This window comes from Elephas maximus, chromosome 7 (assembly GCF_024166365.1).
Source record: "Elephas maximus indicus isolate mEleMax1 chromosome 7, mEleMax1 primary haplotype, whole genome shotgun sequence".
Classification (NCBI taxonomy): Eukaryota; Metazoa; Chordata; class Mammalia; order Proboscidea; family Elephantidae; genus Elephas; species Elephas maximus.
The window spans coordinates 55,240,966-55,313,054 of NC_064825.1; the positions used below are offsets into that span (position 1 = coordinate 55,240,966).

General features: G+C 38.9%; 2 protein-coding genes and 1 pseudogene across 2 annotated transcripts; 1 reads left to right on the forward strand and 2 right to left on the reverse strand.

Annotated features, from left to right (window-relative positions):
* Positions 1-10,869: 10,869 nt before the first annotated feature.
* Positions 10,870-11,808, forward strand: LOC126079936 (olfactory receptor 51A7). Its single transcript, XM_049891291.1, has one exon. The coding sequence runs from the start codon at positions 10,870-10,872 to the stop codon at positions 11,806-11,808; it is 939 nt and encodes a 312-aa protein (XP_049747248.1).
* A 5,608-nt stretch (positions 11,809-17,416) lies between these two features.
* On the reverse strand, positions 17,417-21,449 carry LOC126079160 (olfactory receptor 51G2). The gene is made up of 2 exons (XM_049890079.1): positions 20,610-21,449; positions 17,417-17,431 (listed from the first exon to the last, which is right to left on the reverse strand). Exons 1-2 carry the CDS (start codon positions 21,447-21,449, stop codon positions 17,417-17,419), a joined length of 855 nt encoding a protein of 284 aa, XP_049746036.1.
* Positions 21,450-42,270: 20,821 nt separating this feature from the next.
* LOC126079110 (olfactory receptor 51G1-like) lies at positions 42,271-43,228 on the reverse strand (annotated as a pseudogene).
* Between the last annotated feature and the right edge of the window lie 28,861 nt (positions 43,229-72,089).

Sequence of the window (72,089 nt, forward strand, 5' to 3'; positions counted from 1 at the left end):
TTGTAAAAGAACAGATAACCAGTGGTTTCTCACGTTTCTAGAGTTATTTGCTCCAAACTTTTCAAGGCCAGAGCTTGAGCTTCTAAAGCTGCTCTTACACACCAGCTTTCCAAAGGAAGAAGCCCAAAGAAAGGACAGAAAATATGCCATGTGTGCTTGACTTGTAACTCACTCTTATAGTACAGTGAGAGTTCCATCTTCTTAGCAAATAAAACGTTCTTAAACATGATTAATACCGATAGCAGTGCCCTCCATCTTTTAACATGGGAGAAGGGGGCCTGGACTTTCTTTCAGACCAACATAGACTCTCACAGATATTAAGTGGCTTAGTCAACTAGATTACAGGGCAGCTATTGTGGGTAGCAAGGTTAGACGTAGCGGGAGTACTGCCTACATCCATTTTTTCCCTGAAATCATAATATAAATGAAAATTTTAAAGAATTATAAATTTTATGAAAAATATAAGAGAAATAATAGGAGAGTTGAGAGGTTAGATGCGTAATAAAAACTTTACCCTTTATTTCACTTACTTTGATAGTAATAATTAAACTTAAATATGAGTTTATCCAAGTGATATTATGTAGACCATGTTTACAAACAGGATGAGGAAAGGGGGCATTCAAAATGATTTTGTAAATTGATTTCTTTGAGAGAAAATTCTAAATTTTACTGTGCCTCTGGGTGGATTCCAACTGCTAATCTCTGGGTGAGTACCTGAGTACTTAACTCTTTGTGCCATCCAGGGACTCCTAAATGTTACTAATAAGAATTAAAATTTTTGAATACTTTAATTTAGTCAGCCATTCTTTTAAACTCTTTATATGTATCACCTTATTGAATCCTCAGAGCAACCTTATGAGGCAGGTACTATTATTAACACAGTTTATAAATTAGGAAATAAAGAAACGACTTGTAAAGGAAAGATCTGAAATTCAAATCTAAGTCTGTGTTATTCCCTTACTGAGTGTCAACAACTACCTTATACTTCTCTTTATGTTCCTTCCTTTCCAATCACATATCAGTCATTTGGAGTGGATGGGTTGTTCTTAGATTCCTGTTCCAAAGTTCTTTTTCCAATAATTTGAGGCCATAATATTATCTCACCTACTCTTTCTTCCAAGACTAAAGCCCTCTCTTCAGATTCCAGTCCAGTGGTTAGAATGCTGCTATCCGTGGACTAACTTCTGGACGTGGGATGTCTGTCTATTCTTTACTTAGGCAGACAGTTTATTCCCTTTCATCAGACTATCTGAACTTATTCCCAGTACTTTTTCCTCACAGACTTCTGACTCCAGCTAGCATTTTATCTAAATGTGCAAGAACAATTGGATAATGTCTAAAATAAACTATAGATAAGTGAACAGTGCCAATGTCAAAAAAAAAAAAATGGCTAAAGGGGAATTTAGGGAGAGTTAGCACCTTCTTAATTTTCAAAGCTTCTTCTTCAAATTAAGTAAAGCTCTTCTCTTGCAATGCAAATATAACTCCAAGACAAGTGTCCCCACTCCCCATTGCAACAGCTTTTTTTTTTCTCTTTTAATCTCTAAGTTTCTCCTATGCCAAAAATTCTGGAGCTTCTACTACATTCGCCCTTATTCTCAGCCCTCTCTAAAACCCAGTTTTTGGAGCACTCATGTTTCAGATACACTTCAGGAGACAAAGCCATGTTAAAAAAAAAAGTTACGGTTTTATTGCACTTACCTTTTTACCTCATAGGGAAAGAGAAATAAGTTTAGACTAGACACTTCTCAGCCTTGGTGCCCCATATCTGCTGGCCCAGACTTTTATTTATAGACCATAAACACTTTATCTATTTTCTGAGTTTTGCTCTCATGGGACACTGTTCTTCCAGCTCCGCCACCTTCTGTAAACACCTGATTTCACTGAGAAATTTCCTAGGAATTTTCAATAGAAGACCAAAATTTTGACTTATTGGTTCCCAGAAGGCCAAAACAGGGTCAAACTGAAATGGACCAAAAATTTCATAAACCTAGATATTTTAAAGAGAGCCTGCCCCAGAGATTGGGGAAAGCAACTGAGGCTACCAAGAAATTATTTAATCTGAAATTAATTGATACATTATTTTAGGTTCAGTTTTCTTTTTTCTCTCATAGTCAAGGAAAGTGTCTTTCCTTTCTTTATTATTGAAATACAGTTTATACCTACTGTCTTAGTCATCTAGTGCTGCTCTAACAGAAATACCACAAGTGGATGGCTTTAACAAAGAGAAGTTTATTCTCTCACAGTCTAGTAGGCTACAAGTCCAATTTCTTGGTGGTATGAGGTTCTCATGTCTCTCTGCTCGCTTCTCCATTTTCTATCTCAAAGAGATTGGCTTAAGACACTAGCTAATTTTGTAGACTTCAGCAATATAACTGCCGCTAATCCATCTTATTACATCATAGTGATGGGATTTACAACACATAGAGAAATCACATCAGATGATAAAATGATAGACAATTACACAATCATACAAGGGAATCATGACCTAGCCAAGTTGACAGGTATTTTGGGGGGACACAATTCAATCCATGACACTAGTAAGATATAGAAATCTGAAGTGTACAGCTCAATAGATTTTTACCTATATATGCAGTCAAGTAGCCATCAACTACCTAAAAACCAAAAAAAAAAAAAAAAAAAAAAAAATTGCTGTGTAGTCAATTCCTACACATGGCAACCCTATAGGACAGAGTAGAACTGCTCCCATAGAGTTTCCAAGGAGTGCCTGGTGGATTTGAACTGGTGACATTTTGGTTAGCAGCTGCAGCTCTTAACCACTATGTCCCCAGGGTTTCCAAAGGAGTACTAAAATCTCCAAATCTGGTTGTGGATTTGTCCTTTTCTTTTTGTTAATTGTTTATTTGTACATTTGAAGCTGTTCTATTTTATATATATATACAATTTAGGAATGCTCTGACTTTGTGGTGGATTGATTGGTTTACCAGTACAAAATGTGTTTTTTCTTGGTGATAATTCAGTCCTTAAAATCCATGTGCTCTAGAATGTTCTCCAGAATAGACCACATCTTAGGCCACAGAGCAACCCTCAACAAAATTCAAAACACTGAGATAATACAAAGTATCTTCTCTGACACGATGCCATCAAAGTAGAAATTAACAACAGGAAGAGCAAGGAAAAAAATCAATTACATGGAAACTGAATAACACCCTGCTTAAAAACCACTGGGTAATAGAAGAAACCAGAGATGGAATAAAAAAAAATTCCTAGAATCAAATGAAAATTAGAACACTTTATATCAAAACCTTTGGGACAAAGAAAGGCAGTGTTCAGAGGTCAATTTATAGCAATAGATGTACACATCAAAAAAGAAGAAAAAGACAAAATCAAAACATTAACTACACAACTTGAACAAATAGAAAGAGAACAGCAAAAGGAGCCCACAGCCACCAGAAAAAAGGAAATAATAAAGATCAGAGCAGAAATAAATGAAATAGAGAATAGAAAAACAATAGAAAGAATCAACAAAACCAAAAGTTGGTTCTTTGACAGGATCAACAAAATTGACAAATTATTGGCCAAACTGACAAAAGAAAAACAGAAGAGGATGCAAACAACCCAAATAAGAAATGAAATGGGGGACATTACGACAGACCCAACTGAAATAAAAAGGATCAAAGCTGAGTATTATGAAAACCTATACTCCAAAAAATTTGAAAACCTAGAGGAAATGAACAAATTTCTAGAAACACACTACCTACCCAACTAACACAAAATGATGCTGAAAATCTGAACAGACCCATAACAAGAGAAGAGATTGAAAAGGTAATGAAAAACAAACAAAAAAACCCTCCCAACAACAACAAAAAAGCCCTGGCCCAGATGGCACTGGAGAATTCTACCAAACATTCAGAGAAGAGCTTACACAGGTACTACTCAAATGATTTCAGAGGATAGAAGAGGAAGGGATACTTCCAAACTCATTCTATGAAGCCGACATAACCTTGATACCAAAACCAGGCAAAGACACCACAAATAAATAAATAAATAAATAAACCAATAACTCTCATGAATTAAAAAAAAAAAAAATTTTTTTTTTTTTTTTAGACACAAAAATTCTCAACAAAATTCTAGCCTACAGAATTTCAGCATCATATCAAAAAGATAATACACCACAATCAAGTAGGATTCATACCAGGCATGCAAGGATGGTTCAACAATAGAAAATCAATCAACATAATTCACCACATAAATAAAAGAACCACATGATCATTTAAATTTACACAGAAAAGGCATTTGACAAAGTCCAACACCCATTCCTGATAAAAACTTTCAAAATAAGTATAGGAGGGAAATTCCTCAACATTGCAAAATGATACAACCATTTTGGATAAAGATATGGTTCTTCCTTTGAAAGCTAGAAATAGAAATACCATATGATCCGGCAATCCCACTCCTAGGAATATATCCTAGAGAAATAGGAGCTGTCACAAAAATAGACATCTGCACACCCATGGTCACTGCAACATTATTCACAACAGCAAAAAGATGGAAATGACCTAGATGCCCATCAACAGATGAATGGATAAACAAGCTGTGATACATACACACAATGGAGTACTATGCAAAGATAAAGAACAATAATAAATCTGTGAAACATCTTACAACATGGATGAATCTGGAGGACATCATACTAAGTAAAATAAGTCAATCACGAAAGGACAAATATTGTATGAGACCACTACTATAAAAATTCATGAAAAGTTTTAGACACAAAAAGAAACAATCTTTGATGGTTGTGAGGGAGGGAGGTGTGGGGATTGGAAAACACTACATAGACAATAGACAAGTGGTAAATTTGGTGAAGGGTAAAGACAGTACACGTTGTTGGGGAAGCTGACAAGGCTTGTTCAAGGGAAGGTCATGGAAACTCCATAGTCATATGCAAACTCCCTGAGGGACTGAATTGCTGGGCTGACGGCCGTGGGAGTCATGGTCTTGGGGAACATCTAGCTCAACTGGCATAACATAGTTTATAAAGAAAATGTTCTACATTCTACTTTGGTGAGTAGCATCTGCGGCCTTAAAAGCCTGTGAGTGGTTATCTAAGGTACTCCACTGGTCTCACCCCTTTGGGAGCAAGTGAGAATGAAGAAAACAAAAGATATTAGGAAAGATTAGTCCAAGAACTAATGGCCTCCACCAGACTGAGTCCAGTACAACTAGATGGTGCCTGGCTACCACCACTGACTACCTTGACAGGGATCACAATAGAGGGTCCTGGGCAGAGCTGGAAAAAAAAGTAGAACAAAATTCTAACTCACAAAAAAAGACCAGACTTACTGACCTGACAGAGACTTGAGAAATCCTGAGAGTATGGCCTCTGACACACTTTTAGCTCAGCAATGAAGTTACTCCTGAGGTTCACCCTTCAGTCAAAGATTAGACGGACCCATAAAACAAAACAAGACTAAAGGGGCACACCAGCTCAAAGTCAAGGATTAGAAGGAAGGGACAGGAAAGCGGGTAATAGAGAACCCAAATTCGAGAAGGGAGTGTTGACATCTCATGGGGTTGTTACTGAATGTCATAAAACAACATGTGTATTAGCTATTTAATGAGGAGGTAGCGTGTTCTGTAAACCTTCATCCAAAATACAATTAAAAAAAATCCATGTGCTCTGATAATAATATGGCCTCACATGTTATGCATGATGCATCTTTTTTTCCATTCTTTTACTCTAAACTATCTGTGTGTTTACATTTCCAGTGCACCTTTTGTAATCAGCACATGTTTTCTAGGCCAAGGTGACAAATGATGTTTTATAATTAGAGTTTTTAGCCCATTTACATTTCATATAATTGATAATACATTAGTTTAAATCTATCTTGTTTTCTCTTTGTCTCATATGCCTTACGTTCTTTTTTACTGCTTTTCTGACTTTCGAATATCTTGAATCAAATCAAGTATGTTTTAGTATTCTATTTTTTCTCCTCAATTAGCTTTTTAGGTAAATTACCTACCTACCTATGTACGTACATATACAAAGAAAAATACAAAACACTACTGCAAGAAACCAAAAGACATCTATATAAATGGAAATATATACCATGCTCATGGATAGGTTAGACTCAACACTATGAGTACGTATCAGTCTATCTACCAATCTATCTATCTATCATCTATTGGCAGTGGGTATTATGGTATGCATCTATAACTTATAACAGTCCATCACCAAGTTAACATTGTACTCCTCCAAATGTAATGTAGCAACCTTTTAAGAGTATACTTCGTTTAACTCGTTTTTGTCTTTTATGTAATTATTGTCAAGTTTCTATTTTTATCTGTGTTATAAACCTTGCAGTACACTGTAGTTATTTTGATTTATGTAGTAAACTTACCATATTCCAACAATTAAGAAAAGAGAAATTTTTACTTAAATTTACTCACTTATTCACTATTCCTAGCATTTTTTCATTCATTACTTTATGCCTGTCTTTCTAACTTGTACTATTTAACTTTGGGAGGTGGGGAAGTTGGATTACAGGGCTAGGTGGAAGGCAGTGAGTGGGTGCGGGGCAGGTCTGAGGGCCAGTGGGAAGGGACGGGAGGTGATGTACGGGTCTAGGCTGGAGGGAGGAAGAAAAGAAAAAAGAGAAAGCAAAATAAGCAAAAAAAAAAAAACAAAAATGGCAGCATGGCAGGGGGAGACTACCTCATAGAGTTACCATGTTGAGAAAATGAGATAATTTAAGGCACAGTCCATCACAGTCCCTACATGTAAAAATCAAAAACAAAACAAAAACCAAACTCATTGCTGTTTAGTTGATTCTGACTCATAGTGACCCTACAGCACAGAGTAGAACTACTGCATAGGGTTCCCAAGACTGTAAATCTTTATGGAGACAGACTGGCACATCTCTTTCCCCTGGAGTGGCCAGTGGGTTTGAACTGCCAACCTTTTGGTTAGCAGCCGAGCACTTTACCAAAGAACTAATGTCTGAGTCCCAGGCCCAACCATTTATGTATAAGTTTACTGGACGATCCAAGAAAGACTGCTTTTCTATTGCTCCCAGGTGTCTACATCCCTGAGGGAAACTGAAGTAGATAAAATGGAGATCAAAGTGGAGACATCTTGTGATTATCTCTCAGGGACATATTGAGAACCTAGTTTCTGGTAAGTGCAAGGAAATAACATTCCTTTTGGAAACCTATACTAAAAAAAAAAAAAGAAAAGCTTTGTTAAATAGCTGATGTCTAAATAAATGATAATGGGGAGGAAGAGGATGTAGCTTTGAGGAGTGCGTGTGTATGTGTGTATGCGTATGTATGTGTGTGTTAATGAACGGAGGTTTGGATTGCACAGTCTGAAGGTTTAAATAAGATTTTTTTCAACTTAGATATTGGTAGGGTCCCATTTACTGGATTATATGACAAATAGAGTAAGCTTTATTGTCAATTAAAAAAAAAAATGTTTCGGCCAGTCTGGGATTTGATGTCTGGAGGAAATGACTGAGAAATTTTTGTTGAAATAATTATTAGTAGCTGGTACTTACTGATTTTCTTCATTATGTTGGGGACTATATCAAACCGTCTAAAATAACTTTGAAGCAGAAACTGTCTACACTTGATGAAAGAGAAAGCATCTCTTGGGGGTCCAAGCAGTTTACTCAGATACAAAAAAATGGTATGTTGTAGAAAAAAAAAAAATGTTGTAGAGCTGAGATTTATGCATAGATGTTGTGGATCAACCTTGGGGGCTGATTTCTTACCTGAAGGAACTGAAATTCTAACATATCTGGGCAACACTTGACTTGAGGACAAAACTCTCTGCATCTGACTCTCCTAGTTTTTCTCCCAACTTTCTAGGTATTTCTTTGCAAGATCCTGTCAACAGTATTGCTGGTCCTCAAGATTCTACCTGAGATTTAAATTTTGGCTTTTGCACATTTTTCCTGGATAATTTCATCTGCTCCCATGATAGAAGCATTGCCTGAATGACCTAAGTCAGTACCCCTCAGTAAAAGAGGAAAAGAAAAGGAAAATAAGCGCTAAGGCTCTTGGAAATGAGGACATTTCTACTACTCCTGAGGGGGAGGGATCAGAATCATGTTGTTTAGTCGACACAATCTGACTGATCATATGCAGGATGATTTTCATGAGATTTGAAAATCTATCATCATCTCCAAAATATTCTTCCCCTGAGCTTGGGAGTAGGCTCACTGCCATAGTGGGAGATGAATAAGACATGGTTTCACTGTTCAGGGCTTCCATTCTAGAGGATTTGGCTCTATTTACAGGTTAACCAAACATATCTGGGTAGGTAAGACACAGAAAAAATTAAATATATTAGTTCAGGGATGCTTGGCACTTATTGTGTTTGCCTGTGTTATTCTCAAAAAGAATTATGAAATACAACAGTAACTCACAATCAAGCTTCAATTAAAAAACAAAACAAAACAAAAAAAACCCAGTGCTATTGAGTCAATTCTGACTCATAGCGACCCTATAGGACAGAGTAGAACTGCCCCATAGAGTTTCCAAGGAGCGCCTGGCAGATTCAAACTGCCAACCCTTTGGTTAGCAGCCATAGCACTTAACCACTACGCCACCAGGGTTTCCAGCTTCAGTTCAGGGGAGTAATTTCCAGTGTACGCTGTTTTTCATTGAAGACTGATGATTTTTTTTCTATTGCAGATTAAAAGTTTAATAATTCTGAAGTGAGGCTAACATCTCCAGTGATCTCCAGCCTTATACATTGGCTCTTTCCTCATCTTTTGAATCTTTGCCACTTTTTGCTATTTAAATTACCTGTTTCATAATTTTCATATCTTTTTGCATTTATTCACAGGTTTACAACATGTAGGTAAGCTTTATGGTGGTCAGCTTAGATATTTGTATTTCACTGGTAATTTATACCAATTGTTCAGTATTATGATATCCTGAAGCCCTAACATAGTAAGTTACAATATTGTATATTTTTACCTTTGAAATATCATTTGTTATATTTTTAAAACAGACTTTAAAAATAAAATCAGGGTTCAGTTTTTTTTTTATGTATATGGATTTTTAAATTTTATGGTACAATGATAAGTTAGGTATTGTGAATTTTTTTCATTTAAAATTTCTTTGGCTAATTGGATCATCTGAGAGAGAGATAAGATGAACATCCACATGCTACTACTGCACAGCTTCAGCACTTTCCTTTCAAACGATGACCTGAACATTGCCCATAAGTGATTACATTTCATGTGGGACTACATATTTGAAGACAATTAGGATACCTAATTCCAAGGGTATATGCACTATTCAAGTTCTCCTAGATATTCTATTGGAAACTCTTTGTGTTAATCATCCACTGTTGCTATAACAGAAATACCACAGGTGGATGGCTTTAGCAAAGAGAAATTAATTTTCTTACAGTCTACTAGGCTAGAAGTCCAAACTCAGGGTGTCAGCTGCAGAGAAAGGTTTCCTCTCTCTGTTGGCTCTGGAGGAAGGTCCTTGTCCTCCATCTTCCCTTAGTCTGGGAGCATCTTGGTGCAGGAACCTCAGGTCCAAAGGACGCGCTCTGCTCCCAGCACTGCTTTCTTGGTAGTATGAGGTCTCCAACTCTTGGCTTGCTTCCCTTTCCTTTTATATATTGTAAGAAAAAAAGTGGTGCACGCCACACCCCAGGGAAACTGCCTTTACATTGGATCAGGAATGTAACCTGGTAAGGGTGTTACAATCCCACCCTAATCCTCTTTAACATAAAATTACAATCACAAAATGGAGGACAACCACAGAATACTGGGAATCATGGCCTAACCAAGTTGATACACATATTTTGGGGGGGACATATTTAAATCCATGACACCATTATATACAGTAATTAATATTTAAAGATACTCGTTAGCGATTTCGTGAACCTAGATCTGTTTAGTGCTTCACAAATCTCTAAACCTCAAAAATCTTTCAAGATTTTATTCAGTTTACAGATCTAAAAGGTAAAGCTCAGGTAGGTTAAATAATTTACTTAAAATTAAACAATGAAATGACAAATATGTTTGAAAACAATCTTTGCATGTATCTTCACATAATTCTTAATGGAATACATATGCTTACTTATGCATAAAATTGTGGATAATAAGTACCTACCTTGTAAGTTTTAGGAGTCTCTGGACAGTACAAATGGTTAACACAATTGGTTGCTAACCAAAAGGTTAGTGGTTCAAGTCCACCCAGATGGTCTCAGAAGAAAGGCCTGGCTATTTACTTCTGAAAAGTCAGCCAGTGAAAACCCTATGGAGCACAGTTCTGTTCAGACACACATGGGATCACCATTAGTCAGACTCGAATTGAAAGCAACTGGTACTTCACAAGTTTAAGAAATAAACTAATCTATACATTTCTTTTCTTTTTTTTTTATACATTTATTTTCTAGCTTTTAATACTTACCAAAGTGTAGCTATGTTCAGTAATCTCTGATTATTTCCTTAGAATATTATTTTCAAATTTTCTTCCATGAAGTCTGAGGGTCTTGTGAAGCCAACACATGGGTTGCTGAAGATCATATTGAAAAATGAGTGGGCAAGATTCTAGGTGTTCAACCATTGACTCAATCAAACCAACTACTTTGATGTATTCTATATATACATTTAAATGTTGGAAAATTACCAGCTCAGGTTAAATTGTTAAAGGGACATTGCTATGTTGGAGGGCACAAGAATGTTAAAGGCTTTGATAAAGTTTGAAAATTAATATTATGCCAAATACACTTTCCAGTACAGTATATAAAAGACCCACTTATCCTCCTAAAACTGGATTTTATCCAAAAGTGTAACTGCTTTCTGTTTATGTGGTTTCAGATCTGGGTAAAGGGCTCATGTTTCTCCTCTGGGTAAAGAGCTCATGTTCCTACTCACTATGACTGTTCTCAATAATTCCGAGGTCCAGCTTTTTCTTCTGATTGGAATCCCAGAGCTGGAATACACCCACATCTGGATCTCCACCCCAATCTGCCTCATGTACTTGGTTGCCATCATAGGCAACTGCACAATTCTTGTTATCATAAAGGCAGAGCCCTCACTCCATGAGCCTATGTATTATTTCCTTGCCATGTTGGCTGTCTCTGACCTGGGCCTGTCCCTCTCCTCGTTTCCTACCATGCTGAGGGTTTTCTTGTTCAATGCCATGGGAATTTCACCCAATGCTTGCTTTGCTCAAGAGTTCTTCATTCATGGATTCACTGTCATGGAATCCTCAGTTCTTCTAATTATGTCCTTGGATCGCTTTCTTGCCATTCATAATCCCCTGAGATATAATTCTATCCTCACTAGCAACAGGGTTGCTAAAATGGGACTGATCTTGGCTTTCAGGAGCATTCTTTTAGTGCTCCCATTCCCCTTCACTTTAAGGGGACTAAAATACTGTCAGAAGAATCTCCTTTCTCACTCATACTGTCTTCATCAGGATACCATGAAGCTGGCCTGCTCTGACAACAAGATCGATGTCGTCTATGGCTTCTTTGTTGCTCTCTGTACTATGCTGGACTTGGCACTGATTTTTCTGTCATATGTACTGATCTTGAGGACTATACTCAGCATTGGATCTTTGGAAGAGCGGCTCAAAGCTCTCAACACCTGTGTCTCCCACATCTGTGCTGTGCTCATCTTCTATGTGCCCATCATCACCCTGTCTGCCATGCATCGCTTTGCCAAACACAAAAGCCCCCTTATTATGATCCTTATTGCAGATGTGTTCTTGTTAGTGCCACCCCTGATGAACCCCATTGTGTACTGTGTGAAGACCCAGCAGATCCGGGAGAAGGTCTTAGCGAAGTGGCTTAACATATGTGGGAGTTAAGAACTTGAATGTTGAGGTGATAAATTATCAATCAGTAAGTATTTACTAGCATTCATTATGTGTCTAATGTCACGGAGGTCACTATGTAATGAAGGACTGGGGTCGGGGGGCGGGGAGAGTGAAAAGCCGTGTAGCATCAAATTTATAACAAAGTTGGGGGTAAAATACTCAACAGAAAAGAAGAAATAATCAGGAGATATATGATATGTTTCATGAACATTTAATAAACATTTTAAGGTGAGTTGAAATAAAACAGCATGTAAAGCAGCAGTTGAGTTTTTAATCTTTAGTAGGTAAAATTGGACAATTGAGATTATGATTCAATTAGAATTTATTAAAAATTATATATACAATATATAATTACTATACTATCAAGGAAAAGTAAACTAGCAGATAGGATGAGCCAGGAGTACATGAGTGCATAGTAGCTACTGGGGATGTTATTGTGGTGGGAATGGAGAGTGTAATTTGGCAAATATTGAGTGATCATTTTGGGTAGCATGAGGAGTAGATTTTGGAGTACCTTGAAAAACTTTCAGAAGTCTAAATTTAGTGGGTACTGGGAAGCCAATTTATTCTCTGCAACAAGTACCTAATAAATCTGATTTTAAGAACAGCATGCCAAAATGCATGAGGAAGATGGATTGAATGTGAAAGGGATGAAGAAAGGAGGCCAAATAAAGACTGTTGCAATAATTGTGCTGTAATATAATGACTCTGGGAGTAGGCAAAGAGAAAGATCTAAAGCATTTGTATTTTTTTTGGGGGGGGGAGGTGTTGTTATAAAACAAATATGTAATTTCTAGAAAATTCACAAATCCCACTAAGCAACTAAGAAATAATTTTAAACTACATAAGGTTTTACAGTTTATTTAGTCTTTTCTCTGTGCCTTTTATTAAATTTTTTTATTTTTTTCTATTATTTTATTAAAAATCGAATTTCTACAGTGTATGAAATTTTGTACCTTGATACTTTGCACTAAAATTTATATTCTAAGGTTTTTCTATTGTATAGAAAAACTATTTTAAGGTAAAGTCAAAAGATTAATACACAATCGTAAATTCAATATGGAGGAGGGCAAGGGGTTTAGATTTACGTGAACATCTCTCTAGGGTACTGAGGTATTGTTATAAACAAACAAACAAAAAAAAACTGGCTTAAATGATGAGTTCTAATTTCATCTTGAAGATTTGGCACATTCAAAGACAGATAACTGGCAGAGAGTTTGACACAGGGGATTGGCATGCTGCCCATCTGTCAAGACTAGAAAGTAGCATTGACCTCATCAACAAGGCAATAATACTTGGCAGTATATATGGAGGTAAATACATATTTGGTGCTCAAGCACTGAAGGTCCTCCCTTATTAAGGTATCTCTATTATGCTTTTTCATTCATTCATTCTCAATGCTGTGTCCTGGTTTGATTTAAAACTTCCCTTTCTATTCTATCATCCTGTCATCTGATCATCCTATCATCTGATTAGCTGTTGGAAATTTATTTATGAAATGTAAATTTAACCCCACTATTACCCAGTTAAAGCCCTTCAATGGTTGTCCAATAATTTGTAAAGCTCTATACATGCAAACAAGGCTTTCCAGCAATCATTTCTTGATTTTCTCTACTACTTTATCAGTCATCCCCCTCTGCCTTGCACTTCAACAGAGTAATACAAATCAGGTATATCGTGTTGTTATCTACACCTGCAATTTTAATTATGGTGTGTTTTCTGCCAGGAGTGTTGTATTAGTTTCATATTGCTGCTCTACAAATTATCATAAACTTAGTGGTTAAAACAACACAAATTTATTACCTTATAGCCAGGTAGGCTAGAAGTCTGACACGTGTCAGATGGGGCCACAGTCTAGGTGCTGGTAGGGCTGTGTTGCTTTCTGGAGGCAGTAGGGGTAAGTGTTCTCTTGCCTTTTCCAGCTTCTAGAGACCACCCACATTTCTTGGCTAGAGTGCCTTCCTCCATCTTTGGAGTCAGCAAGGTTACATCTCTTCATGTCTTTATTCATAGTCATATCTCCCTCTGAACACAGCCAAGAAAGGTTCTCTGCTTTTAAGAGTCTATGTGATTAGGTTTGACCCACCTGGATAATATGGAATAATCTCTCCATCTTAAAACACTTAACTTTAATCGCACCTGCAAAGTTTCATTTGCCAAGTAAAATAACAAGTCACAAATTCTGTGGATTAGGAAGAGGACATCTTTGGGGGGGGACTCTTATTCTGCCTACCACAAATGCATTTCTTCAATTTCTCTTCCTGACGCTTAGCTCTTTAGTGGTACCCAACTTCAATATTCTTGTATTAATACTTTGAAAGAAAGCACTGGCAATCTATTCTCCAAAAATTAGCCAGCGAAGAGCCTATGAGTCACAATGGTCTAACGTGCATGGGGATCATTCCATTGTACGTGGGGTTACTAAGGGTCAGGGACTGACTCTATGGCAGCTAACAACGACTATTAACATTTTGTTGCCTTTTCAGCCTGTGCTGACTTCTACAACATAATCTATAATAATTATTAGCCTTTTTATTTATTTTTTTAATATTGTTTGCCTTAGACAAAGTGTAAACTCCATGAGATAGGGATATCTATATACCTTACATAATTTTGATCCCCAGTGCTTAGCACATCCTTGAGCTTCTTTAGGTACCATCAAATAGGTCCTGACTTATAGCAACCCTATGTACAACAGAACAAAACGCTGCCTGGTCCTGTACCATCCTCACAATATTTGTTATGCATGATCCCGTAGTTGCAGCCATTGTGTCAATCCATCTCAGTGAGGGTTTTCCTCTATTTTGCTGACCCTCTACTAAGTATGATGTCCTTCTCCGGGGTCTGGTCCCTCCTGATAACATGTCCAAAGAATGTGAGACAAAACTTCATCATCCTTGCTTTTAAGAAGCATTCTGGCTGTACTTCTTCCAAGACAGATTTGTTCGTTCTTCTGGCAGTCCACGATACACTCAATATTCTACACCAAAACCATTTTCCATTTTCCCTATTTATTGTCCAGCTTTTGAATGCATATAAGGCAATTGAAAATGCCATAATGTCTTAGGCTGGGTTCTTTAGAGAAACAAAACCAGTAAAGCATATAAATGTATATGTATAGAGGTTTACATCAAGGAAAGTGCTCACGTGATTGTAGAGACTGGAACCCCCAAGTCTTTGATTAGGATAGAGGTTTCTCCTGATTCATGTAGCTCCCGATTCATGTAGCTGAAGGGGCTGGAGAACCCAAGATCGGCAGTTCAGAGAGCAGGGCTCTTGCTTACAGGCTGTGAAGTTCGATGAATCCCAAGATTGGCAGGCAAGACTGCAAGGCTTCTCCTGATTCTCATAGTTGCAGTGGCTGGTGAACCCAAGATTGGCAGGCTGGAGAGCAGAGCTCTTGCTTACAGGCTGTGAAGTTTGACGAATCCCAAGATTGGCAGGCAAGACTGCAGGGCTTCTCCTGATGCTTATAGTTGCAGTGGCTGGTGAACCCAAGATCAGCAGGCTGGAGAACAGGAATCTTGCTCATAGGCTGTGAAAATTGATGAATCCCAAGATCAGCAGGTAAGTTGCTAGCTCAAGTCCCAAGAACTGGAGGGCAGGAGAACAAGAAGCAGCTGCAGAATCCAGAACAAGCCAAAAGCCTTGACAAGGTGAGCAGGAAGAAAGTAGGCAGCAGAGGGCAAAGAGATGAAGGCTGAGGGGGTGGTGAACTGCCACAGGCCCCACCCCCTCAGTAGCACTCAGCAGATTCCTGGCGGGGGGTGGTGATCACATATCAGATTTCAACTGGGAAGTGATGACAACATTATACAACTGCCAAAACACTGAGAATCATGGCCTAGCCAAGTTGACACACAATGTTAACCACCACACATGGCTTGGGTCAGGCACACCTTAGTCCTCAAAATGACATTTTTGCTTTTGAACACTTTAAAGAGGTCTTTTACAGCAGACTTGCCCAGTGCAACACGTCATTTAATTTCTTAACTGTTACTCCCATGGACATAAGTAAAATGAAAATCTTGACAACTTTGATCTTTTCTCCATTTATCATGACGTTGCTTATTGGTCCACTCGTGAGGAATTTTGTTTTCTTCATGTTGAGGTGCAATCCATACTGAAAGCAGTAGTATTTGATTTTCATGAGTAAGTGCTTCAAGTCTCTTTCATTTTCAGCAAGTGATGTTGTGTTATCTGCATACGGTAGGTTGTTAATGAGTTTTTCTTCAATCCTGATGTTGTGTTCTTCTTCATACAGTCCAGCTTCTTGGATTATTTGCTCAGCATACAGATTGAGTAAATATGATGAAAGGATACAACCCTGATGAATACCTATTTGTGACTTTAAGCCACATAGTATCCCCTTGTCACGTTCGAAGGACTGCCTCTTGGCCTATGCACAGTTTCCTCATGAGCACAATTTAGTGTTCTGCAATTCACATTCTCCACAATGTTATCCATAATTTGTCATTCCACACAGTCAAATGCCTTTGCATAGTTAATAAAACATGTAACTGTCATTCTCTGCTTTCAGCTAAGATCCCTCTGACATCAGCAATGATATCACTTGTTCCACATCCTCTTCTGAATCCAGCTTGAACTTCTGGCAGTTCCCTGTCATGTACTGCTGTACTGCTTTTAAAAGATCTTCAGCAAAATTTTACTTGTGTGTAATATTAATGATATTGTTTGGTAATTTCCACATTCTTTTGGATCAACTTTCTTTGAAATGGGGACAAATACGGATCTCTTCCAGCCAGTTGGCCAGGAAGCTTTCTTCCAAATTTTTTGACATAGACAAGTACCACCTCCAGTGCTACATCCATGTGTTGAAGCAATGTCCATTCAGTTCTTGGAGCCTTGCTTTTCACCATTCACTTCAGTGCAGGTTGGGCTACCTTCTTCAGTACCACGGGTTCTTGATTATGTTACCTCCTGAAATGGTTGAATGTCAACCAATTTTTTTTTTTTTTTGGTACAGTGACTGTGTGTATTCCTTCCATCTTTTTTTGATGCTTCCTGCATCAGTCAATATTTTCCCTGTAGAATCCCTCAATATTGCAACTCAAGGCTTGAATTTTGTCTTCAGTTCTTTCAACTTGTGAAATGCTGAGCGTGTTCTTCCCTTTTGGTTTTCTAACTCCAGGTCTTTGCACATTTCATTATAATGTTTTACTTTGCCTTCTCAAGCCACCCTTTGAAATCTTCTGTTCATCTTCTGTATGTCCCCTAATATAGAAGGGCTCAATAAAATATTTGTTGGTCACTTTGTGAATGCGTGAATGACCATCATTGTATAAATGAACTGCTTTGTTCCTAAGCTCAAAACCTTGAGCATCCTTGTGGAAGCATAGCAATCTCCTCAGATCAGGACACATCATTCCTCCCTCAGTAGCACCTTTCCTAGCGCTTGAGCCTCGCGAAGTCTAAAATAAAGACTGTAGAGTCTTTCAGAACTTTACTGTCTGTTTCACCAAAGGCCAGAGTACCTGTCTTCCTTATTATTTTTCCCTGCCGAAATCTATTCTTGCACCAATATCCACTATCTCACTGTGTTTCCCATATCCAATCTGACACAAGGTCCTATAGAAATTTACCTTCCAAGAATCTATCAAAATTTTCCTATTTTCTCCATCTCTCCTGTCATAATCCTTGTCCAAATTATGATCCTCTTATGCTAGAATTTTTTTAGGACCAAATCTAGTTGCCTTTGAGTTGACTCATGGTGATCTTCCCTGTATCAGAGTAGAAGCATACTACACAGGGTTTTTACTGGCTGGTTTTTCAGAAGTAGCTCACCAGGCCTTTCTTTTTAGGTGCCTCAGGGTGAACTCAAATCTCCAGTCTTTCAGTTAGCAGGTAAGCACATTAACCATTTGTACCATCCAGGGACTCCAGAGTTTTCTTGTAACCTTCCATTTGTCCCCCTGTTTCAGTCTTACTCTCCAATCAGTTTCTCCACTTTGAAGTCCAGTGAATTTTAGTAAAAGAAAAACAAGTCATATTACCCACTCACCTAAAACACTTTCTTTCCCTCCTATTACCTTTGAGGTAAAGAATAAAGCTCATAGGTCTGAAGATTTCTTATATTTTGGCTGTTGTATCTTGCTTTGACTCATCTCAGGCCAGGGGTCTAAAGAAGCTTATTTTACTACAGATATGATAATAACACAGGCTAGAATAGAAATACAAGAAACAGAGAACAAAATTCTGTTACAAGAGAGAAGGGGACATAAAATTCATTGACTGTAAGTCCCCGATTTGGTAGAAAAAGGGGCCAGAACCCAGAAAAGTCAGTGACTTCCCCAAGGTCACACAACTAATGAAAGCTGACTGAAATGGTTAAAAAAATGGGATTGCAAATTTTTCATGTATTTATTTATTTTGGCCCTTAAAACAATCAACTAAAGTAGACATTATAAGCCCAAGAAAATCCTGGAACAGAAATCCAATGGGTAAAATGAAGGGGGAAATTTGAAGAATAACTTTCCTTGGTCAGAGAAAATGCCAGGCCTATGCCTATTTTCTAAAACTTTCCTAGGTGAGGGCATCATGGGTTTGGGGGTCTCTATGGTAGCTGGAAGAATTGAAGCCGTGGACGTTAATGCAAGGGGTACATTGGAACTTCGCCCTCTTTAATTTTGGATCAGTGTTTTGTGGTTGTTGTTGTTAGGTGCCATTGAGTTGTCTCTGACTTGTAGCAACCCTGTGTACAACAGAAGGAAACACTACCCCGTCCTGGACCATCCTCACAATGGTTGCTATGTTTGAGCCCGTTGTTGCAGCCACTGTGTCAATTCATCTCGTCAAGCAACTTCCTCTTTTTCCCTGACCCTCTACTTTACCAAGCGTGATGTCCTTTTCCAGGGACTGGTGCATCCTGATAACATGTTCTGTTTGGTGGTAAAACGGGCTTAAAAAAATAAAAATAAAAAGTAGCTGTTTAGTCAGTTCCAACTCATGGTAACCCCATATGTGTCAGAGAAGAACTGGGTGGTCTCGAGCCACCAACCTTTCAATCAGCAGTGAGGCATGTTAAGTTTTTTCACCAACCTGGAACTCTGGTAAGACTGGTAGATTCAGCTTAGATGGATAAACTTTGTGTTCTGGAGAGATGAGGTCATTCATCTGAAGGGCAAACATATTGCCTACATTTAATTAATAATGTGTCATTTACCCCAAAACCACTGTCGTTGAGTCATTTTCAACTTATAGTGATCATATAGGACAGGGTAGAATTGCCCCGTAGGGTTTCCAAGGCTGTAAATCTTTAAGGAACCAGCCTGCTACATCTTTCTCCCGTGGAGTGGCTGGTATGTTTGAACCACTGACCTTTCTGTTAGCAGTCAAGTGCGTAACCTCTGTGCCACCAGTGTTCCTTATTATGTGCCCCATACTTTACCAAATACATTGCATGCAGTGTCTCATATAATCCTTATAATAATTATCTGAAGTAAATATTAGTCTCTTCTAGAATTTACACATTAGAGAAATTAACTGCTAAAATTACAGGTGATAGAACCAGGACTAGACTCAGGTCTATCTGGGGCTAGTGCCTTTGTTCTAAAGCCCTCTACTACATTGTTGCTAAGGAGATATTAGAACAAGAAATAAAGGGGGGGGGATCTTGCCTCTTTGGGTGATATTGGATAGGCCAGAAACGCAAACTGGTGGTCTACAGAACAACTCTTGCTGAATACTGTTTTATTTGATTAACATATTTGTGAATTATGAAAAAAATTGAATTACTTCCCAACATTTAAAAATTATGAGATCTCAAATAAGATTCTGGGTGTTTATTTTCTCTTTGAGGATCAGAACATTTGGTAATATCGGCCTAGTGTTCTGGAGCTGAGTAGTCATGTCCCTTAAAATAGGATTTGCCACATCCTTTTGCCCCTCTTGTTATTCATCTTTCACAAATTTTACTTCACTCATTTACTTCACTGCACTGCCTCTGTAAGGATTTGAATTTGTGACCTCAGCTCTAGACTTTGAAGAGAGATAAAGTGAGTAGTCTTGCTTAGCAATCATATTCTTAGATTCTGAGTTCTTGATCCCAGATTCCCTCAGGGCATGTGTGCGTACTTCTCAAGGTCACTGCTGGTAAGTTATGTTTCCACTTGCTAAATAAGGAACCTTTCCTCTCTGACAGTGACCTTGGGATATTGGTTATGTAGCACTCCTCCCTTCTAACCCTCTTTAATATCACATGATCATTTGCTGATTATCCATCTCACAGTAACTTCTACACCATTTGATTCATTAAGACAGTTACAAAGTCCTACCCAGTTACGAGTAGAAAAGAAGTAGACTTTATAATAAGGGAGTGACAAGACTCTGGGAGAGCACGTGGATTAGAAATGTTTCTATCACCATTTTTGGAAAGTACAATCTGCTACATCATACTACATTGTACTTTCCCCCCACAAGACTGAGAGTTCCGTGAGGGCTGTGACTGTATCTTATTCATCCCAGTATATATTATTAAGTAAATAAATAAAGATTTTCACCATTTCATGAAGGTTAAAAAAAAAAAAAAATTACCATCGAGTCCTACTCATAGTGACCCTTAGGACAGGGTAGAACTGTTCTATAAAGTTTCCAAGAAGCAGCTAGTGGCTTCAAACTGCCAACCTTTTGGTTAGCAGACAAGCTCTTAACCACTATGCCGCCAGGGCTCCTCACGCAGGTTAGACATTATAAAGAAGGGAGGAGCAAGGGCACATTTAAGGAAATATTGACTCCAAGGCCAGACCCAGCTAATAACAAAAGGCTCGGGTCACCTGATCTCGGATCTGTTTGGTCTTCACACTGTAAACAATGGGATTCATCAGGGGAGGAACTAGAAGATACATGAAGCCCATGACCACCTGGACCAGATGGGGTGCCTGCTTGCCGAAGCGGTGGATGACAGATAAGCCAATCATTGGAGTATAAAAGAGCAACACAGCACAGATGTGAGAGACACAAGTGTTCAGAGCTTTGAGTCTCTCAGCCCTGGAGGCGATGGACAGCACAGTGTGCAGGATTAGGGCATAGGAGAAGAAAATGAGCAGTGAGTCCACACCCACTGTAGAAATAATGACAAACATGCCATAGATGCTGTTGGCTTTGATATCTGCACAGCCCAAATTCATCACTTCCTGGTGGAGACAATAGGAATGTGAGAGAACTGAAGAGTGACAGTAGGGGAATCTCTTAAGCATAAAAGGCAACGGTAAGATGAGTGTTACACTTCGGCCCAAGGAAGCCAGGCCAATCCTGCCAATGGCTGTGTTGGTAAGGATGGACGCGTAGTGCAAGGGGTGACAAATGGCCACAAAGCGGTCGAAGGCCATTGACAGTAGCACAGAGGACTCCAGGAAGGATAAGCAGTGAATGAAAAAGAGCTGGGCAAAACAAGCATTGTGGCCAATCTCTCGTGTCCCCATCCAAAAGATGCCCAGCACTGTTGGGAGGGTACAAAGGGAGAGGCCTAGATCAGTCAAAGCCAGCATGGATAGGAAGAGGTACATAGGCTCATGGAGTGAGGGCTCAGTTTTAATAATAAAGAGAATCATGCAGTTTCCCAGGATGGAAACCAGGTACATGAAGCACAGGGGGATGGAGATCCATATGTGCATGTGCTCTAGCCCAGGAATACCACTCAGCAGGAAGGTAGAGGGAGTGCTGCTGCTGTTTCCCAGGTATTCCAATATCTTGTGTCTGGAGGGAAGGGGAGGTGGATTCTCTCCGAAATCCCTGAAATGAATAGAGGAAATGACAGTGATTGCAAATGGGCAGGAAAAAAAAAAAAATAGAATTAAGCAGACTTAGAACTTTACAACTACTGCAGACGTTGTTGCACACCCGGGTTCCCTCAACACTTTTTTGATAGAAATGCTTTTAGTTTCATATTTTGATAAGGAAACTGAGACATGGAATTGCTGTTAAGGTCATGCAACTTCTAAGGGTTATGCTGAGTGAGTTGGGTATTCTCCATTCTTTGAACTCTGCTCTTTCTGGATCGCATCAGTCTCCTTTGCCTTCTGGCTTTTTGTTAGAATCAACCAATGGGAAGCACCTACAAGAAGTAGAAGCATGGGAGGAGGGAGAATCCAGGCCCCCTCCATGTGGCACTGTGGTTTAGCAGTGGCTGTGTTCTACCACCAAAAACCACAGTTCTACTTGGGGACTTTTCTCCCTCAGCAACAGGTCTCCATGGATTTCGGTAGCTACTCTCACTTTTTGTCCCTTCAGCCTAAGAGATGACAGGAATATTGGTGTCCCCATTGGTCAGACTTAACTTTTCTCATCCTTGTAAATCAATCTTTTCTTCTAAGATTATCGCAAATGTCCCAGTCTTTCTTTAATCTCTTCCTTTCCCTTTTCTTTCTTTGAGAATTTCGCTATTTTCATTTGTTTAAACTCACTGGCCAGGTATGACCTCTAACCTTAGACACAGGCCAACCCTTCACTCACCTCCTCCTCAGCTCTCCCTGTCTTAGAAGCCTGGCCTGGTCCAGATAGCTAGCTCATCAATGCTGCTCGACTCACCAGAGTCTAGAGAAAACTTGAGGGTGTGTGAATGGCTATCTGTAAAATTATTCCTGATGCAAGAATTATAAATCAAAGCTTATCTTCCAGCCAGTCAGTAGTTCTCATTCCCCAGAAGTCTAGGCTTCAACTGCCGTGGGTCCAGGTGGCACAGGAGGCTGAGGTATTTCCTAATCATGACCACATCCCCATTTGTAAGGCAGAGTCCATGAGATGCCATAGAACAAAAGGGCAATGATACAGGTAGAGCTCAGTCTTCTGCAGATGAGAAAATGAGGCCTCAGGAGAGAACACTCAGTGAGCAGAGGTTGCACACTGAGTTAGATCTCCAGACTTCCGGGAACAGTGATCTTCATACTCTTAACTAATAATACCATTAGAATATAAGCTCAAAGAGAGCAGGGGCTTTACTCTGTTTTCCTCTATAAAGCCAGTACCTATCATATGCCCTGGTGTACAGTTGGTGCTAAGATTTTTTTTTCTTTATGAATAAGAGTTAAATTTTACTTAGTACTAATTTATTTTATCTCCTTAAGAAAACTCTGTGAATAAATATTAATAAAACCCAGTGCCGTCAAGTGGATTCCTACTCATAGCGACCCTATAGGACAGAGTAGAACTCCCCATAGAGTTTCCAAGGAGTGTCTGGTGGATTCAAATTGCCGACCCTTTGGTTAGCAGCTGTACCACTTAACTGCTACGCCATCAGGGTTTCCTAAATACTAATAGCATTATACTATAGATGAAGACACAGAGGCTTAGAGAGATTAATTAATTTTTCTAAGATCAGAGAGAAAGTACAGGGTCAAAAAGGGAGTTGAGCTAAGGTCTGAAATTTCTGTAGATTCCAGGCTTTAAACACTATTATGCTGCTTTTCCATAGAGGTGATAATTCACTGTCAAATATCCATAGTTAACATAAAATCAGACTGCAGAAGTTGTGGAATGACATCAAGGACACTGCACAAGAAGAAAGCAAGAGGTCACTGAAAAGACAAAATAGAAAAGACCAAAATGAATGTCATAAGAGACTCTGAAACTTGCTCTTGAATGTCGAGTAGCTAAAGTGAACAGAAGAAATGATGAAGTAAAAGAGCTGAACAGAAGATTTCAAAGGGCAGCTCCAGAAGACAAAGTAAAGTATTATAATGACATGTGCAAAGGCCAGAAGTTAGAAAATCAAAAGAGAAGAACAGGCTCAGCATTTCTCAAGTTGAAAGAACAGAAGAAAAAATCCAAGCCTTGAGTTGCTATACTGAAGGATTCTATGGGCAAAATACTGAATGACACTGGAAGCATCAAAACAAGATGGAAGACTACACAGAGTTACTGTACCAAAAAAAATTGGTCGACATTCAGTTATTTCAGGAGGTAGCATATAATCAAGAACCAATGGTACTGAAGGAAGAAGTCCAAGCTGCACTGAAGACACTGGCAAAAAACAAGGCTCCAGGAATTGATGGGATACCAATTGGGATGTTTCAACAAACGGATGCAGTGCTGAAAGTGCTAACTCATCTATGGCAATAAATTTGGAAGAGAGCTACCTGGCCAACTGACTAGAAGAGGTCGATATTTATGCCTATTCCAATGGCATGTGATTCACTTGAATGGGGAAATGTTGAACAATATCATTAACATCACACACAAGTCAAATTTTGCTGAAGATCATTATAAAGCAGTTGCCGAGGTACGTCGACAGAGAACTGCCAGAAATACAAGCTGGATTTAAAAGAGGACATGGAATGGGGGATATCGTTGCTGATGTCAGATGGATCTTGGCTGAAACCAGAGAATATCAGAAAGATGTTTACCTGTGTTTCATTTACTATGCAAAGGCATTCCACTGTGTGGGTCATAACAAATTATGGATAACACTGTGAACAATGGGAATTCTAGAACACATAATTGTGCTCCTGTGGAAACTGTACATAGATCAAGAGGCAGTTATTCAAACAGAACAATGGAATATTGCACGGTTTAAAGTCAGGAAATTTGTGTGTCAAGGTTATATCCTTTCACCATACTTAGTCTGTATATTGAGCAAATAATCTGAGAAGCTGGACTATATGAAGAAGAACTGGACATCAGGACTGGAGGAAGACTCATTAACAACATGCAGATGGCACAACCTTGCTTGCTGAAAGTGAAGAGGATTTGAAGCACTTACTGTTGAAGTTCAAAGACTACAACCTTCAGTATGAATTACGCCTCAACATAAAAACAAACAAACAAACAAAAAACCCTCTCAACTGGACCACTAGGCAACATCATGATAAACAGAGAAAAGACTGAAGTTGTCAAGAATTTCATTTTGCTTGGATCCACAATCAACACCCATGGAAGCAGTAAACAAGAAATCAAAAGATGCATTGCATTGGCAAAAGCTGCTGTAAAAGACCTATTTAAAGTATTAAAATTCAAAGATGTCATTTTAATGATGAAGGCGCCCCTGACCCAAGCCATGGTGTTTTCAATAACCTCATATGCATGCGAAAGCTGGGCAATGGATAAGGAAGACAAAACAAAAAGAATTGATGCCTTTGAACTATGGTGTTGGCGAAGAATATTGAATATACCACGGACTGCCAAAAGAGTGAACAAATGTGTCTTGCAAGAAGTACAGCTAGAATGCTCCTTAGAAGTGAGGATGGCAAGACTTCTCACATGCTTTGGACATATTATCCGGAGGGATCAATCCTAGAGAAGGACATCATGCTTGGTAAAGTAGATGGTTGGTGAAAAAGAGCAAGACCCTCAAGAGATGAATTGACACAGTGGCTGCAACAATGGGCTCAAGCATAACAAAGATCTTGAGGATGTCTCAGGCCATCCTTTGTACATGTGGTCGCTATGAGTCTGAACCGACTCAACGATGACAAGAATGGCAAAAAATCATGTGCTTAATAGCCCTCAATAAGTACTGACTGTTTAGTTGAATTAATAAATGCTTTAATCTGAAGAAATACTCATAAACACATACATAAACATTTTCTCACTATGAACACAAGTGTTATTAATATTCAGTGCCATTAACTCAGTGTCCCCTTGAAAGTCAGATTGATCCTTGTGCTTTGATCCTCAGCTTCTGCTGTGTTTATGTTCAATGGTGAATTACAAAGAACTGTGATTGGCAGGGAGAGAAGCTTAGAGGCAAACTGCATGGTGGTTAAACAATCTAACTCAAAACCTAAGTAGAAAATACTTTTGACATTAAAATGAAATAGGGTGGGGAAGAAGGAAGACGTATAATACTTGATGAATACCTGTTCTTTGCCAGGCACTGCACCAGGAACATTGTAAGAGTACTAGACCTTAGAAAAACCTTGCAAAATTAGTATAATTACTTCAATTTGAGAATGAAGTCTGAAAAATTTGATAATGTGCCTAAGTCATACAGCTAATCCCTGACAGGTTGTCAGACTTAGATTTCTGGAGCTCCAAAGCTCACTCTGAAAATTTAGAAAAATTTATGTCAACAAATCCAAGCAGCTACTTAAAATAAGACAGCCTGAAATGGGTAGAGGTTTAAATGATAGACAGAAACAACAAAAGTCTCCAGTGGTTCTCACCTTCTTGTTGCTGTCAGCTCAAGACGGATTCTTTAAAATCAGAGCTTGTGCTTCACATTGGAAGGGGTAGGGCAGAAACGGAATGAGAGAGATATAAGGGTGAAAATAGTTTGGAGTAGAGGTCCTGGAAATAAAAGAAAAAATACAATAGTGAAGTCAGGAGATGTCAGCTTGGGAAGGATCACCTTCAGCTTCCAGGAGGGAGAGATCTTAGTAAATTAACAGTTCAGAATGCTTCTCATTTAAAGATTCTCAGTATAGATTCTTAAGTTTTGTAAGAATGTCATTGCTCCTGACCAGCACTAAAACATTGTCTCTGGTAGTGTGGGAGTGAATTTGGTGTATGGTTGAAACTTCACATATGGTCTTTCTGCCACCAGTTGCTCTGCTTGGAAAATATGTCCTGGAGGAACTTTAGCAGGTTTAATGACTACTTCAAATTACATTACTCACACTTTGTGGTCACTCGGGAAAATATCTCTTCAAGTCACAGACAAGTTTTTCTCACAGATGGTCAGATTGGTTCCTCCTCCTCTACCTCTTTGGTTCCTGAGAATAACTCTAGATTATGCTAACCCTGTGCCTTAACATAAGTGGTGGATGCAGAACCTATAGTTATGAACACATCTCCTTGTTGCATCTTGATTTTGCTCATCCTATCCTGCCTTTCTCCATGGACGTCATCAGTATTCCTACTGGAAACATACAGGGACCAACTCTCTGGGCAGGACACCAAGGAAGTAGACAGATGTGAGAAAATTGTTGACTCTTTCTGAGCTAGTGCTGAGACCAGACCAGGGATCCCATGAAATCAGTAAGAGCTGAATGTAGCTGGCACCATCTGCAGCAGATAACTTTCTTGTGCCTAGAAGTCGCTTCTCCCATCCTTTTCTCCAGAGCTCAGGCTCAGCCCTCTGGGACCTCTCCTTAGCTCCATAACCCACCACCAAACACCTGCCCACTGAATTGACTCCTCACCTATCCAGTCTGGGTCCAGACCTTACAAGAGGGAAGAAGGAAGGCAGAAATGAGAGATTTTGGGGAATGGAGAGAGATTGGAGAGTGAATATTTAAATCTTTGCTTTTTATGCCACTGCTTGAGGTCCCCACTGAGACCCTTTCAAGAGCTTTTGATCAATCTCCTAGCAGGATTGACTCCCCGGACCTCATTAATCTCACACCCTGGGGACGGGGGGAGAGAAGGAAGTAGTCTTGTGAGATACGTGGATGTCATGCACTTGTAGTGTCTGCTAAAGGATATGGTGAAAGTTTTGGACAACCTTTATAACTTCAAGAAAGCAAAGCATATGTTGTTGATATTGTTTTATGTATGATGTATTGTATTGATACAGCTTATGCACATTGAGTGAGTGACAGTGTGTACGCTTGGTGTGTATAACCATAAGTGATACCAAAGAAAGAGCCTTTTAATTGAATGCTCTTCCCATCACCAAGGGGGAAGAAAGATATCAAGTCAAGTCCAGTTCTTGGAAATATTGTGAAGGCGTTAATGCTTTTTCCTGGTGCCCCATGTAGCCCTACATGCACCTGATCCCAACCTAGATTCAGGGACTCTACCTCTTCTTCTCGTCTCTGATCCACTCAGAAATCAGCCTTTTGTTCCTAGACATAAACGAGCTAATTGGAGGTAAATGTAGAAGATATTTTAAAGAGGGGTGGGGCAAGGTCATTTCAGTGTTTCTATTCCCAGCTAATTAGCATACAGCTTGTTGGAGCTGTTTCAAGAATATAAAGTCATACATATTAAGGAATGCCTTAACCAACCAGTAATAAAAAACTTATTCCAATTCATTGGCCTGGCTGGTCTCTGAAATACAGTGGGCATTGTGTGGCCACATCCCATTAATCTTTGGTGGAGAATATTGTGTACTCATTTATTAGATACATGATATTGGGTATAGCAGTTCACCTCATTGAACCTCTTGTCTAACAGGGCTATCTTAGAATTGCTGAGGAAATTGACACTTTTATGAAAATAAGGTCATACCAAACAAAATTTTTTTGCAAAAGTTAAAATTTTAACAAAATGACTATATTCAATTCTGTACTACACAAACATTATGGTCACTTTCATAGGAGTGTTATAAAGACACCTTTCAACTAACATTCCAAAGTTTCTATAATGCATACGTTTTCTCTCCTACTTGAGTGTCAGGAGACCCCTTCTCCACAAATAACTACAGGCAATACTTGGACAAGATGCTAGGTTATAGTTTTCTATTAATGAAAGAGCATAATTTTGATGTAAGTCATCAGTATGTGGCAGTCATCTAACATCCAGCTGGAGAACACCTTCCTGTCAGAAAGTTTTATAGCTGACAAAAACTTACTTTAAAATTTTGATGCTGTAGTCTTAATTTCCCAGAAACAGTCAAATTGAATAGTGCATGTAGAGCCCTTTGACACAGTTTGTAGTACATGCTCAGGTGTTATTATTACTCTTATTACCTGACTATTTATTTCCCAAATAATCATTGAGAAATCTGCAGGTGGGGAAGGGGTAGATACAGCATGTTGGATTTCTTTTGGAAGTTAAAATGTAGAAATGTTAAAGAATGTCCCAAATCCCCCAAAGAGTCTTGTGTCTTTTTTTTTTTTTTTTTTGACAGAATGTCAAGGACACATCCAGGCATTGATGCAAGATGTTAATTTTTACAGACTTTTGACTGAAAGTAAGTTTCCCTCAGCCTGCCTTCTGAGGTGGATTTTTGTAGGAATTATTCAAGAAATGCTTGTCTAAGGACGGTGAAAAGACTCAGGTTCTGAAAGAACATCTTAAATTTGCTGAGGTGTAGGGGAGGTTTTTTTTTTTTTTTTGTAGGGGAGGATTCTTCTGTGGCCAAGAGAGTAGTGAGTTCACAAGGTAAATAGCATTCATTTGACAAGTCACACTTTCTAGGTGCTTAAGGTACTATATCAAAATGTGTGATGGAGCTGATAAAACAAAGAACTTGCTTTAGGTTATGAGTTAATTAGGTTCTAACCAGAAGATAGAAATCACACCATTATTTTAACAACAAGAACATAAAGTTTTATTGTACTTTAGATGAAGGTTTACAGAACAAACTAGTTTCTCTTCAAACAGTTAGTACACATATTGTTCTATGACATTGGTTAACAACCCCACGACATGTCAACACTTTTCGTTCTCAACCCTGGGTTCCCTATTACCAGGTTTCCTATTCCCTCTTGCCTTCCAGTCCCTGCCCCAGGGCTAGTGCACCCCTTTAGTCTTGTTTTGTTGCATGGGTCGATTCAAACTTTGGCTGAAGGGTGAACCTCAGGAGTGGCCTCATTACTGACCTGAAAGAGTGTCTGGGGTCAATACTCTCAGGGTTTCTCCAGACTGTCAGGCCAGCAAGTCTAGTCTTTCCTTTTGAGTTAGGATTTTGTTCTACGTTTTTCCCCGTCTCTGTCTGGGACCCTCTATTGTGATCCCTATCAGAGCAGTCAGTAGTGGTAGCCAGGCACCATCTGGTTGTACTGGACTCAGTCTGATGGAGGCTCTGGTAGATGTGGTTCATTGGTCCTTTGAACTAATCTTTCTCTTGTATTTTTAGTTGTATTTATTCTTCCTTGCTCCTGAAGGGGTGAGACCAGTGAAGTATCCTAGATGACCGCTCACAGGCTTTTAAGACCCCAGACGCTACTCACCAAAGTAGAGTGTAGAACATTTTCTTTATAAACTGTTATGCTAATTGAGCTAGTTGTTCCCCAAGACCATGATCCCCACAGCCCTCAGCCCAGCAATTTGGTCCCTTGGGAAGTTTGTATATGTCTATGGAACTATCATGACCTTGCCTTGTACAAGTTCTGCTGGCTTCCCTAGTATTGTGTACTGTCTGACCCTTCACCAAAGTTTCCACTTACCTATTGTCTATTAAGTGTTTTTCCGTCCCCACCCCTTCCCTCCCTCATAACCATCAAAGATTGTTTCTTTTCGTATATAAACCTTTTCATGAGTTTTTACAGTAGTAGTCTCATACAATATTTGTCCTTTTGTGATTGACTTATTTTACTCAGAATAATGCCCTCCAGATTCATCCGTGTTACAAGATGTTTCACAGATTGATCTTTGTTCTTTATCGTTGCATAATACTCCATTGTGTATGTACCAGAGTTTGTTTATCCATTCATCTGTTGATGGGCATCTAGGTTGTTTCCATCTTTTTTCTATTGTGAACAATGCTGCAATGAACATGGGTGTGCATATGTCTGTTCATGTGATGACTCTTCTTTCTCTAGGATATATTCTTAGGAGTGGGGTTGCTGGATCGTATGGTATTTCTATTTCTAGCTTTCTAAGGATGTGCCATATTGTTTTCCAAAATGGATGTATCATTTTGCATTCCCACCAGCAGTGCATAGGGTTCTGATCTCCCTGCAGCCTCTGCGACATTTGTTATTTCTTGTTTTATTGAATCATGCCAGTAATGCTGGAGTGAGATGGTATCGCATCATGGCTTTGATATAACAAAAAAATTTAATGTAGCATCTTATTAAAATGATACTGAAGTCAGCAACCATATATTCAGTAGGAATCTAGTAGCCTATATATATATATATATATATATATATAAAACCCACCACTGCTGTCGAGTCGATATATATATCTTCAGCAACTTAACAACAGAAAGACAAATAATCCAATCACAAATTGTGAAAAGGACTTGAATAGACATTTTACTAAAGATAACATTCAAATGGCCACCAAACACATAAAAAGATGCTCAGTGTCATTAGCCATCACGGAGATAGAAATCAAAACCACAAGATATCATTTCATTCGGCACTCCTTGGAAACTCTGTGGAGGCAGTTCTACTCTGTCCTATAGGGTTACTATTAGTTGGAATCTACTTGATTGGTTTGATTGATGAGTATTTTTTTTTTTTTTTTTAGGATGGCTAAGATAAAAAAAGAAAATAACAAATGTTGGTGAGGGTATGGGGAATTGGAACACTTATCCATTTCTGGTGGGAATGTGAAATGGTACAAACATTGTGGAAAACAGTGTGATGATTTCTCAAAAAAACTAAAAATAGAACTACCACATGACCTAGCAATTCTATGCCTAGGTATATACCCAAAAGACTTGACATCAGAGACTCAAACAGAGACTTGTACACCAATGTTCATTGCAGCACTATTCACAATAGCCAAAAGGTAGACACAACCTAAATGACTATCAACAGATGAATGAATAACAAAATGTGGTACATACATACAGTGGAATACTGCTCAGCTAGTAGGAGAGATGAAGTCTTGATACATGCTACAATATGGATGGAGCTTTAAGACATTGTATAGAGTGAAATAAGCCAGTCACAAAAGGGCAAATATTGTATGACCTCACTTACATAAAAAGAGAAGAAAAGGCAAATATATAGAGAACAAAGTTTGTTAGAGCTTACCAGAGATGGGAGGGAGGGGGAAAAGGGGTTATCGATGATAGAAAAATCACTTTGGTCAAGGGTAGGGTTGCAAAGCTGATTATTGTAATTACTGTCAATAAGTTGTACACTTGTAAAAAGGTGACTTGGCAAAAGTTGTGTGATACATATATTTACAACAATGACAAAAAAAAAAGAGGAGATGCTGAGGCATTTTATGTACAATCAACCACCTCATGGATCTCGGCTCCATGGTTTGAAGTTTTAGAGTCATGGTTTCATGGGACATCCAAGTTAATTTGCCTGATAATGTTTTTTTTTTTTTAATAACTTTTATTAAACTTCAAGAGAACGCTTACAAATCCAATCAGTCTGTCACATATAAGTTTACATACATCTCACTCCCTACTCCCACTTACTCTCCCCCTCTTGAGTCAGCCCTTTCAGTCTCTCCTTTCTTGACAATTTTGCCTGCTTCCCTCTCTCTCTATCCTCCCATCCCCCCTCCAGACAAGAGTTGCCAACACAATCTCAAGTGTCCACCTGATATAATTAGCTCACTCTTCATCAGCATCTCTCTCCCACCCACTGACCAGTCCCTTTCATGTCTGATGAGTTGTCTTCGGGGATGGTTCCTGTCCTGTGTCAACAGAAGGTTTGGGGAGCATGGCTGCCGGGATTCCTCTAGTCTCAGTCAGACCATTAAGTTTGGTCTTTTTATGAGAATTTGGGATCTGTATCCCACTGATCTCCTGCTCCCTCAGGGGTCCTCTGCTGTGCTCCCTGTCAGGGCAGTCATCGATTGTGGCCGGGCACCAACTAGTTCTTCTGGTCTCAGGATGATGTAGGTCTCTGGTTCATGTGGCCCTTTCTGTCTCTTGGGCTCTTAGTTGTCGTGTGACCTTGGTGTTCTTCATTTTCCTTTGCTCCAGGTGGGTTGAGATCAATTGCTGCATCTTAGATGGCCGCTTGTTAGCATTTAAGACCCCAGACACCACATTTCAAAGTGGGATGCTGAATGATTTCATAATAGAATTATTTTGCCAATTGACTTAGAAGTCCCCGCAAACCATGTTCCCCAGACCCCCGCGCTTGCTCCGCTGACCTTTGAAGCATTCATTTTATCCCGGAAACTTCTTTGCTTTTGGTCCAGTCCAATTGAGCTGACCTTCCATGTATTGAGTGTTGTCTTTCCCTTCACCTAAAGCAGTTCTTATCTACTGATTAATCAATAAAAAACCCTCTCCCACCCTCCCTCCCTCCCCCCCTCGTAACCACAAAAGTATGTGTTCTTCTCAGGTTTACTATTTCTCAAGATCTTATAATAGTGGTCTTATACAATATTTGTCCTTTTGCCTCTGACTCATTTCGCTCAGCATAATGCCTTCCAGGTTCCTCCATGTTATGAAATGTTTCACAGATTCGTCACTGTTCTTTATCGATGCGTAGTATTCCATTGTGTGAATATACCACAATTTATTTACTCATTCATCCGTTGATGGACACCTTGGTTGCTTCCAACTTTTTGCTATTGTAAACAGAGCTGCAATAAACATGGGTGTGCATATATCTGTTTGTATGAAGGCTCTTGTATCTCTAGGGTATATTCCTAGGAGTGGGATTTCTGGGTTGTATGGTACTTCTATTTCTAACTGTTTAAGATAACGCCAGATAGATTTCCAAAGTGGTTGTACCATTTTACATTCCCACCAGCAGTGTATGAGAGTTCCAATCTCTCCGCAGCCTCTCCAACGTTTATTCTTTTGTGTTTTTTGGATTAATGCCAGCCTTGCTGGTGTGAGATGGAATCTCATCGTAGTTTTAATTTGCATTTCTCTAATGGCTAATGATCGAGAGCATTTTCTCATGTATCTGTTGGCTGCCTGAATATCTTCTTTAGTGAACTGTGTGTTCATATCCTTTGCCCACTTCTTGATTGGGTTGTTTGTCTTTTTGTGGTTGAGTTTTGACAGAATCATGTAGATTTTAGAGATCAGGCGCTGGTCGGAGATGTCATAGCTGAAAATTCTTTCCCAATCTGTAGGTGGTCTTTTTACTCTTTTGGTGAAGTCTTTAGATGAGCATAGGTGTTTGATTTTTAGGAGCTCCCAGTTATCGGGTTTCTCTTCATCATTTTTGGTAATGTTTTGTATTCTGTTTACACCTTGTATTAGGGCTCCTAGGGTTGTCCCAATTTTTTCTTCCATGATCTTTATCGTTTTAGTCTTTATGTTTAGGTCTTTGATCCACTTGGAGTTAGTTTTTGTGCATGGTGTGAGGTATGGGTCCTGTTTCATTCTTTTGCAAATGGATATCCAGTTATGCCAGCACCATTTGTTAAAAAGGCTATCTTTTCCCAAGTTAATTGACACTGGTCCTTTGTCAAATATCAGCTGCTTATATGTGGATGGATCTATGTCTGGGTTCTCAATTCTGTTCCATTGGTCTATGTGTCTGTTGTTGTACCAATACCAGGCTGTTTTGACTACTGTGGCTGTATAATAGGTTCTAAAGTCAGGTAAGGTGAGGCCTCCCACTTTCTTCTTCTTTTTCAGTAGTGCTTTGCTTATCCGGGGCTTCTTTCCCTTCCATATGAAATTGGTGATTTGTTTCTCTATTCCCTTGAAATATGACATTGGAATTTGGATCAGAAGTGCGTTAAATGTATAGATGGCTTTTGGTAGAATAGACATTTTTACTATGTTAAGTCTTCCTATCCATGAGCAAGGTATGTTTTTCCACTTAAGTATGTCCTTTTGAATTTCTTGTAGTAGAGCTTTGTAGTTTTCTTTGTATAGGTCTTTTACATCCTTGGTAAGATTTATTCCTAAGTATCTTATCTTCTTGGGGGCTACTGTGAATGGTATTGATTTGGTTATTTCCTCTTCGGTGTTCTTTTTGTTGATGTAGAGGAATCCAAGTGATTTTTGTATGTTTATTTTATAACCTGAGACTCTGCCAAACTCTTCTTTTAGTTTCAGTAGTTCTCTGGAGGATTCCTTAGGGTTTTCTGTGTATATAATCATGTCATCTGCAAATAGTGATAACTTTACTTCTTCCTTGCCAATCTGGATACCTTTTATTTCTTTGTCTAGCCTAATTGCCCTGGCTAAGACTTCCAACACGATGTTGAATAAGAGCGGAGATAAAGGGCATCCTTGTCTGGTTCCCGTTCTCAAGGGAAATGCTTTCAGGTTCTCTCCATTTAGAGTGATATTGGCTGTTGGCTTTGCATAGATGCCCTTTATTATGTTGAGGAATTTTCCTTCAATTCCTATTTTGGTAAGAGTTTTTATCATGAATGGGTGTTGGACTTTGTCAAATGCCTTTTCTGCATCAATTGATAAGATCATGTGGTTTTTGTCTTTTGTTTTATTTATGTGATGGATTACATTAATGGTTTTCCTGATATTAAACCAGCCTTGCATACCTGGTATAAATCCCACTTGATCAGGGTGAATTATTTTTTTGATGTGTTGTTGGATTCTATTGGCTAGAATTTTGTTGAGGATTTTTGCATCAATGTTCATGAGGGATATAGGTCTATAATTTTCTTTTTTTGTAATGTCTTTACCTGGTTTTGGTATCAGGGAGATGGTGGCTTCATAGAATGAGTTGGGTAGTATTCCGTCATTTTCTATGCTTTGGAATACCTTTAGTAGTAGTGGTGTTAACTCTTCTCTGAAAGTTTGGTAGAACTCTGCAGTGAAGCCGTCCAGGCCAGGGCTTTTATTTGTTGGGAGTTTTTTGATTACCGTTTCAATCTCTTTTTTTGTTATGGGTCTATTTAGTTGTTCTACTTCTGAATGTGTTAGTTTAGGTAGGTAGTGTTTTTCCAGGAATTCATCCATTTCTTCTAGGTTTTCAAATTTGTTAGAGTACAATTTTTCATAATAATCTGAAATGATTCTTTTAATTTCATTTGGTTCTGTTGTGATGTGGTCCTTCTCATTTCTTATTTGGGTTATTTGTTTCCTTTCCTGTATTTCTTTAGTCAGTCTAGCCAATGGCTTATCAATTTTGTTAATTTTTTCAAAGAACCAGCTTTTGGCTTTGTTAATTCTTTCTATTGTTTTTCTGTTCTCTAATTCATTTAGTTCAGCTCTAATTTTTATTATTTGTTTTCTTCTGGTGCCTGATGGATTCTTTTGTTGCTCACTTTCTATTTGTTCAAGTTGTAGGGACAGTTCTCTGATTTTGGCTCTTTCTTCTTTTTGTATGTGTGCATTTATTGATATAAATTGGCCTCTGAGCACTGCTTTTGCTGTGTCCCAGAGGTTTTGATAGGAAGTATTTTCATTCTCGTTGCTTTCTATGAATTTCCTTATTCCCTCCTTGATGTCTTCTATAACCCAGTCTTTTTTCAGGAGGGTATTGTTCATTTTCCAAGTATTTGATTTCTTTTCCCTAGTTTTTCTGTTATTGATTTCTAGTTTTATTGCCTTGTGGTCTGAGAAGATGCTTTGTAATATTCCGATGTTTTGGACTCTGCAAAGGTTTGTTTTATGACCTAATATGTGGTCTATTCTAGAGAATGTTCCATGTGCGCTAGAAAAAAAAGTATATTTTGCAGCAGTTGGGTGGAGAGTTCTGTATAAGTCAATGAGGTCAAGTTGGTTGATTGTTGTAATTAGATCTTCCGTGTCTCTGTTGAGCTTCTTACTGGATGTCCTGTCCTTCTCTGAAAGTGGTGTGTTGAAGTCTCCTACTATAATTGTGGAGGTATCTATCTCGCTTTTCAATTTGGTTAAAATTTGATTTATGTATCTTGCAGCCTTGTCATTGGGTGCGTAAATATTTAATATGGTTATGTCTTCCTGATCAATTGTCCCTTTTATCATTAGGTAGTGTCCTTCTTTATCCTTTGTGGTGGATTTAAGTCTAAAGTCTATTTTGTCAGAAATTAATATTGCTACTCCTCTTCTTTTTTGCTTATTGTTTGCTCGATATACTTTTTTCCATCCTTTGAGTTTTAGTTTGTTTGTGTCTCTAAGTCTAAGGTGTGTCTCTTGTAGGCAGCATATAGATGGATCGTGTTTCTTTATCCAGTCTGTGACTCTCTGTCTCTTTATTGGTGCATTTAGTCCATTTACATTCAGGGTAATTATAGATAAATAAGTTTTTAGTGCTGTCATTTTGATGTCTTTTTATGTGTGTTGTTGAGAATTTCATTTTTCCACATACTTTTTTGTGCTGAGGCGTTTTTCTTAGTAAATTGTGAGATCCTCATTTTCATAGTGCTTGACTTTATGTTAGTTGAGTCATTACATTTTTCTTGGTTTTTATCTTGAGTTATAGAGTTGTTATACCTTTTTGTGGTTACCTTATTATTTACCCCTATTTTTCTAAGTAAAAACCTAACTTGTATTGTTCTATATCGCCTTGTATCACTCTCCATATGGCAGTTCAATGCCTCCTGTATTTAGTCCCTCTTTTTGATTATTGTGATCTTTTACCTATTGACTTCCATGATTCCCTGTTATGTGTATTTTTATTTATTTATTTTTAATTAATCTTAATTTGTTTGTTTTTGTGATTTCCCTATTTGAGTTGATATCAGGACGTTCTGTTTTGTGACCTTGTGTTGTGCTGATATCTGATATTATTGGTTCTCTGACCAAAGAATATCCTTTAGTATTTCTTGTAGCTTTGGTTTGGTTTTTGCAAATTCTCTAAACTTGTGTTTGTCTGTAAATATCTTAATTTCGCCTTCATATTTCAGAGAGAGTTTTGCTGGTACATGATCCTTGGCTGGCAGTTTTTCTCCTTCAGTGCTCTGTATATGTCGTCCCATTCCCTTCTTGCCTGCATGGTTTCTGCTGAGTAGTCAGAACATATTCTTATTGATTCCCCCTTGAAGGAAACCTTTCTTTTCTCCCTGGCTGCTTTTAAAATTTTCTGTTTATCTTTGGTTTTGGTGAGTTTGATGATAATATGTCTTGGTGTTTTTCTTTTTGGATCAATCTTAAATGGGGTTCGATGAGCATCTTGGATAGCTATCCTTTCGTCTTTCATGATGTCAGGGAAGTTTTCTGTCAGGAGTTCTTCAACTATTTTCTCTGTGTTTTCTGTCCCCCCTCCCTGTTCTGGGACTCCAATCACCTGCAGGTTATCCTTCTTGATAGAGTCCCACATGATTCTTAGGGTTTCTTCATTTTTTTTAATTCTTTTATCTGATTTTTTTCAGCTATGTTGGTGTTGATTCCCTGGTCCTCCAGATGTCCCAGTCTGCATTCTAATTGCTCGAGTCTGCTCCTCTTACTTCCTAGTGCGTTGTCTAATTCTGTTATTTTATTGTTAATCTTTTGGATTTCTACATGTTGTCTCTCTATGGATTCTTGCAACTTATTAATTTTTCCACTATGTTCTTGAATAATCTTTTTGAGTTCTTCAACAGTTTTACCAGTGTGTTCCTTGGCTTTTTCTGCAGTTATCCTAATTTCATTTGTGATATCATTAAGCATTCTGTAAATTAGTTTTGTATATTCTGTATCTGATAATTCCAAGATTGTATCTTCATTTGGGAAAGGTTTTGATTCTTTTGTTTGGGGGGTTGGAGAAGCTGTCATGGTCTGCTTCTTTAAGTGGTTTGATATGGATTGTTGTCTCCGAGCCATCACTGGGAAACTAGTTTTTCCAGAAAATCCGCTAAAAAAAAAATGCAGTCAGATCCCTATCAGAGTTCTCCCTCTGGCTCAGGCTATTCAGATGTTAATGAAGCCGCCTGGGGAGGGTGGGGGAGGAAACAGAGAGATAGGAGAGTAGCACCTCAGAATATAGCCAGAGTTGCTTGTCTTGCTTGGAATGACTATTATATCTGAGATTCCTGCGGGCGCGTCGCCTATGTGTGCTGGCTGTGTGGAGATTGCCCCCAGGGGGTCTGGCCCGCTGGAGTCACGGTCAGATCCTCCGCTTCCAGCCCCATGCCCAGCGTCAAGGCTCCCCTACTGGGACGGTGCACTCTCGACTCCAAAATCAGTCGTTGCCTCCCGGGGACTTCTCGTCCCTCCAGCCGCGTGGCCATGCCGCCCCGAGAACCAGTTGAGCCTCCTCCCGGGGTTAGTTCAGATGGGTGGAGCAGGTTCCCGTGCTTGTGCCGTGACCGAGTGTCCCGACTGGGACGCTGTTCTCCCCGCTCCAATACCAGTCGCTGCCTCCCGGGGACTTCTCCTACCGGCTGCGTCCCACACTGCCCACGCGACCCGGCTGGTCCCCTTCCCGGGGTTAGTTCAGGGGGGTGGAGCAACTCTCCGTGTTTATGCCGTACCTGGGTCCAGTCCAAATCCCTGCAGGACGGTTCCCCAGCTCGGACGCTGTTCTTTCTGCTCCAAGACCAGTCACTGCCTCCTGGGGACTTCTCCTACCGCCTGCGTCCCACGCCACCCGTGGAACCGGCTGGTCCCCCTCCCGGGGTTAGTTCAGGAGGGTGGAGCAGGTCTCTGTGCTTGTGCCGTACCTGACTGGTACGCTGGCTCCAGGCTCTGGAAACAATCGCTGCTTCCCCGTATTAATTCGTTCTCCATCTCTAAATCTGTGTTTGTTGTTCAGGGTTCGTAGATTGTTATGTATGTGATCGATTCACTTGTTTTTCCGTGTCTTTGTTGTAAGAGGGATCCGAGGTAACATCTGCCTAGTCCGCCATCTTGGCTCCGCCCCCTGATAATGTTTTTAGTGCTTCTATTCTACCTCCTAGTTCCTTGTGTAGTATCTGGGGTCTTAAAAGCTTCCAAGTGATTATCCAAGGCACAATTGCTTTCTATTCACCTGGGGCAATAGAGGAAGAAGGAAAGTCAGTAAACAGGAGGAGGAAATGGGATGCGTGGCTAATTGCCTTCATGAACAACTGCCTCCTTTGCCATAAGACCACAAGAACTGAATGGTGCCTGGTTACCTTTACTGAACATTTTGATCAAAGATTCTACAGAAGAATCCTGATCAAAAGGGGGAGATGCAGAACAGAATTTCAAATCCTCATGGATTCCAGACTTTTTGAAGCCATGGAGGCTGGGTGAATCCCTGAAACTATTGTCCTGAGATAATCTTTAAACCTCAAACCAAAAATATCCTCTGAAATCTTCTTAAAACCAAACAGTGGTTTAGCTTAACTAGGAAAAATGTCTGCTTTGAGCATTATGTTCTATTAAGAGCTATCTATGTGGAATCAAATTGACAACAGGAACTCGAAAGGTTAGACAGGAACCTGCAGGAACAGTGAGTTTATATTATTGGGGGAGGAACAACTCAGAAAAGGAGGGTAAGAACAGTTGCATAACTAGAAAAATGTAATCAGTGTCAGTGAATTGTACATGTAGAAACTGCTGAATTGGTGTATGTTTTGCTGAGAATATTTTCTACAACAACAACAAAAATGATATTGGAGTAACAAGGAATGAACAAAAAAAGGTAAAAAACAAACGAACAAAAAAACCAACAAAACAAATTAAAAAAACTAAAGGATACTCCAGGGCTCTAGGGCTTAGGGAGATTATTTAAGGAAGGAACAAAAATTCAGGGGACAAATCCTCCCCAAGGCTGGGATTCAAACTCATTGGAGAGCATATGGTTGAAGTCCACTGGGTGACAGAGAATTTCACGAAGTTGATCTGCAATTATCAGGCTGATGCTGGGGGTGGGGGGAGAGCCACCTGCTCGGATGACAATGAAATTTGCCAGCATGTTGCCCATATTGATTGCTCTTGACTTTCTGGAAATTCAGCAGGGGCACCAGCTGGACTTACTAGAAAGGTGCTGGGCAGCTGCTTGAGGAAGGAGGGCTGCTGTTGACTCACTGAGAAGTCATCACTGAGGAACTTCATGGAAGCAAGCTGAGAACCCCTGGAAGTTATTACCTGCCCCTGGGAGTGCTGCTGAACTTGAAGTCCAAACCATTCACAGGAGCTGCGACCTGCTGCTGGCCACCCAAAAAAAAAAAAAAAAAAACCAGTGCTGTCGCCAGCCACTACTAAAACGAGCCACACACACTGCAGGAACACAGCTACACAGGCATCCTGGAACCAGGAAGAAACCCCAGCCTCCTTCACTGTACATCCAGTGCCCTCTGCTGAAGGTTTAACATCCTGCAGGCTGACAGAAGAGAAGTACTTAACAAGGCTCATTTCCATTATCAGAGATCAGCAAAAAATGAATTTGGAACTGAAAAGCAATAAACTAATAACTGACATAGGCAGTGTGAATCAAACATTTAAACTTGTTTCCATTAAGTGTGAGAGATGTCCACACATTTTCTTTTATCATAAAATAAGAAAAAAGTATGTTAACAGTGATCTTAATTAATTAGCCTAGTAAGAGAAATTAAAAATACAGTAATAGTCAAAGACATACAGCACGTAATACGAAGAAATGTCTTCCTTCCTAAAACCAGTTGTATCTAATCACAGCATAATTGAGCCTCCATTTTCACAGACTATTTTACAACATAAGCCTGAATTTTATTTAGTATTTAAGGCAAAATGGATGGTAGTAGGTTTGAGTTGAAGTATGCTTTCAGGCCATATTTTAATGAATTTTTATAGCAAGATCTAGAGCAAAGAGAAAAATGTGACAGGGTGTACCATTGTTTTGCAGATCGCAAAATGTCACTGTCTAATTATCATATCACTAAGACTGTCCTTGCTCTGAACCTGGAAAAGGAGTTCTGTTAACCATACACCCCTCTCCCTCTAGGTCTCCTGTCTAACGGTACGGACCTGGTTGCATATCTAGTTTTCTTTCCAAATTACTTATTTGTATGCTGAGGCTATACTCGATTTGCAATGACCTCCTTTGGGTATCTGGAGTCAAGCCAAGGGAACTAGAAAGAGAAGGGACTAGTTGAGCTAAAACTTTCTCTCCTTCCCATGACACCAGATAAAGTCCTAAGGTAGGACATATCTACCTATGTGAATACATAAACTGGCAGAGGTCTCTCCATATGTATCTAGACACATGTGGAGTCTATGGAGATGCACATACACGAACAAGCTAACTGGGACATATCCACCAACACAAGTAAGCAAATCACAGTCAAACACACACACACACACACACATACACACAAAAGCATCAAAACACACTCCCAAAGAACAGTAGTATATGCATGTGTGTTGTTTACATGTGGCTGAACACAAAAATGAGACAAATATCTAGCAAGCAAACATAAAATAACACATGCTTTCCCTCCATCTTTCCACTCCAGCAATGCAGAGAACAAATAAATGAACAAATCATATCCCTTGACTAGTCACTCAGCTGGTGAGTGACCACTCTCAGCTTCTATGTCTTCATTTGAGGATTATCCATGAATATATTTTTTCCTTCCAATTTGATAACTTTCCTCCAACTTCCAGGAAACCTGGTCTTTCACTTTACTTTGTGGATGTGTGTTTAGTGAGCACCTTCATAAAAAAGTCATTCTAATATAGCCCCAAACCAGCATTTCTAGGGGCGTGAGTACGTGTGTGTGGTAATCTGTTGCAAATGAATTTAAAAATGCCATAATTTTAATAAAGTAATACCAAAGGGATTAAAGTAAAAATTTTAAAAAGATAAATCATAGATAAAATTTCACTGCCCAGAGGAATGAAAAATAATATTTATATACAATTTTGGATTTTCTCAAATAACAGTTAATATTTATTCAGAATTTTATATGTCTCAGGCACTGTTAAGAGATTTACATAAATTATCTCACTGAATCTTCACAAAATCCATAAGAGGAAAGCATCATAATTATTCTCATGCACATTCTGCAATTTAGGAAGCAAAAAAACAGGGAGGTAGGTAACATTCCCAAAGTCACACAGCCAGTATATCGCACAAGTAATTACTTTTTTGATAATAATGAGGAGTTAGTTGTTTTTGCTATAGCATAGCTGAAACTAAAATTATAAAGGCTTTAAGACCAAACATGGCACTCTATCTTATGCTAATTTTGCTGAAAACATCGCAGTGTCTTTACAAACTGAAACTTCTTAACAATTTGTAGTCGGATCTGCTTCGTCTTGATGCTGTAGACGATCGGGTTCATGAGAGGTGGTACCAGAAGATACACATAAGACATGAGAAGGTGTACAATGTGGGGCAGATGCTCACCAAAGCAGTGCACAAGAGACAAGCCAGTCATGGGGATATAGAAGAGTAGCACAGCACAGATATGGGAGACACAGTTGTTGAGGGCCTGTAGTCGCTCCTGGTGGGAGGCAGTGCTCAGTACAATGCGTAGGATAGGAGAGGAAGATGAGGATCAAGTCCACACCCACAGTGCAGGTTACAACAAAGAGCCCATAGATATGGTTGATGATGATGCTTGAGCAGGCCAGCTTCATGATCTCCAGGTGTAGACAGTAGGCATGGGTCAGCACATGGGAGTGGCAGTACCGAAAGTGTTTAAGGAGGAATGGCAGGGGGAGGATGAGGAGGGTACTTCTAAACACTGAGCTCAGTCCCATCTTGACAATGCGTGCAGATGTCAGGGTGGTAGAGTAATGCAGAGGGTTGCAGATGGCCACATAGCACTCAATGGACATGGACAAGGGAACTGAAGATTCCAGTAGAGACAAGGTATGAATAAAGAAGAGCTGAGTGAAGCAGGCAGGGATGCCAATCTCTCTTGCATCAAACCAGAAGATGCCCAGGACAGTGGGTAGTGTGGAAAGGCAAAGGCCCAAGTCTGTGAGGGCCAGCATAGCCAAGAAATAGTACATGGGCTCATGGAGGGTAGCATCAGTGTGGATGATGTGGAGGATAGTCAGGTTCCCTATAATAACTGTCAAGTAGGTGGAGCAGAAGGGGATAGAGATCCAGCCATGGAGATCTTCCAGACCTTGGAAGCCCGTCAGGAAGAAAGTAGCTTTTTGGAGGCTGCTATTATAATGTATTGTCATGGCTTATAATCTTGGATTCAACAATTTGCAAAATAGAATGAGATTCCTGGAGAAGGATAGAGCTGAATTCCCACTCACCTAAAAGTCCCAGGACCAATGAACCAGGAAGGTTCTGCAGATGAATTGGCAGATAATTGGGAGATCTAACCTACTAGCCTTTCTCTAGAGGGTCTGGGAAGGGGTTCATTATAAGAGATTGCTGTAGCCTATGGGTATCATGCGGTTTAGCCTTATGGAGGCATGATCATCAGTGGTAACCTCTCAGAGATTTAATGAGGTTGCTTACAATGGTACTTCTTTCATATGTTACTTCCTGATGAATCTTCAATTCAATCACCAAACCATTGAGAATCCGTATTGCAAAAAATTGGTACCATATACTTTTTGCATAATCTTGTACTAAAATCAGATGTATGTGATGCGCCTTCAAATGTGTTCGTAATTTACCTGCGGAGCCCACCACGAAGGGCAGAGCAAGTGTTCAGTAAGCTTTTGCTGAAATCCTTGACCTTGAAGCTTTTGACCAGAGAGATGTTTCTCCTGTCTCTACACAAAAGATTTTGGTGGATGAAGAGGTAAATGGTAGTGTGCAATTCTGAAGCCCGAGGAACATCTGAGAAGAAGTAGGCCTTCAGCAAAGAAGTAATTCTAGAAACGGGGTCTTTGGGTCTTAATTCTGAGAGAGACCAGGAGACATCAGGGCAGCTAAACTGGGGCCAGATGTAGAGGATAGGGATGCAGATAAGGTATGCATCAGGTTTAAAGCCAAAGGAACAAAGAGGAAAAACCTGAAGTGGCCAGGGAAAGTCTTTAATTTGTAGGTTGGAATGAAGAAGCCAAATTTGAAGGCTCTCAGAGTGAACTCTGCCTCTGGGGCTTCTATCGAGATGATACACGGGCATAGGTCTATTCCTATACTACCTCAGATGGAGGTCTTCTTTTTTCTGCCTTTACAACTTTTATTCAATTTCACTTATTGCCAGGCACTCTACCTTGAGTTCTATGCATATTAAGATAGCCTGAGTGGTATGTTATCACATGCATAAAACATTTAAAAATATATTATGTGCCTGTCACCTTTCTAAATGCCTGATGTTTATTACCTTATTCAACTCTCACAGCAATCCTATGACGTATGTTCTGTTCTTATGCTCATATTACAGGTAAAAAAAAAATAACAACTGTGGCATAGATTGGTGACATGATCAGGGTAAGATTACAAAACAAGCAGTGGCTGAGGATGGGATTCAAACCCTGAAAGTGCACTCCAGGATCTCCACAATCAGTCTTTATACTATATCCCCTGCTACTACTTCATAGTGCTTTAGCCTTTACAAGGGTCAGAAAAATAAAAAATAAATAATAAAAACTTGTGAGTTTCCTACCTTGGACAAGTCTGTGATGGCTATTTCCATCATATGTATAACATTAGAGGAGCCAAGATGGGTGACAATAGAGAAGAAACATGTTGTGGGGCTGAGTTCTGCTTAGGATGTGCTGAATATGAGCTGAAAAAGGAATTTCTGGGAGAATGTGTTGAAAATATTACATGTAGCAATCATTTGTTTGAGTGTGGATTGAGTTACAGAATGTCTTACCTGAACATGGATAAAGCTACTAGTATATACAATGGGGAAAGGGAAGAGCAACGATTATTCTCTAACACTGGCACTAGTTCAAATTAAATTGGGAATAGAAAAGACAGAGAATGAGAAAAACAGGATGAAAATATGAGCATGGAATAGCAATAAAGTCAAGTTATCAGTGTTGATTGTTAAAAAGATGAAGTAGTAGGAGAATTAAAAAAAATTGTGATGATGTGGGGTGATTCTTGTTTTTTTTTTTAGAGAATATTTTCAGTAAAGTGAAGAAGGAGTATACGGGCTTAAGTTCACAGCGGGGAGGAAGGAATAGGAAAAAGTCCATTATTTTGTGTAATTTTCCTCTAAGAGAAGATCTACAGGACTAGTGAAGATACAAGGATATGATAAGGAAGAGGAATGGGAAGATGAGGGTACTTGTTCAAAAGTCTTCCTTCTCAGTAAAGTAGAAGAACATTGAAGGGCTGAGGATGACAAAAGAAAGGTCCATACCTAACTTTTTCCACTCACATTTCAAATAAAGACAAATAATAATAATACAATAATTTAATAATTACTATAATAATAATAAAAAAAAATTTTATAATAATAAAAAGCCCACTTGTTTTGTGATTCCAAAGGAGAAACAAGAAAACGATATAAAGAAGGGCAGTTAAGAGAGAGGAAGAACAGAGGAGAGAAATGGACTGGAGAGAAGATGGACTGGAGAGAAAATATGGATGTCATAGGATTTGGAAAGCAGGCTGTGGGAGGCACAAACAACAAGGTGACCTTGTTCTGAAATTAACAGTCATTGAGAGAAAAAATGATAAGATCATTTTAAAAAGGAATGAAAATAAAGAAAGATAAAATTTCTATCAATAAAGCAGACATGCAACAATACATGCCTGGTGTGTTAGCTAGTGGACTCACAGTGAAGCTGGTTTCCATACTTCTTTCTTATTCTGAGACAACTCAGAGAGTTTGAGAAATAGAAGAAACATCTGAAATCATTTATTTCACCTATCTCCAGACAGGCGAGGGTTGTTCTGCCTGTTTAGTGAAAAGGGGTATTCATAGTATGCAATCTCAGCTATGATTTCCCTAACCCCTTCCAAATATAACCAAATAAACCAAACTTTTTGCCATTGAGTCAATTCTGACCCATAATGACCCTAGCTGACAGAGAACAACTGCCCCATAGGGTTTCCAAGGCTGTAATCTTTATGGAAGCAGGCTGCCACGACTTTCTTCCACAGAGCGCCTTGTAGGTTCCAACTGACCACCTTTCGGTTAGCAGCAGAGTGCTTTTAACCACTGTGTCACTAGAGCTCCTCTTCCAAATATACTCCTTGCATAGTATATTTTGGCAGGTAAAGGGTATGATGAGGCAAAAAATAAAAAAAGTGGTAAATGCAACTCATGGCCAGCACCAGAGAGAAGGAATTTACATCAATAGAATTGCAACCCTGGAACAGACTTGGAACCTAATAAAATTTGCTGAATGTTGAATGAATGCACGAGTATATGAATGAATGGGTGAAGAAAAAAAAAAAAGAGATGTAGCAGGGATTAAACAGGATAGTTTTTTGGGCAATTATTCTACTTTATCTTCTCAAAGACATTCACCTCCATATTAACGGATCAGAGAAGAGCTAGCTGATTTCTCCACTAGACTTTTGTGCTTTTGAGCCTCTCTTCAGGTCTAAATTAGATTGTCTAATTTATTGGGAAAAAGAGATATTCTCCTAGGGCTTCTGGCAAAGAGAGCAGGGATGGACTGAGCAGTGATCCCACTAACACCCTGATTCTCACGGGCTCCTATTCCTCATATAATTGGACACAAAGGTGTTTCTGATTATCAGCATTGGTGTTGGTGACAGTCTACAAAATTCCTCATTTTATTAGTATAGAATTTAACTGTTACAGAACACTGATAAATTCACTTCGATGTTTAATTATCATGTTACAATCTTAAGGTAGGAAAAGTAGAGTTTACAATTCCCATTTAAAAAAAAAAAAAAGGGATTAACGTTCCAAATAGATGAAGTTGGTTTTTAGAAGGTCACAAACATTGACAAAGCCAAGGCTGTAACTGTAGGTCTCCTCTCCCCAGTCCAATTGCCTCTCAAAACTGTCTTGAATAACCTGAAGGAGAGATTTAACAGGTATCTCAGACTGAGAGTCCAGTGTTATCCCTGGTCCTCTGGGTCCCAGTTATCTCTGTGCTCCTTGCTGCTCTCTGTGTGATACAGCACATACCTGATCACCAGCAGCTGGGAGAAAAGGGATGGGAGTACATACTTCCAGTCAGAGTTCAGGATTGGTAGTAGCTCAGCTACATGAATATTCTGTTTAAAAAACAGGGCCTTTTTAAGAGCTCAGCAGCTTCTCTTTGGGAGCCTCTGCTGAGGTTGGGCATTCGCTGGGGAATTCTCAAGGCTCTCAGCTAAGGATGGAGGCTTCGAGAGGCTGAGAAGCCCCAATACCTGAGCATAGGAGGAAAAAACTAAGCAAGTGCAAATGGAGCAAATGCTATCCTGTCTGTGCTTAAGGGACGTCTCGGGTCAAGATGTTGAGATGTTTTTAAGCATGGATTTCACTTTCTGAAACTAGATAAGAAAGCCCTAACTAGACCTGAAAAAGTATTTTACACCAAAGAGAGGGAGAGAAAGAGAGAAAGAGGATTCAGATAAAGCCGATCTTTATCTGAAAAGACCTTATCTCTGCTGCCTTCTAACCACGTGATCTAGGACAAATTACTTTATCTCGCTGAGATTATTTCCGTATGTCTTAAAAAAAGGAATTTTTCCCTTCTTATTCACAGAGGTATAGGTATTATCAAACATTTTCATCTGCTTTAGAGTAGATTCTGATATGATTTGGTTTGAATTTAGGGTGAAGGAGGGTTCTCCTTGGCCTTCAGTCATAAGCTATAAGTTTCTGAATTTGCCATTCCTGTGCTTTCTCCCCCAGTAAACATGTGACTTGGGCCTTGATTCAGGAATTTATACTCCAATGTCAGTTCAATACCTTCAAATACTTCAACAACTTATTTTAACTACTAAGTCTACATCAAGAGTTCTTCCAGAATAAAATTAAACAATTGGAATAAACAGTTGGATAGAATAGCTGATGCTGAATGGGTTCTCAGTAAATACCATTATTAAATAATTAACAAGGTAGCCACAATCTTAGTTTGACACTAATTTTTGAAGTTCATTGTTATGCAAGTAGAATGTCAGAACGTGGTCCTTAGTCAAGAAATGTACGATTGTTATATCGTCGGTTTGAATAAAAATTTGTATACACCTTGCTATATACTCCTAGTTGCTCTCCTTCTAATGAGACAGCACACTCCTTTTCTCCACTCTCTATTTTTATGTCCATTCAGCCAGCTTCTGACCCCCTCTGCCCTCTCATCTCCCCTCCGGACAGGAGCTGCCCGCATACTTGATCCAAGAAGCTCACTCTTCTCCAGTATTTCTTCTATCCCATAGTCCAGTCCAATCCCTGTCTGAAGAGTTGGCTTTGGGAACAGTTCCTGTCTTGGGCTAACAGAAGGTCTGGGGACCATGACCTCTGGGGTCCTTCTAGTCTCAGTCAGACCATTAAGTCTGGTCTTTTTACAAAGAATTTGAGGTTTGCATCCCACTGCTCTCCTGCTCCCTGAGGGGTTCTCTGTTGTGTTCCCTGTCAGGGCAGTCATCAGTTGTAGCCAGGCACCATCTAGTTCTTCTGCTCTCAGGCTGATGGAGTCTTTGGTTTATGTTGCCCTTTCTGTCTCTTGGGCTCATAATTACCTTGTGTCTTTGGTGTTGTTCATTTTCCTTTGCTCCAGGTGGGTTGAGACCAATTGGTGCATCTTAGATGGCCACTTGCTAGCTTTAAAGACCCCAGACACCACTCTTCAAAGTGGTATGGAAAATGTTTTCTCAATAGACTTTACTATGCCAATTGACCTAGATGTCCTCTGAAACCATGGTCCCCAACCCCCACCCCTGCTATGGTGGCCTTCGAAGTGTTGTTTATTCAGGAAACTTTGTTGCTTTTGGTTTAGTCCAGTTGTGCTTACCTCTGCTGTATTGTGTGTTGTCTTTCCCTTCTCCTAAAATAGTTCCTGTCTACTATCTAGTTAGTGAATACCCTTCTCCCTCCCTCCCTCCCAACTCTCGCAACCATCAAAGAATATTTTCTTCTCTGTTTAAATTATTTTTTGAGGTCCTATAATAGTGTTCTCATACAATATTTGTACTTTTGCAACTGACTAATTTCACTCAGCATAATGCCTTCCAGATTCCTCCATGTTATGAAATGTTTCCCAGATTCATCATTGTTCTTCATCCATTGTGTGAATATACCATATTTTATTTATCCATTCATCCATTGATGGGCACTTTGGTTGCTTCCATTGTTGCTGGGTTTTTAAGAGCAATACTAAAGAGAAAAAATAAGGTTTGGGAGAAGTTAAAAATCTGTCTAGGCTGTAGATGGTCAGGTAAAGCTTCAGATAGAAAGTGTGATCATATCTAGGTAAAAGATTGAGGAAAATAGTAAGATTTCTTTTGAATCATAAAAGAGATGCTCATCAGTTAACTGGTTAAAGTTCACTGATTGCTGAGAAGCAGATATGTATGGGGAAAATGTCAGAAAAAGCAGTTACTGGAGTTGAGGATGTACAAATGAGAGACATATCCTCAGAGATATGATCATTGTGGGTTCTTTTTTTAACAGTGTCTTAGTTATCTAGTTATCTAGTGCTGCTATAACAGAAATACCACAAATGAATGGCTTGAACAAAGAGAAGTTTATTCTCTTAAAGTTTGGGAGGCTGGAAGTCCAAATACAGGGGGCCAGCTCTTGGGGAAAGCTTTCTCTCTCTGTCAGTTCTGGTGGAAGTTCCCCATCATCAATCTTCCTGTGGTCTAGGAGCTTCTCAGCACAGGAACCTCAGGCCCAAAGGAAGGGCTCTGCTGCCTGTGCTCCTTTCTTGGTGGTATGAGGTTCTTTCATCTCTCTGCTCATTTCTCTCTTCTATATCTCAAAAGAAATGGACTCAAGATACAACCTAATGTTATAAATTGAGTTCTTCCTCATTAATATAACTGCCTCTAATCCTGCCTCATTAATATTATAGAGTCAGTATTTACAACACGTAGGAAAATCACAACCACACTGGCCTAGCCAAGTTGACACACATTTTTGGGGGACACAGCTCAGTCCACAACCGATAGCTTTGGTGATAATGTCATTGACATATATGACTCCAGAATAATAACATCTATAGTTTGAATCTTTATGCCAAAATATGCTGTAGATAGACATATTTTAAAGTTCGTGAGGGAGTATATGGAGCTTTGGAGTCCTGGAATTAGACACACCAGTGTATTATCATAAAAATTAAGAAAAAAAAAAAAAAAAAACCAGAAGAATTGTTTTACATATTCTCTTAATAGGCTTTTATTTGCTTGGAAAGTGAATAAAGGTATATGTCTTAGTTATCTAGCACTGCTATAACAGAAATACCACAAGTGGATGGCTTTAACAAACAGGAATTTATTCTCTCATAGCTTAGGAGGCTAGACGTTTAAATTCAGGGTGTCAGCTCCAGGGGAAGGCTCCCTCTCTCTGTTGCCTCTGGGAGAAAGTCTTTGTTGTCAATCTCCTCCTGGGTCTAGGAATTTCTCAGCACAGGGATCCTGGGTCCAAAGCACATGCTTCGCTTCCAGCTTTTGTTTCTTGGAGGTATGAAGACCTCCTTTTTCCTGGATTCTCTATTTTACATCTTAAAAGAAATGGACTGAAGATACAACCTGATTCTGTAGATTGAGCCCTGCCTCATGAACATAATTGCCTCTATTCTTGCCTCATTAACATCATACAGATTAGGATTTACAACACATAGGATAAATACATCAGATCACCAAATGAAGGATAATCACACAATACTGGGAATCATGGCCTAGCCAAGTTGACACACATTTTGGGGGGACACAATTCAATCCATAACAGTAAGGAAACTATGTCTTTAAAGAGACATTGATACTGGTACTTTTCTTTTCTTTTTCTCTTTATTTTACTGGCATGTGTTCCAAAGAGCAGTAAGCAGAGGCTGCCAGTCTTCATTTAAGGCACAATCCCACCCTAATCTTCTCAACATAAAATTACGATCACAAAATGAAGGACAAGGACACAATCCTGGGAATTATGGCCTAACCAAGTTGATACACATATTTTTTGGGGGGGGGATATAATTCAATTCATGACAGTGTTGAGTCTTACACTGGTAAGAAAAGTCTTATAGATGGTAAGAAAAGTTATTTCCTGGGAGGCAGGAATCTTGGGAGCTTTAGGGGATCTCAAGGAAAAAAATATTTTCCTAAAACTGCAGGTAAAATCTGATGGGAATAGTTTCTTGGGCATGGCTTCTGAGCCTCTGCACAAATAACAGAAACTTCTAAAAGCCCAGTCTGAGAATTCTTATGAAAAATTTCAGCTTTATAAACTTAAGAAGGCCCCTATGGAAAATTAACATTCTTTTTTTTTTTTTTTTCATTGTACTTTAGACGAAAGTTTACAGGACAAACTAGCTTCTCATTAAACAGTTAGTACACTTATTGTTTTATGACATTGGTTAACAACCCCATGACATGTCAACACTCTCCCTTCTAGACCATGGGTTCCCTATTACCAGCTTTCCTGTCCCCTCCTTCCTTGTAGTCCTTGCCCTCTTTAGTCTCATCTTATGAGCCTGTCTAATCTTTGGATGCAGGGTGAACTTGAGGAGTGACTTCATTACTGAGATAAAAGGGTGCCTGGGGGCTATACTCTCTGGGTTTCTTCAGTCTCTGTCAGGCCAGTAAGCCTGGTCTTTTTTTGTGAGTTAGAGTTTTGTTCTACATTTTTGTCCAGTTCTGTCCATGACCCCATATTCTGATCCCTGTTAGAACAGTCAGTGGTGGTAACCAGGTACCATCTAGTTGTACTGGACTCAGTCTGGTGGAGGCCATGGTGGATGTGGTCCATTAGTCCTGTGGACTAATCTTTCCCTTGTGTCTTTAGTTTTATTCATTCTCCCTTGCTCCTGCAGGGGTGAGACCAGTAAAGTATCTTAGATGTATGTTCACAGATTTTAAGGCCCCAGATGCTACTCACCAAAGTAGAATGTAGAACATTTTCTTTATAAACTATTTTATGCCAATTGAGCTGTATGTTCCCAGAGACCATTGTCCCCACATCCCTCAGCCTAGTAATTTGGTCCTTCAGGGAGTTTGGATGTGTGTATGGACTGTCCCTGACCTTTTCTTGTACTTCCCCAGTATTGTATACTGTCTTACCCTTCACCAAAGTTACCACTTATCAATTGTCTATTTAGTGTTTTTCCAGCCTCACCCCTCCCCTCCTTTGTAACCATCAAAGATTGTTTGTAAACCTTTTCATGAATTTTTACAGTAGTAGTCTCATACAATATTTGTCCTTTGGTGATTGACTTATTTCACTCAGCATGATGCCCTCCAGATTCATCCATGTTGTGAGATGCTTCGCAGATTCATCATTGTTCTTCATGGTTGCAAAGTACTCCATTGTGTGCATATACCATAGTTTGTTTATCCATTCATCTGTTGATGGGCATCTAGGTTGTTTCCACCTTTTTGCTATTGTGAACAGTGCTGCAATGAACACGAGTGTGCATATGTCTTTATGTGTGACTGCTCTTATTTCTCTAGAATATATTCCTAGGAGTGGAATTGCTGGATAGTATGGTATTTCTATTTTTAGCTTTCTAAGTAAGTGCCATATTGTTTTCCAAAATGGCTGTACCATTTTGCATTCCCACCATCAGCTCATAGAGTTCCAATCTCTCCACAGCCTCTCCAACGTTTGTTATTTTCTGTTTTTTGGATTCATGCTAGTAATCCTGGGGTAAGACGGTATCTCATTGTGGTTTTCATTTACATTTCTGCTAGTAGGAAACCCTGGTGGAGTAGTGGTTAAGTGCTACGGCTGCTAACCGAAGGGTTGGCAGTTCGAATCTGTGAGGCGCTCCTTGGAAACTCTGTGGGGCAGTTCTACTCTGTCCTATAGGGTCGCTGAGTCAGAATCGACTCAACGGCACTGGGTCTGGGTTATTAGCTAGTGATCACGAGCATTGCCTCAGGATCCACTGGAATGTCTTCTTTGGTGAAATGTCTGTTCATGTTTTCCACATTTTTTAATTTGATTTTATTAGTCTTTTTGTCGTAGAGGTGTTGAATTTCCTTTAGATTTTAAAGATTAGAACTTTGCTGGATTTGACATAGCCAATTTTTTTTTTTTTTTTTCCCAGCCTGTAGCTTCCCTTTTTACTCTTTTGGTGAAATCTTCTGATGAGCATAAGTGTTTAATTTTTAGAAGATCCCATTTATCTAGCTTATCGTCTGGAGTTCATGTTGTGAGTTACAGTTTGTATCCTGTTAATGCCATGTATTATGGCATGGGGATGGATCCTGTTTTTTCTTCTACAATCTTTATAGTTTTTGGTTTTATTTTTAGGTCTTTGACCCATTTTTAATTAGTTTTTGTGTATGGTATGAGGTATGAGTACTGTTCCATTTTTTTTGCAGATGGACACCCAGTTTGCCAGCACCATTTATTAAAAAGACTGTCTTTTCCACATTTGATGGACTTTGGGCCCTTGTTGAAGATTACGTAACCATAGGTTGGTGGATTTAAATTTGGGTTCTCAACTCTGTTCCATTGGTCAATATACCAGTACAAGGTTGTTTTGACTGCCATAACTGTGTAGCAGGTTCTGAGGCCAGGTAGTGCAATTCCTCCTACTTTATCCTTTTTCTTCAATAATGCTTTACTTATCTGGGGCCTCCTCCTTTTCCATGTAAGGTTAACGATTAGTTTTTCCATGTCTTTAGAGAATGTTCTTGGTATTTGGATCAGGATTGCATTGTGTTTGTAAATTGCTTTGGGTAGAATCGTAAGTTTTACAACATTGAGTCTACCTGTCTGTGAGCATGATATGTTTTTCCATTTATGTAGATATCTTTTGGTTTCTTGCAGTAGTGTTTTGTAGTTTTCTTTACATAGGTCTTTTACATCTCTGGTTAGATTTATTCCAAAGTATTTTATTTTTTTTAGGGGTATTATAAATGGTATAGTTTTCCTAATTTCCTTTTTGTCTTTCTCTTTATTGGTGTATAGAAATTCAAAAAATTTCTGCATGTTGATCTTGTATCCTGCTATTCTGCTGAATCTTTCTATTAGTTCCAGTAGTTTTCTCATAGAGTCTTTTGGGTTTTCTACATTTTGCATCATATCATCTACTAATAGGGATAGTTTTACTTCTTAAATACCAATTTGAATGCCTTTATTTCTTTTTCTTGCCTTGTTGCTCTGACTAGAACTTCCAGCACAAAGTTAAATAGGAGTGGTGATAAAGGGCATCCTTGTCTTGTTCCTGTTCTCCGGGGAAATGTTTTCAGCCTCTCTCTGTTAAGAATGATGCTGGCTGTTGGTTTTGTATAGATGTCCTTTATTATATTGAGAAATTTCCCTTCGATACCTATTTTATTGAGAGTTTTATCAGGAATGGGTGTTGGGCTTTGTTGAATGAATGCTTTCTGTGCATTGATTGAGTCGATCGTGTGATTTTTTTCTTTTCTTTTTATGGTGGATTATGTTGATTGATTTTCTAATGTTGAGTCATCTTTGCATACCTGGTATGAATGCTACTTGGTCTTGGTGTATTATTATTTTATTATGATGCTGAATTCTATTGGCTAGAATTTTGTTGAGAATTTTTGCATCTATGTTCATGAGAAATATTGTTCTATAATTTTCTTTTTCTGTGGTGCCTTTGCCTGGTTTTGGAATCGAAGTTATGCTGGCTTCATAGAATGAATTTGGAAATGTTCCTTCCTTTTCTATGTTCTGAAATAATTTGAGTACTACTTGTGTAAGCTCTTCTCTGAATGCTTCATTGAATTCTCCAGTGAAGCCATCTGAGCCAGGGCTTTTTGTTGTTGTTGGGAGCTTCTTTTTTTTTAATTACCTTTTCAATCTCTTATTATCAGTCTGTTCAGATTTTCAACATAATTTTGTGTTAGTTTGGGTAGGTAGTGTGTTTCTAGAAATTTGTCCATTTCCGCTAGGTTTTCAAATTTGTTGGAGTATAGCTTTTTATAGTTTTTCATAATACTCTGTTATGATCCTTTTTATTTCAGTCGGCTCTGTTGTAATGTCCCCCATTTCATTTCTTATTTGGGTTATTTACGTCCTCCCCTGCTTTTTTTTTTTGTTGTTGTTAATTTGGCCAATGGATTGTCAATTTTGTTGATCCTTTCAAAAACTCAACTATTGGTTTTGTTGATTCAACTACTGTTTTTCTGTTCTCTATTTCATTTATTTCTGCTCTGATTTTTAATATTTTCTTTCATCTGGTGGCTGTGGGCTTCTTTTGCTGTTCTCTTTCTATTTGTTCAAGTTGTGTGGCTATTGTTTTGATTTTGTCACTTTCTTCTTTTTTTGATGTGTGCATCTATTGTTATAAATTGGCCTCTGAAGACTGCCTTTGCTGCTTCCCAAAGGTTTTGGTATGATGTGTATTTATTCTTATTTGGTTCTAGGAGTTTTTTAATTCCATCTCTGATTTCTTCTATTACCCAGTAGCTTTTAAGGAGTGTGTTATTCAGTTTCCATGTACTTGATTTTTTTTTCCTTACTCTTCCTGTTGTTAATTTCTACTTTGATGGTGTTGTGGTCAGAGAAGATACTTTGTATTATCTCAATATTTTGGATTTTGTTGAGGGTTGCTTTGTGGCCTAAGACGTGGTCTATTCTGGAGAATGTTCCATGTGTGTTGGAAAAGAATGTGTACTTTGCAGCTGTTGGGTGGAGTGTCCTATATCTATCTCTGTCTCTGTCTCTATCTCTATCTCTGTCTCAGTCTCTATCTCTGTCTCTATCTCTACCTCTATCATCTCTATCTCTATCTATCTCTATCTCTATCTCTATCTCTATCTCTATCTCTATCTCTATCTCTATCTCTATCTCTATCTCTATCTCTATCTCTATCTCTATCTCTATCTCTATCTCTATCTCTATCTCTATCTCTATCTCTATCTCTCTCTCTCTCTCTCTCTCTCTCTATCTCTATCTCTATCTCTATCTCTATCTCTATCTCTATCTCTATCTCTATCTCTATCTCTATCTCTATCTCTATCTCTATCTCTATCTCTATCTCTATCTCTATCTCTATATGAGGTAAAGTTGGCTGATTGTGTCCTTTAGATCTTCTGTATCTTTGCTGAATTTCTTTCTAGATGTTCTGCTCTTTACTGAGAGTGGTGTGTCAAAGTCTCCTACTGTTATTGTGAAACTGTCAGTTTCTCTTTTCAGTGCTGTTAGAGCTTTTTTTTTTTTTTTTGTATTTTGGAGCCCTGTCATGGGGTGCATAGGTATTTATTATGGTTATGTCTTCATGATGGATCATCCCTTTAATCATTATATAGTGCCTTTCTTTGCCTTTTGTGGTTGATTTTATTTTAAAGTCTATTTTATCTGAGATTAATATTGCCAGTCCTGCTCTTTTTTGGTAGCTCTTTCCTTGATATATATATTTTCCAATCCTTTGATTTTTAATAAATTTACATCTTTGTTTCTAAGTTGTGTCTCTTGTAGACAGCTTATTGATGGATCTTGTTTTTTATTTTTTATCCATTCTGTCACTTTCTATCTCTTTACGGGTACATTTAGGCCATTTACTTTCAGTGTAATTATTGATGGGTGAGAGTTTATTGCTGTCATTTTGTAGTGCATTTTTGTGATGCTGACGGTTTCTTTTTTCCTCTTATTCTCCTGTGCTGAATTCCTTTTGTTTGTGTGTTCCCCCCCCCATTTCTTCTGTTTTTGTAGATGTTGTTTTTACTGAGACTTTATGTCTTATTTATTTTAGTGAGTAGATTTGCTGACTTTTCTATTAGAAAAATCCATACCTACACCATTTATGCCCTTTTTTATTGTTCTGATGCGTTGTTATTTACAGATTAATCTCTCTGGTTCCCTATTGTAAATATTTTTGTTTTGAACAGTCCTTGAGAGTTCATTTCCTTGGTTGGTATCTGACTGGTACAATCTTGAGTCTTAGATTCGGGCTGTTATCTGATTTATTTGTTCTCAAGTTGAAGAGCTCCCTTTAACAATTCTTGTAAGTTTGTTTTGGTTTTTACATATTCCTTTAATTTCTGTTTATCTGGAAATGTCTTAATTTCACCATCATATTTGAATGAGAGTTTTGCACGATGTATTATTCTTGGTTGGCAATTTTTTTTTCTTTCCATGTTTTTTATATGTCATCCCATTGCCTTCTTGCCTGAATGGTTTTTGCTGAGTAATTGAAGCTTAGTTTTATTGTTTCCCTTCTGTATGTGACATTTCATTTTTCTTAAGTTGCTCTCAGGATTCTTTCTTTGTCTTTGGTTTTAGCGAGTGTGATTATGATATGCCTTGGTGATTTACTTTTGGGGTCTATCCTACATGGGGTTTGTAGAGCTTTTTGGATGGCCAGCATTTCATCTTTTATGATATTAGAGACGTTTTCTACCAGCAATTCTTCAATGATGAGCTCTGTGTTTTCCGTTTTCTCCCCTTGATGTGGAACTCCAATCACTCAAAAATTTTTGCTTTTGATTGTATTCCACATCACTCTTAGGGTTTCTTCATTTTTCTTCTTTCTTTTTCTGATTTTCCCTCAAACAAAATGGAATCCAAGTACTTGTCTTCAATTTCACTGATCATATCTTCTATTGTTTCAAGCCTGCTCCTCAGACCTTCTATGACACTATTTCTGAAATCTTGTTGTTTACCTTTTGGATTTCTAATTGTTGTTTTTCTATGATTTCTAGTTGTGAGTTTATTTTGACAATTGTTCCTGTTTTATTTTCCTGAATTCTTCCATTGTTTTGTCTGTATTTTCCATGAATTTGTCTATTATTTCCTTATTTTGCCTACTTTTTGTTCAACTCTTGAATAGCTGTGAATATTAGAAATTTGAATTCTCTATCAAGTAGTTCCAATGCCTTGTCTTCTACTGGAAAGTCATCTGGTGTTTTATTTTGGACTCCTACTGGAACCATTCTGTCATGTTTTATTATATGTTGTGATATTGTCTGCTGTCTTCAGGACATTAAGTAGTTATTTTCTTCATTTATTGAAGTGTAAGTTTGTTTCATCTTGCTTTTTTGTTTTATTTGGTTATGTCTGAGCAGGTGGGCTGTGTGTTCTTTGCTGTTTGCTTATCTGTGGGCATGATACTTTCACCTCCTTGTCAAATGGGCAGGGCCAGTTGCTCAGCTATGGTGCAGCGGGGCAGGTCTGGCTGAAGGAGAGGGGCTGGGATGGGTTGTTCGTGGCACATACTGGGGTTGACAGGGTAGGCTGGGTGTCAGTGAAGAGCAAGTTCCTGTAGTCCATCTCTGTGCTGGTCAGGGAAGCAAAGTTCAGCTCATGGTGCAGGTAGGCAGGAGGGAGGGAGGCGGTTGTGATGTGTAGAGCTAAGATGGGTACAAGGAAGAAGACTGGAGAAACACGAACCAAAAAAAAAGTGCTGAGGAACCCTGCCACTGGAATGGAGAGATGAGAACTCAAGAAAAGAAGAAAAACAAAAAGAAAAAAAAAAAAAGAGGAGAAAAATGAAAATAAAAAAAAAGAAATGTTTGCAGGGATCCCACCAGTGACCAGTGAGTTGGCTTTCTTGGGGCACAGCCTGTCTGTAAGGGGCAGAGATGGCACACAGAGCCAGGTATCCAAGAGACAGTAAAAGAAGAAAGGTAGAGAGATGGAAAAATGAGAAATGAAGAAAAACAAAAAGGATTAAAGAAAAAGAGAAAAGAAAAAAAATGCCCCCATGGATCTCATTGGTGTGGCCACACAGACTGGGGAAATGGCTTCCAAGCCACATGCTGCAGCTTGGCTAGAAAGGGCTGAGATGGCACACAGCAACAGGTATTCTGAAGACAGAAAAGAAGGTGAGTAGAGAGAGATGAGAAACCAAGAAATGAAGAAAAACAAAAAGGAAAAAAGAAAGCAAACAAATAAAAAATCCCCAGGGATCCCACCAACGTGGTGGTGCAGACTGGGGAAGCACTTCTCCAGCCAAGCAGTGCTTCATAGCCTGTCAAGAAGATGGCATATGGATCCAGGTGTTTGAGAGAAAGGTTGGAGAGGAGGTAAGGTGCAGGGAAGAAACCAAAAGAAGCTGAAAAAAGCAATACTAGCAACAAAGAAGTGGCACTGAAGAAGTCAACTGGTGTGGGTGGGTGAATCTACGTGGCACAGAGCCAGTGCCTCCCGGGCTGTATTTGATTGGCCCACTGGGAAGCGGTGGAGGCTAAGCAGGGGGAAGAAGGGTGGGGGTAGGAGAGCATATTATTCTTGTTTATTAGGTGCTTTGTCTTCTGCTGGGAGATCCGTGAAGCTGCATTCCTGTACTCCCTGTCCACTGATCTCTGATAGGAGTCCAAGGTGGCAAATCCATGTTGTGTTAGCTGGTAGGGGCCCTCTGCTCCATATCTCTCCTCACTCTCCTTTCTCTGTCAATTTCTTATCCCATTCAGTGTTTGGTTGGGATCCTTATCTCTTCATTTGATACTTAGGATTCCAGTATTGATGTTTATCTCTGTTTTACTTAGTTTTTTGGGTCTTTGCTGTGGAGGGATGGCGTTGTGCTTCTGTCTATAACACCATGTTGTCTCTGCCTCCCGGTAAATTAACATTCTTGCTGTACCTATGTACATAATCAGCCCAAATCTGATGAGGCCAGCCTTTTTTGTGATACAGAATAATCTTTATTTGAGATTATTTTTTATTAAAAATTGGAAGACTAGGAAAAAATGAGTATTTCAGTGGAAAACCTATGCATTGTTTAGATCACTCCCTTCTGGGTCATTTGATTGCGGTTGTATGGGGAGTTTTTTTTTTTTTTTTTTTTTTTTTGGTCTTTCATTGCCTTTGAGCTATCTTATAACTCTGTAAATTAAAGGTATAATACCAGCAAAAATAACTTATGTTTGTAGACATGTAAATAAATCTGCTTGATGGAGTTTCAATTGACTTCCCTTTCCCACTATGGAATAGGTCATTCGCAAATTTATTTCAATATTCCTGATGTATAAATGTGTCTGTTCTGTGAATTCTCCTTTGAGTCAGTTGTAACATTTGCCTGGTTTCCTCATTAAACCTGAATAAGTAAAATCTTAAATTCATGTTCATCTTATATCTGTGTGATGGCTATGGTTTCATCTTTTTTTGAAAATTATTCTTTAACAGGGTTTACATTCTTCTATGAGAAAGACACAAACCAGCAAAGTGCAGTATAATGAAGTATATCATTAAGTAGAACTCTCAAAGAGACATGGAAGATAGAAAGCTCAGTCACCCTGCATGATGTACTAGGTTATGGTCAAACGATCCAGAAGAAAACATTGAAATAAAGGCATGAGTTAAATGATTCTTAATTTTTGTAACCTTTGTTTGTTTTGTTTTGTTGCTAGTTGTCACATGTGTGTGAGTGACGTTTCCCCATCTCAATTTAAGTTGCTGAGTGTTGAGGCATATGGATCAAAATTATGTGTTAAAGATGGATTTTTAAATGAAGAGGGCCGTTTTAGTCACTTCTGGTCACTATGATACCAACCAAGTTGACAGATCAATGTATATTGTTAATTCTCATATGAACATATACAGTATTCCTTTAAACATGAAGAAAACAATAGGCATATCTTCTCTTCCTAAGGCTGGTAAAGCAAATTGGGTATAAGTGGAAACTGGGAATGTTTTTCATTTACATCAGTCCCCATGCCTAAATCCTAAATCAATAAATTAGCAAGGCTGATTCTCCAACCTTAGTAAACATACTGAAAGATCTATTATAAAGTAGTTCATATACGTTGTGGTTCTTTACCTCTTCATTCTCTCCCTGTTATGCTCTCATTTACTAACTGCGTTTTGACTGTGGTTAAGCATGCCTGTCAACTTTGATTCTGACAGTTTCCCTAAGACCAGATTTCTTATCTGCTGGCTCTTCACACCGTATACAGGGGAGTGATTTCCCTAATCTAAAAAGTCATAGCTTTCTTTAATTTTGAGTATTCTGTCATTATCTCACGCAATGTTGATTGTCTAGAAATCTACCTGTCTGAAAAATGTTGACGCTTCTCAACTTAACTTCCTGGTTAGATTGCTTTATATTTTCAAACTCTTCACATATTTGCATTGCATTTTGGATGCATCCCTTAGTACTGCTCTCTAATTTATTAATTCTGTATTTACTTGTGTCTGGCTTCAAATTTATTTCAACTACTGAGTTTCGTTTCAATTATACTTTTTTATTTTTAATGAAGGATAATCTTGCATTTCAATTTATATTTACCAATTTATGAGAGTCAGATAGTTACCAAGGTGCAGGACACTGGATTTATACTTCAGAGTCAACAAAGATAAGCCAGAGATGATGCCACCCCAACCCCCATTGTTATACACATGGATTGATAATGATATTTTGATTCCAGTCCTTCCACCCTGGTGCCTTTAAGTGGAACAAAGGCCTCTGGGGATTATAACTCAGCAGTCTGTACCCAGAAGTAATAAAATACTCACAGGAGAATTTTTAAATGATAATGGAATCAAGGAGAGTCAGCTGAACTCACATATTGTGTATGAATTAGCCTTTGGGGAGAAAATCCTATGAGGTCTCCCCTGGTCTCTCACCTGCAATTTCTGAACGTTTTGTACCTGACTTTTCTTGAGCACTGGGTTTTTTTCTTGAGCAATTGCCAAAGTTGTTTTTCTAGGTCCTTATGTTTGAACCATTACAACTGGGTTTTCAGATTCTTAAGAAAAAAAAAAAGTTATTATTTAAAAAAATAGGGTAGTATTTATCAAAAGTACTTAAAATGTGTCTGCTTATTAAAATAATTAAATAATACTGACATGTTTAATGCAAAAAGTAAATGTCATCCCTTTTTTTATCCCTATATCCATAAACTCTAAAAACCAAACTTTTTGCCACTGAGTTGATTTTGACTCATAGCGACACTATAGTACAGGCTAGAATTGCCCTACAGGGTTTCCAAGGCTGTAATCTTTAAGGAAGCAGACTACCACTTCTTTCTTCCACAGAGTGGCTGGTGGGTTGGAACTGCAGATCTTTCAGTTAACAGCAGAGTACTTTAATGACTGTGCCACCATGTCTCTTTCCTACATCCATAACCAAACATAATCTCTGTTGTTTAACTGATGATTCTTTTCATAGTGTCCTCTCTCTCTCCTCCTCTCTCTTTCTAGGTCTCTCTGATATGCTGCATACACACACGCACAAGCATATTTTGTTTTGTTTATTTTGATTTTTTGCAGAAATGAAATTATTGCATCTATGGTCCTCTTCAGTTTTTATTCAGTAAGTAAAATGCAAAAAATATGTCACTATGTATGTGTCTACATTATTCCTTTCAATTTTTAGTATATATGCCATAATACAGATGTTATTTTTAAGTCTTGATCTCATACACTGACAAATAAAGAATTTATGCTTCTCATTCACTTATTTATCAGTTCGCCCAGACACCTATCCATTCATTCATCCTTCATATTAAATCCATTAATTTATTAAGACTTACTAATTGAGTACCTATTTCACATCAAATACCAGAGAATATTTTTGCTACTTCCTGATAAATGCAATTTATAACTTGTAAATTGAGTGATGTTAATCTTCTTTTCATGTTCACCATATACTTGTTCGTTGCTATGATGTGAAAACTTTGCTATCTGTATTTCAATTACTAGCAGAATAACCCATGGTAGACAGGTTTCAGCAGAGCTTCCAGACTAAGACAGACTGGGAAAAAAGGCCTGGCAACCTACTTTCAAAAATGAATCAATGAAACCCTATGGATCACAACAAGAATACTATCCAATATAGTGCTGGAAAGTGAGCCCCCTAGATTGGAAGACACTCAAAATTCACAGCAGCCAGAGCAATGGATTTGAGAACACCAGCAATCACGGAGAGGATGCAGGACTGGGAAATGTTTTGTTCTGCTGTACATGGGGTCACCGTGAGTTGGAGCTGACTCAATGGCAGCTAACGATAACAACAACAAAATGATAAATGTTCTTGTGGGTCTCTACTGGCACAGGAATTTTGATGACTCTTTACAGCCTGTCCCATTCCCCTCTTTCCAGTCTTTTACTCTCCTCTTATGTACTCCATTAGATCATCCTTCTCTTGGTATAAACATTTCTTCTACATCAAGATGAATTAGATGTTGAGTCACTCTTTCCCTCAGGCTGCCAGTGCCACAAAAGCACCAATTTCTCAGCTGGGGGTAATTTCTCTCCTCTCCTGTCTGCCCACCTACTTGACTCAAGGAAATGGAGGCTTTGAAATGTGGCTTTGAAATTGCTTTTTTCCTGTCCTTCAACATCATTTACCTGGAAGTGTTTTGGAACCAATCCAGATTCTGCTGGGAAAGGTCTTGAGCACAAGCCAGGTTTTTTAGCCCCGGAGAGCAAATGCCACGGGCAAGGTGTGCAGAAAAGAGGAGCTCTTGTTCCTGATAGTTCTTGACTTTTTAAAATAAAATATCAAAATGGGTATTAATTTTTGAAACTCTCTGGTTGAATTCACAGATCCTATATCCCCTACAGGAAACCCTGGTGGAATAGTGGTTAAGAGCTACAGCTGCTAACCAAAAGGTCAGCAGTTCGAATCTACCAGGCACTCCTTGGAATCTCTATGGGGCAGTTCCACTCTGTCCTATAGGGCTACTATGAGTCAGAATCGACTCGACTGCAAAGGGTTTTTTTATATCGCCTAAATTCTTTTAAAAGTATGATCCTCAGACCAGCAGTTTTGGCATCACCTAGAAACGTGTTAGACATCTAGAATATTAGGCCTATCTAAGATCTATTGAATCAGAATCTGTATTTTTTAATGAGATCCCTGGGTGATTCCTATGCGGGCTAAGGTTTGAGAAATGCTGCCATACTTCAAACCCGTACTTACCCTTACCTGTGGCTGAATCATTAATCAGTCACTCATTTATTTTCCTAGTTAAGATAGGTCTCAGTCGAGTGCTGGGCCAGCTTTACAGGTGGTTGCTCGTCTAAGTCTGCCCTGTCTGATGTCAGGGTGCACGCTGGGCACTCCAGAAGCATCATCAGAGGAGCATTCGTACTATGTGAGCCAGAGCAGCCTCATTGATAATGGATTGAAGTTTCTGCCTTTAGAGTAAAACATTTTTTGGTTACATATTTTATACATCACTTTGGGCATTGGAACCATCCATTCAAAACCTCACTTCTCTAAGAAGAAAAAATAAAGCGCCCATTTCACAGACGGTTGTGCAAATAAGCAAGATAATACATGCTGTACAGCAAGTAAGTGCTCAACAAATTATAATTATCATGAGTTCTGGGTTGAGAGATATGGATTATATGCTCATGTTTACTATTGGTGAAATACGTACTCTTGTATGATTTCCCTTAAATCTCATTAGTAGCTATGATGTTCTTTTACTGAAGACTTTTATTCATTTAATAAATAATTAGTGTCTTCTAGATACCAAAGACTGTGCCACTTCCGGCAATGCAAATTGAAGAAGTGCCTATCTTCAGTGGTCTACAGTGTAGTGGATAGGCCTATAAACAGAAGAGGGTTTTATTTACTAACACTTCTATACCAGAAATTCAAAAAAAACTCAGAGTAATTGAAGAACTACTCTTTATATTGTAGTGTAAAATGTGGCTTTAAATATGTCCCTCCAAGAGGATAGGAAAAACTTGACGATCTTAGAGAGGCCTAGGGCTGTGGTTGGTGCAAGTGATGTGCACTTGACTACTAACCTAAAGGTTGGTGGTTCAGATCCACCTAGCGGTGCTGTGGAAGAAAGGATTGGAGTTCTGCCTCTGTAAAGATTACTGCCAAGAAAGCCCTGGAACAGTTCTATTTTGTAACACATGGGGTCATCATAAGTCAGATAGGCTTCACAGCAAAGTGGGATTGAATTTTGGATAGAGAGGCCTAGCCTATATGGAAGAGGCAGAACTTTCATTGGCTATGTCTGACAGGCAGGAGAACAATGCAGAAACTAGAGATGAATAAAAGAGAAGAGCTCACAAGGAAAAATTCAGGAATGTTTAAGGACAATCTGAGAGTTGGGGTTTAGAAAGTGAGATGTTTCAGAGCACTTGGGGGGATTTGAGGAATTCAGAATGGAGGGTTTCCCTTCTTTTCTTTTAATGTTGCTATGGACTTTGAATAACTTTTAGTAACTTTTGACAGTAGACATTGATTCTTTCATTGTGACTTCACTGTGCCTAGGCCCCAAGGTTTCTGAATTTTCTCAGGTTACAGGAACATTAGGGTGGTGGTGCTGATGATGAAGATTTTTTGGTAAGGATAAGGTGCTTGCTACATTTAATGTAATCTTCTTTACGGTTAGCCACATAGAGGTGCCAATATTAACATTTAAGCCATCTTCATGAAAAAAAATCCATGTATTTCCTAAGCTGCAGTTTATTCATCTTTCAAATGAGGGTGGGTGACATGTTCTATGTTTCTATGAGGTTTCAGTGAACAAACTCGTATTTTACAAAGTTGACAGAGACCTTCAGGGATAAACTGTCTCTTTACCAGGTCTCCTTTCAGCTTTAGAAATGCTAAGCGTGTTCTTTCCTTTTGGTCTTCTGGAGATGACAACTCAGGGGTTTATACCCAGAAGGAATAAAAGGTCCACAGGAAAATCATTAAATGTGATTGGATTCAGAGTGAGCCAACTGAATTCGCACAATTCATATGAATTAGCCATTTGTGGAGAAAGCCCTCTGAGGCCTCTTCTGTTTCAACAGGCTGAATTAATTGCTCTCTCACCTGCAATTTCACAGTACCTTTTTTTTTTTTTTGGATTTCACTCTTCAACAGATGCCAAAGGTTTTCATATCATTGTATTTACGGACCTGCAATTGTACTTTCAGGTTTTGAAAGGACGGTTTATTTGGGGGGATGGTATTTATTTGAAAAATGAATAAAAACTGCTCTTTTAAAATAAATAATACTGACATGCTTAATGTAAAAAATGAATGTGCATTCCTAATTCCTAGAGCCATGACCAAGGAAAATCTCTATTGACCATTTGCAGTGATTCATCACATAGTCAGCTCACTCTCTCTCTGTGTGTGTGTGTGTGTGTGTATGCGTGTACCCCGTTGCCGTCAGGTTGATTCCAATGCATAGTGACCCAGCAGGACAGAGGAGAACTGCCCCATAGAATTTCCAAAGCTATAAATATGTGAATTAAAAACATCAATTCAGGGTAGGAGATCAACACTTAAAAGTAAAGTGTGTGTTACGGAATTCATATAAAATTGAAGATAATAATGTATATGCAAATACAGTGATAATACTCTATATATGATTATATATAAATGATTATGATTCATTGAAAGCAGCACATATAGAATAACTTCATTTCTGCAAAAATGTGCGTGTATACATAGGTATATATATATAGATACATATACATTGTTGTTGTTGTCGTTAGGTGCCCTCGAGTTGGTTCTGACTCATAGCGACCCTGTGCACCACAGAACGAAACACTGCCTGGTCCTGCACCATCCTTACAATCATTGTTACGCTTGAGCCCATTGTTGCAGCCACTGTGTCAATCCACCTCATTGAGGGTCTTGCTCTTTTCTCCTGACTCTGTACTCTGCCAAGCATGATGTCCTTCTCCAGGGACTGATCCCTCCTGACAACATGTTCAAAGTATGTAAGATGCAGTCTCCCCATTCTTGCTTCTAAGGAGCATTCTGGTTGTACTTCTTCTAAGACAGATTTGTTCATTCTTCTGGCAGTCCATGGTATATTCAATGTTCTTCGGCAACACCACAATTCAAAGGCGTCAACTCTTCTTTGGTCTTCCTTATTCATTGTCCAGCTTTCACATGCATATGATGCGATTGAAAATACCATGGCTTGGGTCAGGCGCACCTTGGTCTTCAAGGTGACATCTTTGCTCTTCAACACTTTGAAAAGGTCCTTTGCAGCAGATTTGCCCAGTGCAATGCATCTTTTGATTTCTTGACTGCTGCTTCCATGGCTGTTGATTGTGGATCCAAGTAAAATGAGATCCTTGACAAGTTCAATCTTTTCTCCTTTTATCATGATGTTGCTCATTGGTCCAGTTGTGAGGATTTTTGTTTTCTTTATGTTGAGGTGTAATCCATACTGAAGGCTGTGGTCTTTGATCTTCATTAGTAAGTGCTTCAAGTCCTCTTCACTTTCAACAAGCAAGGTTGTGTCATGTGCAAAACGCAGGTTGTTATGACTCTTCCTCCAATCCTGATGCCCTGTTCTTCTTCATATAGTCCAGCTTCTTGGATTATTTGTTCAGCATACAGACTAAATAGGTATGGTGAAAGAATACAACCCTGATGCACACCTTTCCTGACTTTAAACCAATCAGTATCCCTTTGTTCTGTCCGAACAACTGCCTCTTGATCTATGTAAAGGCTCCTCATGAGCACAATTAAGTGTCCCAGAAGTCCCATTCTTCGCAGTGTTATCCATAGTTTGTTATGATCCACACAGTCAAAAGCCTTTGTATAATCAATAAAACACAGGTAAACACCCTTCTGGTATTCTCTGCTTTCAGCCAAGATCCATCTGACATCAGCAATGATATCCCTGGTTCCACGTCCTCTTCTGGCAGTTCCCTGTCAGTGTATGGCTGCAGCTGTTTTTGAATGATCTTCAGCAGAATTTTGCTTGCGTGTGGTATTAATGATATTGGTCTATAATTTCCACAGTTGGTTGGGTCGCCTTTCTTGGGAATAGGCATAAATATGGATCTCTTCCAGTCAGTTGGCCAGGAAGCTGTCTTCCATATTTCTTGGCATAGACGAGTGAGCACCTCCAGTGCTGCGTCTGTTTGTTGAAACATCTCAATTAATATTCCATCAATTCCTGGAGCCTTGTTTTTTGACAATGCCTTCAGAGCAGCTTGGACTTCTTCCTTCAGTACCATCGATTCCTGATCATATGCCACCTCTTGAAATGGTTGAATATAGATTAATTCTTTTTGGTATAATGACTCTGTGTATTCCTTCCATCTTCTTTTGATGCTTTCTGCATCATTTAATATTTTCCCCATGGAACCCTTCACTATTGCAACTCGAGGCTTGAATTTTTTATTCAGTTCTTTCAGCTTGAGAAACGCCGAGTGTGTTCTTCCATTTTGGTTTTCCATCTCCAGCTCTTTGCACACGTCATTATAATACTTTACTTTGTCTTCTCGAGATGCCCTTTGAAATCTTCTGTTCAGTTATTTTACTTCATCAATTCTTCCTTTTGCTTTAGCTGCTCGACACTCGAGAGCAAGTTTCAGAGTCTCCTCTGACATCCACCTTCGCCCTTTCTGTTTTTCCTGTCTTTTCAGTGACCTCTTGCTTTCTTCATGGAAGATGTCCTTGATGTCATTCCACAACTCGCCTGGTCTTCAGTCACTAGTGTTCAATGTGTCAAATCTATTCTTGAGATTGTCTCTAAATTCAGGTGGGATATACTCAATGTCATATTTTGGCTCTCGTGGACTTTCTCTGATTTTCTTCAGTTTTAGCTTGAACTTGCAAATGAGCAATTGATGGTCTGTTCCACAGTCGGCCCCTGGCCTTGTTCTGACTGATGATATTGAGCTTTACCATCATGTCTTTCCACAGATGTAGTCAATTTGATTTCTGTGTGTTCCATCTGGCAAGATCCATTTGTATAGTCGCCGTTCATTTTGGTGAAAGAAGGTATTTGCAATGAAGAAGTTGTTGGTCTTGCAAAATTCTATCATTCATTCTCCAGCATTGTTTCTATCACCAAGGCCATATTTTCCAACAACTGATCCTTCTTCTTTGTTTCCAACTTTCGCATTCCAATCGCCAGTAATTATCAATGCATCTTGATTGCATGTTTGATCAATTTCAGACTGCAAGAGCTGATAAAAATCTTCTATTTCTTCATCTTTGGCCCTAGTGGTTGGTGTGTAGATTTGAATGATAGTCGTATTAACTGGTCTTCCTTGTAGGCGTATGGATATTATCCTATCTCTGACAGCGTTGTACTTCAGGACAGATCTTGAAACGTTCTTTTTGACGATGAATGCAACACCTTTCCTCTTTGTGTTGTCATTCCCAGAGTAGTAGACTATATGATTGTCCGATTCAAAATGGCCAATACCAGTCCATTTCAGCTCACTAATGCCTAGGGTATCGATGTTCATGTGTTCCATTTCATTTTTGACGATTTACAATTTTCCTAGATTCATACTTCGTACATTCCAGGTTCCAATTATTAATGGATGTTTGCAGCTGTTTCTTTTCTTTTTGAGTCATGCCACATCAGCAAATGAAGGTCCTGAAAGCTTTACTACATCCACATCATTAAGGTCGACTCTACTTTGAGGAGGCAGCTCTTCCCCAGTTATCTTTTGAGTGCCTTCCAACCTGGGGTCTCATCTTCCAGCACTATATCAGACAATGTTCTGCTGCTGTTCATAAGGTTTTCACTGGCTAATGCTTTTCGGAAGTAGACTGCCGGGTCCTTCTTCCTAGTCTGTCTTAGTCTGGAAGCTCAGGTGAAATCTGTCCTCCACGGGTAACCCTGCTCGTATCTGAATACCAGTGGCATAGGTTACAGCATCACAGCAACACACAAGCCCCCACAGTACGAGAAACTGACAGACACATGGGGGTATGTATACCTATACATGTACATATATACACATATACATATATATACTTGCTGATAAATGTAATTTATAATTTCAGAAATAAGTGATGTTAATTCAAGAACATTTCAATTTCTTTTTGAGATTATTCTATGTGTACCCTTTCCCCATTTTTTTTCATTTATTAGTTTGAGGCAATACTTTGCATATTAAAGAAATTAGCCCTTTTCATAATGTGGGCTGCAAATAATTTTTCCTCTTGTGTCATTTCTATTTGTTTTTGCTATTGATGGTGTCACAAGTTGGATTTCCTTTGCATCAAACTTTGAGTTGGAAATTTGTGTGTAGGAAGTTGATTAGAACAGCACTTTCAATTTCAACACTTAGGGGGAAGGAAAGAATTAGAACTAGTGAAAGGAGAAGATAAATTTATTGCATTTGAAACAAACACTGCATTTAGTACAGCAGAGCTCTCTGAAGCTAGGATGATCCTTCAGAATTGTCTGAATCCAAGGATGGCCTGGTCTTTTTATCCACCACTGAGTGCTTACTGGATGTGGCCTGCCCATGGGGGGTGGGGGACGTTACATTAAGTGACTTGGTTCCATTCAGCTGAGGGCAATTCCCAAGAAGGACTCAAAGGATCTGACAGATGCTAAAACTCTCAATAGAAGAATGGGTTCCTCAAGTCTGGCAGAAGAGGGTATTTGGGGATAAAGCACAACATCCACTACAGTTCATCCCTTGCATGCTTACTTCAGTAATAAATACTGAAGACATTTTTCAAGGATTTAGGTGGTGCTTTTTTCATTGGTAAATATGAGAGAATGGTTAGTGAGATGATCTTATAGCTACTTACATTGAAACTGGTCTCAGGGTTGCAATGGTTGTGTTGCTGTTTTTAGGTGCTGTCGAGTCAGTTCTGACTCATAGCAACCCCATGTACAACAGACTGAAACGCCACCCTGTCCTGCGCCATCCTCCAAATCATTGCTGTGCTTAAGCCCATTCTTTCAGCCACTGTGTCAATCCATTTTGTTGAAGGTCTTCCTCTTTTTCCCTGACCATCTACTTTACCAAGCATGATGTCCTTCTTGAGGGACCGATTCCTCCTAATAACCTGTTCAAAGTACTTGAGATGAAGTCTCACCATCCTTGCTTCCAATGGGCATTCTGTCTGTACTTCTTCCAAGACAGATTGTTCTTCTGGCAGTTCAGAAGAATATACTTTCAATATTCTTGGCCAACACCATAATTCAAAGGTGTCAATTCCTCTTCAGACTTTCTTATTCATTGTTCAGCTTTCTCATGCATATGTGGGGATTGAAAATACCATTGCTTGGGTCTTATGCAGCTTAGTCCACAAAGTGACACGTTTGTTTTTTAACACTTCAAAGAGGTAGTTCGCATCCAATTTCCTCAGTGTATTGCACTGTTTGATTTCTTGACTGCTGCTTCCACTGGTTTTGATTGGGGATCCAAGTAAAATGAAATCCTTCACAACTTCAACCTTTTTTCTGAGGATGTTTAGTGGTCCAATTGTGATGACTTTTGTTTTCTTTATGTGAGTTGTAATCTGTACTGAAGGCTGTCGTCTTTGATCTTCATCAGTATGTGCTTTAAGTCTTCTTCACTTTTAGAAAGCAACATTGTGTCATTTACATATCACAGGTTGTTAATGCATCTTTCTCCAATCCTGATTCTGCATTCTTATTTGTGTAGTCAAACATATCAGATTATTTGCTCAGCATACAGATTTAATAAGTATGGTAAAAGGATACAACTATGATGTACACTTTTCCTGACTTTACACCACACAGCATCCCGTCATTATGTTCAAAGGACTACCTCTTTGTCTATGTACAGGTTCCTCATGAGCACAATTGTTCTGAAATTCCCATTCTTTGCAATGTTACCCATAATTTGTTACGATCCACAGAGTCAAATGCCTTTACATAGTCAATAAAACACAGGTAAACATCTTTCTGGTATTCTCTTCTTTTAGGCAAGATCATCTGACATCAGCAGTGATATCCCTTGTTCCACGTCCTCTTCCAAATTCAACTTGAATTCTCGTGGTTTCCTATCCATGTACTGCTGCAACCACTTTTGAATGATCTTCAGCAAAATTTTACTTGTGTTTAATATTAATGATACTGTTTGAGAATTTCCACATTCTGTTGGATCACCTTCCTTTGGAATGGGCATAAATATGAATCTCTTCCAGTCAATTGGTGAGGCAGTTGTCCTCCGAATTTCTGGCGTAGACAAGGGAGCATCTCTGGTGCTGCATTCATTTGTTGAAATATCTCAGTTGGTGTACCATCTATTCCTGAAGTCTTGTTTTTTGGCAATGCCTTCAACAAAGCTTGGACTCCTTCTTTCCATACTATCGATTCTTGATTATGTGCTACCTCCTGTAATGGTTATACACCATCGTATTTTATATTTTTGTCACCCTCAGCTAACACTTATCCTTGATCAATATGAATTTCACAGACTGATTTTTGAATT

What these genes read in the sequence shown, in the direction of transcription:
- LOC126079936 (XM_049891291.1), top strand. Translation starts at nt 10,870, where the DNA reads ATGACTGTTCTCAATAATTCCGAGGTCCAGCTTTTTCTTCTGATTGGA.
- LOC126079160 (XM_049890079.1), bottom strand. Translation starts at nt 21,449, where the DNA reads ATGCACATATGGATCTCCATCCCCCTGTGCTTCATGTACCTGGTTTCC.